Source organism: Melozone crissalis, unplaced genomic scaffold (genome assembly GCF_028551555.1).
Source record: "Melozone crissalis strain CALT ecotype California unplaced genomic scaffold, PUWL_Pcris_2 ptg000014l_1, whole genome shotgun sequence".
Lineage (NCBI taxonomy): Eukaryota > Metazoa > Chordata > Aves > Passeriformes > Passerellidae > Melozone > Melozone crissalis.
In genome coordinates, this window is record NW_026535792.1 from 13,200,477 (window position 1) to 13,257,934 (window position 57,458).

At 39.6% G+C, this 57,458-nt stretch overlaps 2 protein-coding genes across 3 annotated transcripts; one reads left to right on the top strand and one right to left on the bottom strand.

The window, feature by feature from the left end:
- Positions 1–8,689: 8,689 nt before the first annotated feature.
- TEX9 (testis expressed 9) lies at positions 8,690–31,188 on the top strand. Of its 2 annotated transcripts, XM_054273139.1 has the most exons (12): positions 8,690–8,754; positions 8,842–8,927; positions 9,739–9,802; positions 10,951–11,021; positions 14,627–14,675; positions 15,637–15,722; positions 17,174–17,352; positions 21,213–21,295; positions 23,598–23,771; positions 27,543–27,677; positions 28,163–28,297; positions 29,930–31,188. In XM_054273139.1, exons 1-12 carry the CDS (start codon positions 8,710–8,712, stop codon positions 30,005–30,007), a joined length of 1,185 nt encoding a protein of 394 aa, XP_054129114.1. In that variant the 5' UTR covers positions 8,690–8,709; the 3' UTR covers positions 30,008–31,188. The 2 variants fall into 2 exon arrangements, with proteins under 2 accessions (XP_054129114.1, XP_054129115.1); XM_054273140.1 differs by lacking the exons at positions 8,690–8,754; positions 8,842–8,927; positions 9,739–9,802; ... (1 more) ...; positions 14,627–14,675; positions 17,174–17,352 and having other exon boundaries at positions 15,654–15,722.
- Positions 31,189–31,271: 83 nt separating this feature from the next.
- Positions 31,272–38,525, bottom strand: MNS1 (meiosis specific nuclear structural 1). The gene is made up of 9 exons (XM_054273138.1): positions 38,363–38,525; positions 38,031–38,158; positions 37,410–37,512; positions 36,366–36,595; positions 35,409–35,625; positions 35,223–35,330; positions 34,220–34,477; positions 33,198–33,323; positions 31,272–31,614 (listed from the first exon to the last, which is right to left on the bottom strand). The coding sequence occupies exons 1-9, from the start codon at positions 38,507–38,509 to the stop codon at positions 31,516–31,518; spliced, it is 1,416 nt and encodes a 471-aa protein (XP_054129113.1). The 5' UTR covers positions 38,510–38,525; the 3' UTR covers positions 31,272–31,515.
- Between the last annotated feature and the right edge of the window lie 18,933 nt (positions 38,526–57,458).

The following is a 57,458-nucleotide window of genomic DNA, read 5'->3' on the forward strand; positions in this document are numbered from 1 at the left end:
TCACAGCATGAGTGTAAAGCTGAGTTAATGAGCTCAGGTGTACCCTGTGTCAATGGCTGCAATATGCATTGCAAAGACTCCAGATCACACAGCACCAGTCCCAAAGTGGGTCTCTGCATCTTAGTCTCTGCCAGAAGAATTATATAGAATAGAAAAACTTGAGAAATAAATAAGGCAAGTGAAGGAGTACAAGCAGAAAACAGTTACCATGAACACTTTTAAAAATGGAGCTAAACTCACATAAAAAAGTAAAGCCTAAAAGAACATGGAAAGAGACAGCATGGTTTCATACCATGTTACTAACTCAAAGAATCATTTTACAAATTAAAACATTAAGAACAGATTTAAAGCAAAAGGAGAAATGTTTTTTAATTTCAAAAAGTACAGCACAGCCACAGTTAAAGCAATAACACAGAGTGCCTCATATTACTTGCTGAACTAGGTCTGCTTCTCAAATCTCTTACATATTCATTACAAAGTTTTTCTACTGTAGCTCAGATGGTTGGTTTGGTTTTTTGTTGGTTTGGTTTCTTTTTTAACAGAAGACTTTCTCCATTAACTATTACCTCATGAAGAACAAATCCTGTGAAAACCTTAGCTGCAATATGGGAAAAAAACCCCATTTTGAGCACACAACAGAAATCGTTATAAAGTCAGAAGGGCCTAGCCTGGGAATTGAGCTCAGTGTTCAGTCTGGGGTTATTTTTGCCACAGCTAGTTTCTTCATAGGACAGCTGTTTCCCTATGCCTGAACGTCCCGCAGTGGTTATGCTGCAATCTTACCTCTGCATTCCATCTCACAAAGCAATTCCATTAGAGAAATCCTTTAGTGCAAGCTAACTTGCACCTTTACTAAGAGAGACTGCTGAGATGGTAACTTCACAAGTCTATGAACACATTCAATACATGCACCTTCCAAAAGACTCAGTCCAATTTATGTTCATATAGAGAAAACAAAGCCTCTGTGCTTTTCCTGGTGACTGTGCTCACATCAGAGATGTTTCCTAATGCTGCACTTGGATCTTGAGTCTGAGGGACTCCTTAGTGTGCTCTGGGGCATCTGCAGACTTCAATAGAAATTATGGGGCTCAGCATGCCTAAAAACGAGGCCTTGTATTTTTAAAAGCTATCAAACATTCTGTTGTTAAAACAACATCTCTTTTTAGTGTGGCAGTACAACAAAAAGAAACCCCCTATGAATTTCTGCTGGCTCTGCAAAAACAACAATTGCTGCTGGCATTTGTTTATGAAAACAGGCAAAAAATAACAAACCAGTGTTCTCCCCCAGCTGACAGGGAGCTACACATCTTTTCCTCCAGCTAGTGAAAAAGCTCCCACCTCCCCTAAGCCACAAGAACTTTTCAGTGCAGTTTAATACACAAACAAGCCATGTGTGCTCATACTGGGGCACAGAGCACAGGGACACAGAGCTTGACTTTTCCTTTTCTTACACTGGCACAAGTTCCTCACAGAGAGCAGGCATTATCAGGGAAGCCACGGGCTGAACTGGCACTACAGACTCAATGAGCATTTCTTTTATCAAGTAACACATTATACACAAAAACATGTGTTATTCTAGTTTAAGGCCAACATTGAATGCTAACTTTAGCACATTGAAAATATTAGAACTTGTTTACACTTGATACACAATATTAATTTGTTTGGCCATAGCCCACTATAGTCACTGAATATTTCAGAATATTTCACTGAATGAAAAATTAATAAAAATATGCAATTTGATAGTAAAGGCCAGATCTGTTTTAGTGTTGACAACACAGCAAAGTAACTTTGAAAGCCCTCACCTGCATTCACCCTTGATATATGCACTCCAATATACAAAGTGACAAATCCCATGAAAGCAACAGTACAAAATGGTTTTTCCAAATGAATTTTATGCTGTGTAGCAGAACATAATCTTCCAAGTAAAGAGGACTGGATAAAAGTGATGACACACCCATGCAGATAAAATATTCCTGATGAGCACAAGAGTATTTGGCTCTTTCAGGCTCTGGTGTTTTGGTTCTAAATACCCAGTTGGATTTCTTACAGACAACAGCAGGGACAGGAGCAATAAAGGCAGCCCAGCAATGAAGGCTGGAATGAACAGGAGTAGCATGGAGAGATTTGAACTTGCTCCTGTTATAACTGCAGGGCCCACCATCTAGGTGACGAGAGTTCCAAATCTGCCCCATTAATTGAAAGCCTCTCTGTTGAAAATGAGTGATTTCTCAAAAGCACCTTGGTAGCTCTCTTTAAGTCAGGTGGGGTTGTCTTCCTTAGACAGAGATCTAACACATAAATTAACAGCCTTTTGGAATCCCAGTGATCAAATATAGTTGGATATATTCAGTTTAATTTTATTGCTAGTTTGCAAGAGGTAAAATGAAATTTGTGGAGGAGGAGTCACTGATTTGTTTCAACTTATGTAGCCTTTGTGTAAAACAGGACAAGGAATTATCTCATTTAGGGAAAAACTTTATGCTTCCAGAGCAGACCAATGAACATCTAACAAAACTATCTGGCAGGAGGGTCTGAGAAGTAGATTTTGGTCCATTCCTTTTTCCTATGTAACTTCCCACATGACAGTACTTCAGGCAGGAAATGGTATAAGATTTCCATTTGCAGTGAAATGAAAGGTCACTCTGCAGCTTTGGTAAGAGGCTGGAAAAGCCTTTGTGTGCTGCAGCAGCCCTCTGAGGGTACTCTCCATTAGAAAGGTTGCCTCTTACACAGTAGGAGGAATTTCCATCATCAGTGAAAGATGGAAAGTGTCCTTTACTTTGACATTGCCATGTTCTCAAATCCTCTGAACGTCTATACCAGAGGACCACATACTTTTCAAAAATTTTCAGTGTGGCAGACCATTGCATTGGCAAACTGACTTCTCTGTTTTTTTCCAGCTACCATTACAACAAAAAATTCATACAATTGTCATAACAACCTGGTAATATTACAGTGGCCACTTTGAAAAGTGGTCTAAAGAGTATTGGCCAAACCTTTTGATCCCTAGTAATCAGAACAGAAGTGCCCAAAATCCAGAGATTAAGGGATTAGGCCTCAAGAAAGACTTGTGGTATTTCAAGAAAATGTGACTGATGCTCACCACTTATTTTTTACAGTGCTGATGAGATTTAGTGTTTAAGGTCCTTTCCTGTTCAGACATAAAAGCTGCTGTAATCAGAGTATTACTAGGGAAAACTACTCTGGTTGGGGATTCAATATGTTTAAATTGTTGAGCCAAGGTTATTGTTTGGATTAGGTTAGGAAGGATGACACTGAAATAAGTAAGCCCCAATAGTGCAGTGAAGCAGAGAAGAACAAAGAAAAATGTTTATATTAGTAAACAGGAATCTGGACAGCACAAGTATGCTGGTTATACCTATACAAAAAAATAACATAGGCCAGCCTAAAAACTAGGTATTGTATATGTCTACACAACTACTAGAAGCAGGAAGAAAATATTTCCATGGCACTGAAATCTATATGAAAACAAAACTGGAGACACTGGAGATGGAAGAGACTCAATAGGTCGGCTTGCCCATGCCCCAGGTCTGTTGTCCCTCAAAATCTGTGTACCAGGTTCTCACACACCTCCTTGACTTCTGCCACACAAAGCTTGGCACACACCACTGACATCCATCAGGGTTATCCTGCCAGGAAACAAAAGATACCAGGGTATAGTGGTGCTAAACCAGCTTAGGATGTCTGTCAGAAAGGGCTAAAGGACTTGCACACACTTCACATATTCAAACAGCAGCTTTTTCACAGGACATCCATGGCTGTGAATAATGCTTGGCCCTTTTCATATTTTAGGGAGCCATTAGAGATGCATGAGAAAATATCAGCACAAAAATACATTCCAATATACAATCATGCCATTTCAAACACCATTGGATTATTGTTACTGATTAGGGGGAAATATCCAACAGCTGTCTGGGGAATTCCCTCAATGTCTGGATTATTGATTTAATAGCAACATATTGTCTAGATCCTGCCATTCCACTAAATGAAAATGAAGTAAACAAGTTTGGTTTTGCTTTTTTTCCCTATGATTGCACAATAATATTGTATTTTATTGATTTTTAGTTGAATTCAAGATTAGCTATAATACACTTCACACAACAGAAACACGAAATAGCAATTTTTATCTTTTAAAGTAAAAAACAAGATGAAAAGCTAACAACAAACAAACAAACAACCACCCTCCCCCCAAAAACCCAACCAAAACAAAAACAAAAATACCAACCCATACTGGTTTCCAGAAATCTGCTAAGTATTAAATTCTACTTAAAATTCATTCCAAAATTTTGCTCCTCCCTCTCTCCCCTCCAGGAAATTGGAACTAGAAAAATGAGGGCGAAATTAAAGGTAGGGAAACTATTCAAGTGTGAAATGGCTGTAATGGTTACAGTTGCTTAGGTTACAGTGATATGCCTTGGATTTAAGTTTGACATCCTCTCTGGCACATTCAGAATAAATAAGTAAACAAACAACTGCCTGCTAGCTTGACATTATTTGCTTTCGTGAGCGAGTGTTGCACTCAGCCTGTCTCTAGTTCCCTTCCTTGTGGCTGGCTGAGCCTGCCCGGGGTTTGTGCAGCGAGAGGCTCCCCGTGCATGCCCTGCTGGGAGGAGGAGGATGCTGTGAAGAGCAGCTCACGCAGAGCAGAGACGTGGCAGCGATGCAATGGAGCAGCCCCTTGGCAGCGATGCAGTGGAGCAGCCCCATGGCAGCGATGCAATGGAGCAGCCCCTTGGCAGCGATGCAGTGGAGCAGCCCCTTGGCAGAGATGCACTGGAGCAACCCCATGGCAGCACACACCCCTGCAAGGCTGCAGTGCTCTGCTGTGTGGCTCCGTGCCTGCAATCAGGGCTGCTCCGAGGGCAGCACCATGGCCAGACTGAGAGAGGCCGCCCCTCTGGGGCTGCCAGACCCGCAGCACGGCAATGGAAGCACTAAAAATGGTCCTGGGCAAACAAAGTTGCTGGCACGGAAGCATGAACATTTTGAGTCATACTGCCTCGGTGAAGCATCCCTCTTTCCTAGGATGGAGGTCCAGCTGCAAGTCCTATGAAAGACCTTTTCTTCTAGAGGTGGAACCAACAGATGTATAAATGGGAGAGGCCTGTAGTGACAGCAGGTTAATCCAATCTAGCTCTACCACATACCAATGACAATATACAGCCCTTAACATGACTCTTGATCTAAAAATTGTAAGCATTTGTGGCATCTATATGTGCTATTTATTTGTTTACAATGGGCCTTACAGTAAAAAAAATCCCACAAAACCAAAAAGCTTGAGCCAGCATATCAGCTGTTATCTCTTTGGCCTGATATACTTGCAATAATTTTTATGGAAGAAAACACTGAGCCAAACCACTGCTGTTCCTCTGGTTCTGACAAGTAATGTGAGATACAGTGAAATCCTGTCCTTTCCTGTTGATAGTTTTCTAGGTCTCTACTAAACATCACAGCTTTTATTAAGAGAGAGGGAAATTCTGTATAATGAATCTTTAAGCAAATACGAAGATACTATGAACAAAAAAATTGTCTAAAAGCATGAGGATATTAGGCTCATATAAAAATCTCATGCTTTTATATTTTTATTGAAGGAGGAAAGAGAGATCACAAAATTTGTGCCTGCAGAAGGAAGAAGACCATGAGTAACACCTAAATAATGCATGTGCTTTGGTTTAATCAAAAGCAAACACTGTATATTGATCCTCAGCAGTCTTCTGCAGTAAACTGTTCTAACATCCCAGCAGCTACACACACCCTTCTGTCCCAAAGCACTCCTAACAGCTGTAATGATGGAGCTCTTCTGTTCTCTCACCTATCTCCTCCTTTGCTGGAAGAAAACCAATGGCAACACAGTGAACAACTTCAATTTAACTTAACTTTTCTGTTGGAGTAATTTAATTTTGCAATCTTATAATGCTCAGAAAACAAAAATTGAAACACTTGCAAAAAATAGAATTATGATGTACTGTTCTAAACACAGAGGTCCCTAGAAAGAGGTGCCAAGTACAGATCATGATCACAAATATCACTCTGGTTAAAACCTGTCTCTAACCTGCTGTACACTCCACCTCAAAACGACAAAAACATTTTCATTTTACAGACACTATGTTTGAGTCGACCCTTAAAAAAGGATTAAATGGAAAATGGGAATTTGCTAACAAATATTGCTGGCTAAATCTTATACCATATACCAATGTTATGCTTTCAAATGCCTTTCTTCCCCCCAGATAAATGCTGAGATAAATTTTCCTATCTCCTTATGTATCTTGCTATTGGTTGGGGTCTCCAATATAAGCATATTCTCTACCCAGTTACCAACTATGTATTAGAGAATTAACCACAACTGTTAAGGTCACATCAGGTCAACTTCAAAGTGATAAAACCTTAATGGAGTAAGGGATCAAGAATGTAAGAAAATCTCTTATTCTTTCTAATTTTGTTTTCGACATCTCTGGAGAAATACTTTAAAGTTTACTAAGAAACACTTTTCCAAATATACTGATCTTTTCATATTACTTCAAATATAGGTAGCTGCAGTTTAAATCCAATTTATATAATATTTCAAAAAATAAATCATATTAAATAAATCATGCTCTGGATCTTAGAAATATTGTGCAAATTTGCAATCCTAGTATGTATCTATGTTATTAATCCCAGGGGGTTTTAAACAAAAATAACCTTGTGTTGCTGTGTTTGTTAACATATTTAATAATTTATGATAAAATAAATTACCCCTCTTTTGTTTATTAAGTCTTAGCTAAAAGCTGGCTAGAAAACCAGTTGCTCTAATCTTTCTAATCTCAACCAGTGATTTTGTTGCCTCAGTATCTAACTAGCAGAGATCTTCTAGCTAATACTTTTGGCATTTTAAGGTGTTACGGTCTTATAGCTATTTTGTGCAAGAACTTTAAACAAGTAAAAGTATTAATAAGATGGTATTTTAGTTCTGCAAAAAGAAATAGTATTTTTGGGGGGGAAAAGCTCCTGTTTGGAAAGAGCATATTTCTCCTCTTAGCTTCCATCCCACCAACCTTTGTTTCCTTCTCTAGTTCCCCTGTTTCTCTTCAAATCCCCCAGAATGTCACTAGAGATATTTCTAAAACATGAGTTTGGTTATGATGTGTTAATGTCTCTTAGAATCTGTGATTTATTTCTTAACAAAGTCAGTTTTTTCCCATGGAGGTTAGATCTCTACTACTGACCTCACCCTTTTAGTTTTTCGAAACCAAAACCATAAATGATGGAGTTAAATTCTAGTTTGGATTTTTTGTTTTTGTTTGTTTGTTTTAATGCCACCATTAACCCCTTGCTATTCTTACTAGTAAAAATATAAAAATTATGGAAATGGACTGACTTCTTGATGGATGTTTTTTTCAAAGTCTCCATAACATTTTTCATAGGCTCAGTCTTTTCTCTCTGTGTGCCAATACTTTTGAATTAACATTAGTGCTAAACACTCTATATTTCTATTTTTTGCCTTTCACTAATCACATTAGTCCTGTCTTTCATTTCACCTCATTTATCCCATTACATTGCCTGTCTCAATGCTCAAAATCTCAAGTATTTCTTCTACTTTGCAAGTAATACTTCTACAGAAATCCTTCAGCACAGACTTTCTACTTCCAGCCAGCAAAGCCCTTCTGATTTCCCTCGTGCAAATCTCTTAATTAAAATCATATACAGCCCACGTAACTCAGTATAGACCCACATTATTCTTGCTCTATAGATACCTGGTGCAGGACAGTTGGGCTACTGTCTCATGCAGAGGCACAATCCACTAGGAAGTCAGAAAAGGAGATGGGGGTGAATGAGCAGGGGAGTGGGCAAGTAATCTGCAACCTACTCGGTGATGCTGAGCAATGGGACTCAAGGCAATGGGCAGAAACTGAGGCACTTCTTTACTGTGCAGTGAGCGAGCACTGGAACAGGCTGTGAGCACTGGAAAAGGCTGTGAGCACTGGTACAGGCTGCCCAGAGAGGGCGTGGAGTCTCCCTCCCTGGAGGTATTCCAGAACCATCTGGATGCAATCCTGTGCCATGTGCTCAGGGATGACCCTGATTAAGCTGGGAGGGTGGACCAGATGTCCCTGCTGTGATTCTTTCCAACCTGATCCGTTCTGTGTCTCTCAGATTTTGTGACAGGTGAGAGTGGCAACAGGCTCATGGGTGGCTGGAAGGAGAAATGCAGCAAAATCAAACTGTGTGGGGGCGAGCGACAAAAATAATGGAGGGATTCAAACAAGTGGTGGAGGACAAGACTTAAACTAGGCAACAGTCACATAAATGTGTGTATAGGAAACGCAGAGGGACAGCAGCCCCAAAGAGCTGTACAGAGCAGGGCACAGTTACTGTCATGCCACAAACAGGAGTTTATTGCACTGAAATGAGGGGACGCTGGCAGGACAAAGTGTAGCAAGGTCAGAAGGGCTGTAATAAATATTTATTACACTAACAATGGTAATGGCCCCTCAGACGCTTTCACCTGCCCCTCACCTGAACCCGTGGCAGCCCAGTGCCATGCCGGGTGCCAGCTGGTCCCTGCGCACGGGCCTGTCCCCGCGGCGGTCGCTGGGGCCCTGACCTGAACGGAGGGGAGGAGAGAGGGAAGGAGGGAGGGCGGGAGCGAGGGCGGGCGGCCCCCGGTTGCCCGGGCGAAGGCGACGCCACAGCGGCCTCGCCGCGGACAAAATGTCGGCGGTCGGCGCGGCCCGGCGGGGCGGGGATCTGCTTGGGGTAAGGCGGCGGCTCGGGCTGGGCTCGGACTCGGAGCGGCGGGGCCGTGCCGAGCCCGCCCCGCTGACTATGGCATTCTCCCCGCAGGTGCAGAGAGCGGCCGGCAGCCCCCAGGCGCTGGCGGGGCCCGGCGCGCTGAGCGGAGCATGGCTGGCCAAGGAGGAGCATTACAAGTAAGGAGGCCCTGGCCCATGGGACCAGCGCACAGCTCGTCCCCTGTAGCCGGTGCCGCGGCCCCGTCCCCGCAGAGGGCGGATGGCACTGCCCGGGGCTGCGGGACAGCGCCCACGCCCCGGGACACCGCGCCTCAGGCAGGCTCTAGGCCCGGACACGAGGTTCTTCTGCACTTTGAACATTGACTTTAGTTCTAAATTACGACTGTATAAAAGCTGAAGCCTGTTAAAAACAGCTTAAAAGCTGTAAAGGTTTTAAATGGACGGCCTGTCCCTGTTACCTGTTAGTGCCCAGCCCCGATGAACAGAGAGCCGCATCTCACACTCCGGCAGTCACAGCACCAGGGGCTGTGTGAGAGCACACAGGAGCACCTCAGTGCTGTAACCTGCACATCCATACAGCAACACATCTCAAAACACCTGATGAGCAATGCAGTCCTACACGAGTCCTTCCCCAACCCCTGCTGCTGGGTGTACTGAAAGGAAGGCCTCTGTTAAACATGGAAAACTTTCAGGAAATAAAGGCAATCTGTATTAAGAAATGGCATGTCCAAAGCTAAAGATATCCTTCACCTCTCACAGTTAATAGTCTAAACTGTGCTGTTTAATGGGTGTATGTGTTTTATTACTATTCATTTGGCTGAAACACAGGAAATTGTTGAAACATAACTTTAATACCTTGAAGTGTTTCAGCATTCCTTTGCAGGAATCATTAGAATTTCACTTAGTTCAGGCAAAAATACTGTCACGCTGACATTTATTCTTTTTAAATTTTTCAAAAACTCAGTGATAAAAATTCTTACTCTTTTAGGCGACTGAATGCAGAATTAGAAGCCAAAACTGAAATACTGGTGCGTCAGGCTGAAGAACTAATGGTGAGTAGCAGACTGTTATGTAATTTAGTCTGCATTCACATGCACACAGGGTTGAGCTTCAAAAGAAATTTAGACCTTGACTACTAAAAGCATGTTGCTTTCAAATGCAAGGTAAGCTTTAATTTATTTCTTTTCGGAGTTGTAAACCTGTATTAAAAATACATTAAAAAATAGTTTCTATGTAATTTCATCAGGTAGGTATTCACGCACCTGCCTACAGCATTTGTGCAGATACATACCTAAAACCACATTAAAAACTTGTTTAGTTGTTTAAGAAAAGTATCTGTAGGTGGTTTTATGCCCTAAATACTAAAAATTAGTATTTGAAAACCAGATAATGTTACAGTAACCTCCTAGTGAAATATGATCTACATTGTTCAAGCTGAGAGAGATACAAAGAATAAGCAACACAAACAGAAAACATGAACTTAGTAAGAAGGAAGTTTTCTCAAAACAGAAAAAGTTGCTGTTCATTATCAGTACTATTGTTTAACCAGATGGAATCAACACTTTATATGAAAGTTGGACAAATGAATGAAAAGAGAATGGGACAGGTGTGGTTTATACCCAAAACAGTTTGGAGAAGGTGTTCTGCATATTAGAAATATTCATTATACGTACACTCATTCAAGTAAACAAGGCTTAAAAAGCAAATTACTAAGTATTCTGGAAAGCTGTGCTTGTATGCACTTTTCCTACTGTTGAAACTTAAATTTTATGGGCTGTGAAAACATATTCTTCTCTTGAGCAGTGACAAGCTGAGGCTAAATGCTTGGCATTTGAACAGGAGCAGATGAAACAGCCAAAATAGCATCTAGTCTCTTTCCTTTAGAAAACAGCAACAACAAAACCACTGTTCTTTTCTTCTCTAAATATAGCAGAAGATGAAATATTCTTAGGGTACTTAATATACCACATGGCATGGCCAGATTGCACAGATATACATTTAACAACAAAACAGTAATGGCATTTTCATTTTTAGACATCTTTTCCTGTGTTTCAAAAGTTCTTTTCCACAGTAGACTAGTTTCCATTCTTTTCCATAGTAGACTGTAGTTACTGTGATTTGTGATTTACAAATAGGTATTTATCTTTAATGGATTATAATCTCCCAAAATCAACTGCTTTTTTTCCTTTTTTTAATGAAGAAAGGCCAACAGAAGATACTATCTCAGCCAGTTTCAGCACAGAATAAGTCACCTGAAGATGACAGACAGAGGTATGTGCTTTACAACTGCTGTGTATAATTGGTGGGGAACCTCACACTGATCCTGCATGCCGTGTGTCCTAACCATGCTCCTGTTTTATCTGTCTTTGCTGCATACTGCATTGGTGGAGTCTAATTCTTTTCCTATTATTAAAAAAAAAAGGGATCCTAAGCAGTGTTATTCCTTGTTATTTCAAGGAAGGCTTAATTTTGCTGGAATGTTCTATCTAAGATATTAAGCAGTGCTGACCTTTGTAAAAGAGCAAAGTAAGGTCACAGGTTTCTTTGCAATACCAAACAGTAGGCACTTGGCAGTGGATGGTTTTTAACAGTTGAGCTGACAAAATGAAGGAATAGACACTGGTTCACATCTGACTTGGCCTAAATGTTCCTGGGACAGGAAATGCCTGATGAAAACAAACACAAAGCCCTAGACAGGCAAACATTGAGCTGCCACCCTCTGGAATGTGGATCCCATTACAGTGCTGGGGCCTGCATGCCTTTGGCCAGGACGATCACAGCCCGAGTGTCCAAACCCCAGAGCCCCCCAGTGGGGACAGGGCTGAATTCCCTTTCTCACTCAGGGGCATTATTATTGCCTTAGCTGTTCAAGGGTTTGTGTATTGGGAGTGTGGGAAATGGGTGAATTTAACATAGACTAATACTCAGTTTATCAAGAATCTCATCTGTAGGTTCCTAAATTTATGATGCTACTAATCGGGCTAAGAAAGATACAGGAACAGACAACAAAATACTTCAAATGTTAAGCTGCAGTTGGGAATATTTTCAAATAGGGTATATGAAGGTCTGATAAAGATGATAAAATAGTTTCTTTTGTGTAGAATAGAAGCAAAGACATGGAGTTTTTCTGAAAGTAAAAGGGGGTTTCAGTACACAAAAGTGTGACAGTAAGGCACCTTCTATGATAGAAGCCTATCTACCAGCAAAACTTTGTTGCTACAATTAAAATGATTCCTGACCTATTTTAAAGCCATAGCTGAGGGAGTGAGGGGCAAGAAACTTCATGTGTTATGAGTCAGTATAATCATGCTTTTTAAACAAATTCTGGATCTCACTTTAGTTGCTTGTTCTGTTAGATGGATTTTGAATATTAGACAGAGAATTTTTAAGAACTTCAAACTGGAGTTGAGTTTTTGGGTTGCTTTATTAAATAATGTGATTGGAAGATTCAGCCCCACAAAGAGAATTATTAGCTTTGATGGTACACATTAGAATAAATTGAAATGTTGGAAGAATTTTTAAAAGAAGAAGCAAAAAGGGTAACTAACATGTCAGAGTGTCAGCTGACCTACCATTTACCAACCTAAATTAAAACACCTTAAAACAACCACAGTCTGGTAAACATAGTGTTCTGGTAAACATTTACAAGAGAGAAGACTGGAAATCCCATGCTGGAGTGAAAAAAAAATTAGAAATGTGTGCTAGGAATTAGGCACACTGATTATCCATGAGTGAACATTGAGGCCATTCAATTAGATTAGTTCAAAGTATTTAATATTTAATTAAAAATTCTTTTTTTTCGAAATTGTGCAAGCAGATAGGCCTTAAATCTCAAGGAAGCACTTGAGATGCTTTTGAACTATCTCGTTGAAATTTCTATTGATTCCTTTAAGGAGAATGAAAATCAACTGTAAAGGAGAGAGGAACTGAAGCAAAGAAAGGGGGAAAATGATAAGTTGAAGGGAAAAAACAAATGAGTAAGCGAAGTAGAAAAAAGACAACAAATATTTAAGTCACTCTCCAAGTCAGCGTATATTTTAAATGAATTTGTTCTGGAGTACTTGCAGCACATTGTCTGCAGGGAAATCTGAATTCCTTAGCAACAAAGCAGCTCGGGTCAGAGCGCGCTGCAATGAGCTGTTGTTTACCCGCTCCCTCTGCAGCCAGGGCACGGCTGGGGGCGCTGGGCAGGGCCGCGCATGGGCAGCGCCGGTGCCCGCCGGGGCTGCAGCGGCCGCCCCTGTGCCCGGCCCGGGGCAGTGCCCGGCTGCGCCCCCGGGGCTGTGCCCGGCCCGGGGCTGTGCCCGGCCCGGGGCTGCCCGTGTGCGCCGCCTCTCACCGAGCTGCGGCTGCACATGCACAAGCGGCTGGCAAAATGGGGCGGGCAGCAGGGAAGAACCATTAGGAGAATTTGAGAGATACAATGAGGTTGGGTTTTTTGTTTTGATTTTTTTTAAGGCGACCCTGAGACAATAGGTACAGTAGGAACAGATTATTGAGGGAAAGAATATATTTGTTTTCTTGAGTATAGAGCGTGTTGCGTTTTCATATTTTTCAGAATAACATAGAACTGCTATTTCTGTGGCAGCAAATCCTCACCTTCTGCATGCTCCTAGAGCTAGCCAATAGGGAGAAAGCTTGAGGAAACTGGGGTAAATAGACAAAAACTAATCATCCTATTCTTGAGGTCTGTTGCCAGCCACACACAGATGATTTCTCCAGGTTGTTTTTTGTGGTTTGGTTTTTTTGTGTGGGGTTTTTTTTTTTTTGTTTTTGTTGTTGTTGGGGTTTTTTTGGATTAATAAAATACGGAGCTTTGTGCAGATAATTCTTGTTGATGAACGTCTATGAAATTTTTAAAGCAAGATCTAAACATTTGCTCAAATCAGCCTGACAAAAAAAATTAAGTGACTTAATGAGCCAGAAATTTAAATTTTATTCAAAATCTGTTACAAGCCAGTGTTTTAATTGAAGTAAAAAAATTATAAAGGGTAGTTTAAAAACAGCCTTTCATTGCAATAATATACATTCACTCGTAACTCATTTTGAAAGCAAAATTGTATCTACATATCTGTATATCTATCTGACAAGGAATTTGACCTGAATAGTACACAGCATGCTAAAACTTTCTGCTTAATTTCAATAGACTTGGAAAATAATCATTTAACCTAAATTCAGTTACTGAGAAGCACAGTTTTCAGCCAAATAAGCAGATAAGAAAGCTGCTCTTTTTTTTTTTATTCTTAGTTTTATTCCCTGACTGTAAAATAGATACCATATTTATAATACTTATTTCAGAGAAAATTGTATGAGGCTTAATGTATAAATTGCTCCACTTCATATTCCTCTGTCAGTCCCTGTCAATTGACCTGAGAACAGTTAATCTGATCCTGCCAGGACAGGTGGAGGATGCAGAGGACCCTGGTTATATCTGCACTTTGTTTGTGTGAGCTCAGGGGGTTTATGTCATGTGGGTGTTACCCAGTGAGCTGCTGGCAGTCTTTGGGTCTGGATTGTCCTGGGGAAGCTGTAACTCTGCTTCTTGGCTGAGTACTCCCTGCTACAGGGAATCATTATCTAACTACCAGGAGCCTGAATTCCAAGAGACAAGATCAGGGTTCTGGTACATGAGTACTGCTGTATGAGATACTATAGACTCACCAGGTGATTTGGGTTGCAAATGGGGTAGACTGGACAGACCATGGATGAGACTGAATTTATGCTTGAATTCAGGATATGTTCCTACCTTAGCTGTATTGTTTATTCTAGACCTATAAAATGTTATTCTGATTCTGACAGGGGGGCTGTATTTTAACTGCAAAGTGTTCACATTTTTATAGATCAGTGAATTTTTACTTTTTTTTTTTTTATGGCAGAGATACTCACTGTCCCGAAGTTTCATCTCTTACAAATTCACTTGCAAAGGTACCAAAACTATCCTGGTTAAATTCTTTTCTAGCATAATTTCAAAAATATAATGGCTCATGGTTTGAGGCTACCCTGCCCTTACATGTGTAAGCCAAAGGGAAGTGATGCCCAGAGCAATGCTACAGGGACACTGTTAGCAGAGCTCCTCAGTGCCTGTGGTGGTCAGGTGGACTTACCCAATGTTTAATTTTTGTATTCTGTTTTCTTTTCAGCATTGAGAGAAATGTTCAGTGTTTTGAACATCAAATTAAGAATTCAAAGTGAAAAATATTAGAAAATAATTAGCTTCTTGCTCTCTTCCCTCCCTCACCTCTATAATTCTACAGGCAGTACTAGTGTCTTCTAATAATAACTGTCTAGATAAACAAGTAGTCAGAGTAACTGAATTTAGAAGCTATAATGGAAAAATGAGATTAAGAACAATCTCAGTAGTCTCTAACTACAACTGTATTGAAACTTTTATGAGATGAGCTGGAGCTTCTAAAATACCATCTGAAGTTATTTATCAGAATACAGTAAAAAACCCTCTAATTTTTTAGAATATTTGTTTGAAAGTAAAAGAAGTATTGTTATATCTTCCTTCAATGGGGACTTTATAAGACTAAAATAATGCCTAAAATACCATATTTTTGAAGGTATGATGACAGTCCAGTAATTAATAAAAGCTCAGAGCCTTGCTTGTGCATAGATTTATATATGTACGTGTGGAAAAACTCCCATGAGCCAATGACTATTGGGTGTATTACAGTTAGGGTGTAGAGACATAAAAGTTTGCAAGCTAAAGATGAGTGCAAATAAACTTGAGAAGTCATTTGGAAAGTTTGAAAAGCATTCTTTGAAAACTACCTTAAGTATAGATAGATGAAGAAGAATAAAAAAAAAACACAAAAAAAACTAGAAAAAAAAAGTAATTCAATAATAATAATAATACCCCACTAATTTTTGAAAAAACTTTTAGGTAGAAAACAAGAAGAAATTTCCTTCTGTGCCCACAACTCAGAACAGACCATACTCTGCAAGTAAGGGAAAAAGAACAACTTCAAGGTATGTAATGAAATCTTTTAGTTGCTGTTTTTCTCTATCAACTTATTTTATGGATGTATGCTTTTATATTTATACAAATAAATGTATCAAACTTCCTCAGTCAGCTCCACCAGGTGGCTATTTCTGGTTACTTGCACCAAAAACTATCAGTGAATATACGTGATTAATATTGCAGCAATGAAACAGTTGCTTTCTGCTTTAGCACTTCTCAAGGCTGCCAGCTGAGTTCTGTAAACTCCTTCAGTGAAAGGAAGCCCAATGAGCAGGAAGGGAGCACCTGAGGCAGCCTGGGCCAGCACACCTGGGTGCTGCAGCCTGATTTGTGATCAGATGGTGCTGGGGAACATGAGGCCTTGTAGTGAATGTTGGGCTCACAGGACAAGAGGCTCAGTAACACAACACAGCCTCCAGGGGCTCCCAGCTGAGAGGCTTCAGCTCTGGAGGTAGCAAATTCAAGGTTGTAAAACCAAGAAAGGGAGATCTGGACAAAGAGAGAAGCATCAAAAAATCCAGAAGAGCCTGGAAGCAAATTAAAACAGCCTTGAATTATGTCATAATACCAAAATAGATGAAAATTGTCTGCAAGGTGGCAGGACATGGAACTGACAGGCTGAGGCTGTCTTACAGGAGTTGGAAATCCCTGGGGAGACCCTTCAGACCTCCCTTGGGCATTTCAGGGGAGGTTGTTATGCTGGCACCTGCTCATGAGGTTTGGAAGTGGAACTGTGCTGATACAGAGCCTGTGGGACAACCCAAAAGATGTGGGAGAAAGTTAGGAGCTGGGAGGGGTTTGGAGACTGGAATGAGGATATGTTGGAATAAGAACTTAGGAGCTTCAGATCCTGTGAGAATTGAGATCACCTTTCTATAGGAGAAAGCTGTGTAGGTGATTTGTTACCCTGCATTTTGGTTTCATGAAAATGTTGATATGCAGTTTCTAGGATCAGTGAAGTTTCCTAGGCTGGGCATAATGATGTAGAAATTGTCATAAGGTAGGAGTACAGCCAGGGGCAACAGAGTTCTACAAGATAACGTGGCAGGGAGAGGAAAGAGCAGAAATGACAACAGAGGATAGAAGATCACACCAGGACAGTAGCCAAAGCCAATAGAACATCCCTCTCTTTCTTTGCTTTACTCTGATTTAGTAATGGATTTGTTGGATGAGAAGACCATGCCAAAATCTTCTCAGTTGAAAATGGTAGTGGTTTCTCTGTCTTCTACATTATAGTATGTAAAATCTTGTGATTATTTATGTGGAATATGGTAAAGGTATCTTACAGAAAGCAAATGAGAAATTGCCATCGATGTATCTTTCATATGAATGCAGGTAATGTAATTGCATTAAATGCAGGTAAATAACTGTACACTCTTAAAAATAGCAAATACTAAAAATATTTGACAAAAATATGATGTATCATAAATTTAAAATCTAGGGTTTTCATTTTTTTTAGTTCAAAAATAAGAAATGTGGAAGTACAAAGTGCTGATGGTGTTGCAGTACTGGAAGATTGCATAGGTTTTTCTTTAGCAAAAACAATTAGCAAAGTTGAAGAAAGACTAAAGAAAGGAGTCTTACCAGACTGTCAAGATGATGATATTATTCCAAGGGTTGCAAATGAGATGGGAGCAGGTAAGTTTCCTTCCATGACTTGTACATTTATTCTTTCTTCATGACTGTTAGAAATGGGTTTTCCTGGGGAGAGAAAAAAGGAGTTTCTGTAAAAATTACAGGGAAAATTCTATAGCCCTTAACCTAAAGGAAAAGGGAAAGAAGGTTTTTCCTCTCTACATAGGCCTAGAGGAAGATCAGTTCACATGTAACTGATTATGTGGAAAAGTGAATTTTTATCTTCCTTTCCACCTCTGTAGGAAAGTATTTGGATGGTTACATATATTGAATAAGTGCATGGCATTTGATTCATTTCACTGGGAAAACAGAAGTACAGGATGCTCAGCTTGTATTTCCAAAAAGATGAGCTTCAGTCTTTGCACAGACTCTGTCTTTGGAGGCAAAAGCCTTTCCTCAGAGCAGTGCTGTGGATCTCAGCAAGTGGCTGAAACAAGGTAATGTTTCAGCTACAGTGCTTGAATTAGAATCCTCCAGATATTTTCCCACTGCAAATGGTGTGTTTATATCTGTCCTAGAAACAGAACAGGGAAGGGATTGGAGCATTTGCCAGCAAGGCTAAAGGCATGACACACATCTGTCTTTTTGGCTCTGGTGTGATAAAAGTGAGTTTGTGTAGTTCCTTACAATGCTGAAGTGAGCATGAAGTCAGAGATTCACCCCAGTAGCTGGAAGTGCCTGAGCGCTCTCCTTTTAATCTAACAGCTTGATGTCAACAAGCATGCCAACACAGAAATAGCTTGGTTTCTAACCTCATGTAATTCTTTGCACATCTTCTGTTACCAAGTCTCCCATAACAGATCCTCAGATAACTTTTTTATAGTTTTCTTCCTGAACCAAAAAGAAATTGCTTTAGCTTGCATTGGAAACTTCTACCAAATCAATTCAAGGCAACTCAAGAAGAGTTATTACTGGTGCCTTGTAATCAGGGACCAAGGGCATGTATTGGAGTATTGAGGATTGTTTCTGTAACTTTAATGATGAAATAAAAATCCTCTGGATTGATTTTTGCATTTTGAATTTGATGTTGACTGTTTGGAACACTCTGAATGCCTCCTTAAAGTGGTAAATACGCTATTGCAGGGCACCCCAGCACTGTCAGACTCTCAGTTAGGGTGTTCACAAGGAAGCAGCACAGGTATTGAGCAGGCCCTGTTACAGAGAGGGCTCAGTGGGAATCTCCATAATGGATTCCTTAGGCCTGTGTGCCTGTGCCCAGCTGTTTAGGCCAATGTGCTGATAAAATTCCATAGTATTGTCCTTTCCTTGAGCCTCTTGCAGCACTCTTCCTGAAATTGGGTTCTCTGTCTTTATTTCAGAATCACAGGTTACCACAGTGCTGCCAACACAGTAGCTTAGACATTATTTTAGTCTGGGACTGTTTTGGGAGAGTTATAATTCAGCTCTGCAGTAACCAGCAATGATAGAAGCACACAGACATAGAGATGGCTGAACATGAAGCTCTATTTTTATCTAATATACCCTTATACATAAAGTACTTGAATATATTGTTGCACTTCATGTTCATCTTCATCTTATCTCAAGAATTCAAGAAATCTGTTCTTTCTTGTAGGGTATCAGAGTCTCTCTGATGTCCTTTTCTTGTTTAGTCCCTAAATCTTTGGTTACTTTATAACCTAAGACCATCCTATGAAGTGATACTCCCCCTTATCACCCTCATCAGGTGATTAAAATTGACCAGTTAGGAAGCTAATTGTTTAATTATCTTTCCCCCTTGTCAGAATTCAGATGATTTGGATCATGGGCACCTCCCAAGACTGATCCAGTTCTAGTTGTGCACTTGAATTTTCACGGGTTTTACTGCTAAATGCTCTTAATGACACACAGCCGAATAAGACAGGAGCTGTCTGTGGACTAATAGCTGAGTAAAAGAGGAAACAAAATGGTGAAAAAAACCAGTTTTCACAGGCAGTGGTGTAGCCCTAGAGGAATTTGTCACAGAGCTTACATTGATAGCTGGTAAATTTGTCTATGTAACAATTATTTTAGGGTAGTTAAGACTGATGAAGTATTGCAAAAGAATCTCATGTACTGAGTGAGGTGGTGAAGCACAAGTTTATATTCTGTGTTAAAGAGGGCAGAGTAACACTGACAGAAAACACAGCTTTCCAATCCCACCTACTACACAACTGCAGTCACACCTACTACTGAGCTGGACTTTCCCTAATTATTGATAACTAAATTTAATGATAACTAAATAAAATAGCTTAATTTAGTGATAACTAAATAATCTCCAAAAGCACAAACTTACTGCCTGTTCACAGTGGAAAAGGCAATGAATTTTTAGAAATCCTTCAGAAGATAGCAGAAAACAGAATATTGTGCTGTTACCATCACACTATTATATAATTAATGCTACCTCATCTTGAGAATGGCACAGTTCTCAGCTCCTCACAGATCTCAAATGTAGGATGCAGAACTATCAAAAACACATATTCAGAGTGTACAGTGCAATGAGAAGTGTGGAAGAGCTTGAATTTGAATTTTCAGTTTGAAAATAAAACTATTAAAGGCAATATGAAAGTTCTCTAATGAAAACAGTAATGGTAAAGGGAAAGCTGTCTTTCTCTAATGCAAACACTAGTAAATGCCACATTAAATTGGATTTAAAGTAAGCTACACAAAGTATTTCTCTTTCACATAAAGAATAATTAAATTAGCCAGCTCATTGCCACAGGATGTGGTAAATACCAAACTACAGTATGTTTCATGAAGAAAATCAAATAACTTAATAGTATAGAAGTACCTGCAAGGGGATTAAACATGAAGTTTTCATTATGGTCTCCATCTTGACAGCCACTAGTTACCAGAAGCTAGCAAGGATATAAAAGGAGGAATAAAAGTCAGCCTGTATCTTATTTTTTCATGGTGTTTTCCTAAACTGTACTTATTATTGACCTCTTCAGAGTTAAAGCTTAAGCTTCAATTGATGAGGGAAGATGGGTGAAATGAAACAAATTCCTGTTACAGCAAATGAACACCTGTACCCATCCATTCCTCCACTCTTAGCTCTAGGTCCTTCTCCTTCACTTTATTCTTTTCCTCTTGTAACTACTGGGAATAATGGTTATTCCTATGTTAGTCAGCTTGATTTTCAGACTATTTTCATGCTTGATGCTTGTCAAAAGGAAGTCTTTCCAGAGGAAGTTCCTTGTGAATGATCTGGGGAATAGGAAGTATGAGAACAGACTGTTCCCACACAGCTTGTTTTGTCATGCCAGTCCATTCCTTAGCTGTCCAAGAGCAAGACAGAATTTCATTTGGAAAAACATCTGATTACATGGATTTAATTTTAAACTATTAGTTGAAGAATGTTAGCGGTGTACTTTTACAAAGCATAGAGTACTGTGTGGGAGGGATATTTACCTGTTAGGAGGGGTTTGCAACCTACATCAAATTCCTTGTTGTGCACAGCTTAAAATCACTTTGGCTGTAACTAGAGAAGTTGTAGCTCCAGCTGGATTGCAATGTAGACATGCCCTACAATACAGTTTTGTTGACTTCAAACTCAAGAAGTGCTGCCATGTACAGCATGGTATGATGCAAGTTTTCAGTAAGTTTCAATGTTCAGCATTATGAGTCTTTTACAATTTAAAGATGTCAAGTTCAGTCATTAAAAGGAAAAAATCTATACAAAGCTTTGCCTAAGAATGTGTGAGAAATCTGCAAACACTTTTTCAGAAATCTGGGTTTTTGTTTGCCTATTTCTCTTCAATAATTATAAACAATGTCATGTGGTTTTAAGTACAAGATGAAAGTGAGTTCTTGCATCAGTTTTGGTTCTTGTCTGCATTGAATAATGAGGACTTGTGTATATTAAATGTAACTCTTTATGTTCACAGAAGCTCAAATCAGATTTCTTAAGGCAAAGTTACGTGTGATGCAGGAAGACCTGGCAAATATAGTGTTTGAATGCAGGAAGAAGGTAAGGGATTAATTTTTTAATCTAGAAATGGAATAGGTTCCTCTTTAACAAATAATCCCAAAACAGAATTCTCTCAACTTTTCTGTTTCAAGTATTAAGAGTTAATGTTCTATTTCTTTTAAATACTGTACAGATTTAGAGTTGGGGGTGGTAATTTCTGTATAAGTGTGATCTTGGGCTAAAAGCTTTCAAAATGCACTTAATGGAAAATAATTTGGGGCAGGAGAGAACCACTGGGAACAATGACATGCCCCAGCTGTAGGGCCGCTGTGGTTCTGCAAAGTCTCAAACCATCTCCTTCCTGCTGGGAAGGAGAGGGAGCCTGAGAAAAAGGAGGAGGAACAGTGGTGGTGAAATGCAGATTGTGGAGTACAGAGAGAAGGGAAGTGTGCCCAGAGCTGGCTGCTGGGATGAGATGGATGTTTAGGGGAAAATGAGAAACAGACTAGCTTGAGAAATAGAAAATCTTGAGAAATAGTCAGGTGCTTTCAGTGTCATCAGTGGATCAAAGTGTGGAAAGAGCTTCTATTTAAAGTGGAATATTGTAATCAAAACAGAAATTAGGCTCAAGAGTACAACTGATGCAGAGGACAGTATTTGGAATGACGTACCTGAGCAGATCAGCCTGAACTTAAGGCATTGTGAGGCTACACTGATACTTCACTGTTAGAATGTACAAGTGAGTTTTATAATCTGCACTGTCTGGCAGGATATTTTAAAGTGATGCTCAAACAGCTCTTGAACTGTTAAAACTTAAGTAGTTCATATCTGTCTGCCAGACAGATCACTTCTTATTCATGTATTTGTAATCAAGCAAGGTTTTTGAACTAACTCTCTATTTTACATAACTGCACTATTTTTATTTGTGGTCTCTTAACTTCAGAATGCTTTTTTCCACCTATTCCCCAGGCCCAAAAGTGATGATGACATTAAGAACATATGGCTAAACACCTATGTGTTTTCTTACACGCTTTTAATTTAGCATTAAGGAGCAGGATGATAGTAAATGGGTTTTTTGAAATAAGTACATGAATAAAATCTTTAGAAGTAATTAGATTTTGATATTTTATATCTCTACTTCATTTTTATCAACACAGTTGCTTCTGCATTTCAATACTTCTATGCTGTGATCAGAAGAATGTTGGTACATTAGATTTTAAAGTAATTTTCAAATCAAATATAATTTTGTCAGAAGCTATTGAACTTCATCATTCCATGCCAAAATCATGACAGAATTCAGTTACTGTAGCAGATGACAGAAGACAACCTTGTACTTTTTCTAGTCCTGCTCCCTTAACACTTTGTATGTAAATTTATCATTTTGGGTTCTAGTTTCTCTGGTGTGAAAATAACTATTACATTCAGAAGGTCACAAAAATTTCATTTTGGCAAAGCCTTGAGATAGATTCTGGGTTTGGTTCCAATTCACAGTCCACTTGTTATAAGGAAGCAGTAAATCTGTTTAAATTTAAAGAGGTGGGAGTTTCTGAGGTGCATGAAGTCATGAGAAGCACTTAGGATAAAGCATACAGATTTCTCAGGTGGGAAGCTGGTATTCCAAGGGACTGAGAGAACAGCAGAGAGACTTTTTTTCACAGAAATTCCATTTCTGTATGTGCCTTGGTTTCTTTTGCTTAAAGAAAAGCAGGGCATAATGTGTCTCTGAAACAATCTACATTAGTATTCACTTACCATGTTTGAAAGGTTATAAAAGAAAAATGCCTTGAATTATAATGCTTAATGTGGGATGTAATTGCCAGTAGGTCATGAATCTAAGACAGGACTCACTTCATGTTAAGAGAATCTTAAATTTGAATATTTGATGTATCCTGGATCATTAGCTTGCTTTTAAGTCAAAACCAGATAATCTCCTGAAACATAATGGAGTGGTTTATCAGTAATTATAGTCTCTTTTTTTTTCCCATAATTTTTCCTAATATGTGCATTTAGCTGTTCTCACAAAAATGTCACAAAATATCTATGTACTACTGTTATTCATATAATTCTATAACATTTTGATTATTTTCAAAACCTTTGAGCTATGAGAAATGTTTTACATACTGCTACAAGACAGTTTCAAGTAAAAGACTGCAGAATATTAAGTGAGAAAAGTATTACTGTTTTTTAAAGTATTATCTTGGTGAAATGGCGTTTTGTTTTCTTAGTCTTACTTGTTGCTATTTCTAAATCTACAGCACATATATTCTAACTGCCTGTTATTTACAAGACATTATTACTGCATTATCCTCCTGTTTCCTTTCAATAATTTAGCGCTGGTTTTTTGCTAATTACTGCCACACAGGATGATGAAAATCAGAATTTAGGATCTCAGCTCAAAGATACTGAAGAAGAAAACTCAAGACTGCAACGAACAATCAGCCTGCAGCAGTCTCAGATTGAGAAGTACAAAATGTTGTCACAAGAAGCTAACAAAAAAACGGAAGGGTTACAACAAGAGGTCACTGCACTAGAAAAGGTATTGCAGATATTAGTCTTATTTATCTCAAAAAGGGAAAAACCCACATCAAATTACCCTCTGTTCCCTGATGGAGTGATACAGCCATGTACAAAGATCTCATTAATGTTTCAATATCTGTTAATTTATGAATTGTATTTTTAAATGGCCTAATTTTTTTTAAGGAAGAAATAATATATTTTGCTAACCTTTTCTTCTGCTTTTACAGTCATATATTTCTGTGTTTTAAAATTAAATTCCTATGTAAAAGACCCACAAGAGACAAAACTACCTTTTCAGAAACTGCTGTCAAATTTAAAAACTAATCCTGAAAAGTACAAGGAAATTTCATTTTTTGGGTTTTAATTATTTTTTTAATTGCTTCTGTAAATTCTGTTGTAAGCTGTAGAACCTACTGAACTTTTTTTTTAAAAGCACCTGAAGCTTATCTTGTGCAGGTAAGGGAAGGGATGTGCTTGTTGTTGCAAATGGAAAAGCAGGCCCTGCAGTGTGGCTGAGCCAGGTGAGTGTGGCTGCTGTCCCCCAGTGGTGCCATGGCCAGCACAGCAGATGGCTGCAGACAGAGCTTGCTTTGTTTGCAACTTCATCTTAAGGGCAGCATGTGTTTTTCTTTAATTACTTAGAGCTAGAGAGGTTGATTTCAAAATCATGGAATACATACAGTGTTGGGTAGTACTTGTAATACAACCAGGAGAATGTTTCAGTTAAAAAACTGGGGAAAACGGAACACAGCTCAGCCCATCAAAGACTCATACTTCCATTAATCATAGTATGGATTCATGTGGGCATGCTTATATCCTAATGTTTCATAGTTCTGGCATTTTAAAACTAACATGGTCTTTGTGGTTTTTTGTGCAGATACTTGGAGGTTTTAAATTCTCTTAAACTGATTGTGAGGAAAAATATTCAGTACTACTGTTTGTGCTGCTCATCAGCTCACAGTCAATAGGGCCTAGAGATTTACAGTAATTTAGTTCCTTCTCTTAAAGCAAGACAGGACAAATTATATTCAAACCATCTGGGATATAAGTTTGTTTAACCTGTACTTACAGCTTTCTGGAGTGGCAGTTTTCATCACTTCCTTGCACTCAGTCACAGTTAGAAAGTATTTAGGAAATGGGATGAAAGGTTATTCACTTCCCCTGCACAGGTACCATAGCCAGAATATGATCACTTCCCTCCCTGGTCTTTGCTTTGGATTTACCATCCTCAGTTGCTTCCATTGTTCCTCATAGATGGTGTTTTCTAAAATTCATCAAGGTTGCCAGTTAGCCCTGGTCATGAAAAATAGTGGTAATCCTTTAAAATACTATGACAGCAAAAAAAGCAAGTATGTGTAATGAAAGATTCTCTGCTAATTCAGAAGTTACTTTACACATTTTCTCTGCTATATTAAATTATGTAACTGCAAAAACCATGCATGTAAAAATAATTTTGCAGTAACTGCTTAAATCTCCAGTGGATTTAGAAGACTAAAAACTGCTCTATTTTTTTGATATGAAGTATTATTCAACCCTATTTAATTAATGTAGTGTAGATCAATTCCAGACATGTTTAAAAGCAATTTCCTGTGAACACAGGCTTGAAATGGTGCTACTGTGCTGCTGAACTCTCATGACTCTTTCAGTTTGGACAAAGTTTTCTGTATAGCTGAGAGCCCAAATGTAACCTCAGTTTTTAGGGCTTTTTTGCTTTTTCTGTTGTTGCAATGTAGTTGATAGACTTAAGGTGTGATACATGCTTCCCCAAACTCCTTAGATTATCAAGTCTTTTTAATTCATTAATCCCCCGGGAACTTTTTGTATGTGCCTAGGCAAAGATTGTCACCTGCTTTTCACAATTTACCTGAAACATGGTAACTATTTAATTATTTTTACCTTTTCTTTTTTTTGTGTTCAGTCTCTGTAAACATTACTGCTGCAGCACCCACCTAAGGCAGTAACTGAATTCTGATACTCCCAGAAATTTCCATCTTTTTCTTTCCAGCATTCCAATTTTTTTCTATCTAGTTGATCTCATAAATGCTATCACCTCTCTCATCTCTTTCACCAGTGGTCTACAAGATCATTCCTTTCTTTGTGTTCTCTCCCACTTATTCAGCCAAGCTCTAATGTTACATAGTGGTCTGGAAAACACCAAAGTTGTACTCTTACTGTTTTTAAGCTTTTGTGCAGGGGGTTATCACTTGCCTTGAAGAAAGGCTTGATGTTAAGTACACCTTCTCTCAAAATTGTTTTTTGGGGAGGTGTTGCAGAGCTTCCTAAAGATGGCAGTGCTGCCTGCACTGCTGCTGGGAGGACAGAAGGCCTGGTGAGGGTTACCTGGGGACCATCACAGCCCCTGCTGATACTCAATGCCTCAGCCATGGCAGAACAGTGGGGAAAATCCAGAAACTGAAATGGGATGCAATTTTAAAACACAGTAGTTTATCCTCCCACTCTTAGATAAATATTATATGACAAAACTAATCCAGCTTTGACTTAAAGTATTGAAGAAATGGCAGAAACCTTGCCTAGTTACAAAATAAAACATTTATTTCAGATATTTTTAAGATTAAAAACTTGGAGCCTAATACATTTAACAATATACCCTGACTAGATGACTTGCAAAAAAGTCCTTGATAAGGTATTATGTATGACAGCAAATGTCAAAAGTCCCTAAAAGAATTCTTAGAATTCTTTCATTAAATGATCTGATTAGCTGGTAAGTAATTTGCATTGCATGTAGACTATTTTTTTGGTCATTAAATGCTTGAAAGACTATTCCAAAGCTTTTCATATTAATGCAGAATAAAATATATAGCACAAAGGATGTAATAGTCTTCATTCACAACTCCATCATCTTGATACCAGACAAAGAGGTCAATTAGTATGTATTTCTTGGATAAATGATGTGGAAGTCTTGAGTAACCACCACAGAACAGGTGCAGAATTGAGAAAATAGAACAGTTGCTCAGAAATGAGGCAGTCTGAGGGCCACCTCATTATCAGTAAGCCCCCTCTCTACCTTGATTTGGTAAAAGAAACTTCCTGTGCCCATTACAAAAATATTTGATATTTTAAAGAAAGAGTCTATTTTTTTTTCATAAAACACAAGATGTGCTCTTTCTGCCAGAGTTGTTTATTTCTTTTACTCTGTATTTTATCTATATTCCCTGATCTTTAGTCTCATTATTCTGTTCCTCAAGTTGGTTCCTTTCTCTCATTTCCCCACTTACAGCACTATGAAATCCTGTCAGCAGAGTCAAGAGATGACTGCTTTGATTGGTGCCATAACACTTGATGAACTCTTTTCTGCCAGATGAAATAGTTACTACCCTCAGCCATCTGCAGCAGGCTGCTTTCACTTCTTGGTGGGAATTGCATGTAGTAATCTCTGGGGAAAAGAGGTGAATGGAGCCGGTGGGAAGAAGGAGCTGGGAACACCAGCCACCATTCCAAAATCTGTCACAGAATGGACATACTGATACTTTTTTCTCTTTTTCTGACTGATCATACAAGTTTTTTCAATCTTATATGATCAGCTTCACAATTTACCCCAAGAGAAGCTTAAAAAAATAAAGATGAGAAAGATCCTTTTTCAAGATTTCAAAGGAAAATGGGTTGTTTTAATGGTAGAATTGTCTTTGAGACAGGTTCTGTTACAGGCCAAAGAAGTTCAGACTCTTCAGCTTTCAAGGGTGAGCCTTTTTTGTGTGTTGTTGATACAAGATTCATTAGAACACCATTATTCATGATATTTTTCTTGATTTGTCCTTTCCTTCTTCAATAGGAATTGGAGAGTGTAAAGCGTGCCCAAAAGCAGGGCGCAGCCACTCAGAGTGCAACAGAGGTGCGTTTAAACAGGGCCTTGGAAGAAGTGGAGAAGTACAAAGTGGAGCTGAATAAACTGAAGCAAAGCAACAAGGTACTGTGGCTGAGGAAAGCAATTTCCAGTCTGTAATCACTCAGTAATGCTAGAATGAGACAAAAAGCTTGATGGGCTTTGGGAGCTTCGTATCTCTTACAGGCAGCCCCAAAATTAACTTGGAGCAAGTCACAAAAGGCCTCAGTAAGTTACCTTAGAGGATACTGCTGCAAACTCTGGAGGGAGAAGAAATGTACAGAATGAAGTTAAAGCCTTTCTGATTTTCTTCATTTCTGTGAAAATGAGACCTGTTTAGAAAGAGGGAGAAGTTCACATACACACCTAACACATACAAAGGCAAACCATGATTCTTGTTGCCAAGATTTTATTTTCTTTTTTAAGCCTTAATGTGGGAGTATTTTGATTAATCCCATTTCTTTTCAGAAGTGTCATGTGTGGCTACTGTTTGTCATTTTCTTATGTAATGCCAGGTTTCATTAGTTAAAGCACCGTTTTCATAATTTCTCCTTTTCTTCCCTTGGTAGGATGTAGCTAATCAAGAACTCAAAATGATCGAAGAGTTAAAAGCAGAAAACAAGAAACTGCAGAAACAAAAAGGAGAGCTGATTACAGGTTTTAAAAAGCAGTTAAAGTTAATTGATATTTTGAAGAGACAAAAGGTAAGGAGCAGACTATGGGTGTATTTCATCTAACAACCTCTAGCTAAATGCATCTACTGTCCAGCAAAGTAATCCTGAAAACTGTGAGTTTACATGGAAGGAAATTAAAATGAGAAGAATCTATACTAAGAGATATTTCTCAAATCAAATTATTTTCCACTTACTAGTTCCATTACACTTTTCACTTAAAATACATGGGATGTGTGCAGTAATTTCCATCAGTTCTCCTTCTGAGGCAGCATGAGACATGTAGAGCTATGGGCTGGACAGGACCTTAACAGCACAGAATGGGTCACCTCCAATTGCTTACTCTGCAGAATCTCCCAGGATTCATTTTGGGGTGGAGTCAGTGCACTTCTTGCATTCTCAAACCAAAGCTGTAAGACAGCTAAAGCAAGCAATGTATGGTGGCTTGTTGAGCAGAACCCCCTTTAAGAAGGGCCAGCCCTAGAGATAAGCAAGTAGAACATTTTATTTACCCTTTGAGTACTCAGTGATCACCAGACATTTAGTAAACACTTCTGAAGCAGTTGAGCCCCAAGAGGAAGAATAGTTCTGTATGAAGTGGCAACTTAAGTGTGAGTATTTTGCACCCTGATCCTAAGAACTGGGAATTGCAATATGAAACCACACTCTTGATTCTGGAATACCTCCCCAACACAGGGCAAAGGAGGACAGGTAAGTGGAAAAGAGGAAGTGGGGCTGCTTATGTATTTCCAGTGCAAGAGAATTTTTCTGGCAGTAACAGGATGCAGAGGAGATCCTGGGGATTCACCCAACAGCAATAGTGCTAACTTAGCCCTTGGCTGGCCCTTCTAGCTCTGCAGTTTTATTTTGAGAATGAAAACTACACAGCATTCACTCAAAATATGTTCTTCCAGATGAGGTAGCTCATTGTCCTCTGGAACATGAATTCACTGAAATGGGTGTCACAGAGCAGCATTTCTGTTTGACTGGGAACCAAACCCATGGACTCAGACAGATGTCACAAATTGCATTAAATACATTTTTAAGCAATTACAACTGCTGTATCAGAACTGCAGATAGGAGAGAAAGCCACTTACCTTTTCTTACAAAAAGTGTTACTCACAGAGGAAGGATGCTGTGAGTTGTCCTTTCTGAAGGGACTGAGGCTAACCCTGCCCCTTGCAGCTTCTGGCAGAAGGCACTGGGGAAGGGCAGCTGAAGCTCACATGTGCTCAGTATTCACAATCAGGGGGAGGATTCAAGTCTGCTTCAAACAGGCCTTTTGTTGAATGAATTAGAAAAACCTGATTTAGGCTATTTGTGTAATATTTGTGGCAGCTTCAGATGCACAGAGCAGACAGAGACTGAAGAATGATAGAGGGAAAATATTCCCCAAAGACATTAAATATCAGTAGTAGGATGAGATTTGCTTTGTAATAACTTTAAATTGTATGTTGATCAGCTTGAAAGAATGTGGACCACATTTTCTTATGTGTGTTCTTCAGATGTCACAAGAGTTGTCAGATTTTCAGGAATTTCTTTATTAATGAATTAATTATTAAATATTAATTGCTTTATTAAAACCCATAAAATATCCCAGGTAGTCAGGATTTTGTATTGCTCATTCACACTATTTTACCTTCTGCTCACTTTTTTTTTTTTTAGATGCACATTGAAGCTGCCAAGATGCTTTCTTTTACCGAAGAGGAATTCATGAAAGCTCTTGAGTGGGGAAATTATTGATCCCATTAAATAACTTCTGTTTGAAAGATGAGTCAGATGGTACATTATTTTGAGACTGTATATGAGTCCTTGTTAATAGTTAATAACTGTATATCCCACTGAATTGATTTTGTTGATTTATCTTATGTTTAAATAGTTAAACTTTTGTCAGCCTGATAGCTTGTGTTGTAATGTCATATGAAACACAAATTTCTACTTCATTGTCAGGCCAAACTGCCCCTTCTGTAAGGAGCAGAGAAGCACAGACCATGCAAGGACTATTCCAACAAGTGAACTTTGTTATCAGTTTGCTCTGTTCTAGCATTTAAAACTGTACCTTACCTATGGTCATATTCAGTCCAAGGAGGTCAGGATTTAGTCTCAGAAAATTCCTTGTTGCAACAGAAATAAACTAACCAGTGATCCACTTGAGAAGAAAATGTCATGTCCTTTTTAAAACACGTGGTTGGAAAATTGGCCTGGTCTGTTCTCTGTAACAGATCTCCCCTCAAAGCTAGCTGGTCTGGCATCTAATTTAAGCACCAACAGCTCTTTTATAGAAATGACCATAACTTGTTTTAGCAATCACATCTGAGCGCCCCTGGCTGGCATAACCATACATGAGACTGCCCCTCATCACCCAGACAGACTCCACAGTCCCATGGAGCTGGGTTGTGTAAAAGAGTTCCTTCAGTCAAGGTGCAATTGTTAAACCCTTCCCTGGCCATCAGCTGCTGCTTTGGGATACAGGCAGGAGCAATGACTCCATATTCCCAGGTGCTCTACAAGCATCATAGCCATATAAAAATTTCATTATTCATCATTGTAATGAGTAACTAGAAAACAGATTCAGGGTAGAAGAACTGAGCCTACTGTGTGTACATTTATGAACAGGAGCAATATAGGCCTGTGCTTCTGCATGAACCTCTGCCACACCTCAGCTATTTCAATGGATTCATCCCTCAGAGTAAGTGAGTAAGAACATGGGACAAGAACAGTCAGTTTATGCATTTAAAGAAACGTATAAACAGTAGTTCTGACCTCAGAATGACACAACATATCTGCTTAGATCCTACCAGTGAAGTACCTCAGATCTACCTCGTGGAGATGAGACACACTGCATTTGAATGAGGGCTGTAGTAGTGTAGTGCCAATGCAGCCACATCTTCCCAGTGCATTAGGAGAATCCTTCAGTCCAGACTGGAATACACATGCTAGGTTAGGGTTCTGCTGCATTGCTGAAGAAAACATTTCTAACATTACTACATGACTAACTGAGAAGAATTGAGAACTTGAGAACAGTTTATTGATGAAAAATGCAAGTGGACTTCTATAAAATGCAAATGGACTTCTAAAAAATGCAAATGCACTTGTAAAAAACTAACTGCTCATCCGTTTAGAACTTCGGTTTTAAAATGAAGGCTGTTAATGCTATTAAAAAGGAATTCCTCACGTTAAAAGCAAATGAAGTTTTCACTGGGAATCCGATGACACCTAGTGGCAAAGCAGGAGCTGAGCTGGGGGAAGGTTCAGCTCTCTTCTGAAAGTTCATTACCTCTTCTCTGCTGGTAAGCCAACCTGAAATCTTCTCCAAGCATGTTAATATCATTTTCATCTTTGAGTATTCCCTGCATTAACAGGAAAGAAATATCATAAGGTAAAAACTATGAATTTCTGAAATTTTCTATGGAGAAAATATGGTATCCATAATGGTATCCATAATACTATGGTGCCTTTAAAGCAAGCCTGATTGCACAAAACCCAAACAGGTGAGTTACAGTCTGTGCCCCCTTTTTTTCTGCCAAAAGACAACATTTAGCTGCATTCTCTTGCTCACAGGAGTGAACAGAGTCAGTACAGCACAGGGGCAGGTTTGGTAAAATGAAGCAACTGCAGTGAAAAGAGGCCCAGGCTGGGCTGGGCTCTGTCTCCCCCTTTACCTGTGCTGGAATTAACTCATACAAAGAAATAATGGGAAACCAAGTAATGCTGGACACTTTAATCCAAAACTATGTTTTTGAGAAGAGGATCTTCACACAGAAATCTAAATTTCTAATTCTAAATTAATTTTACTGTTAAAAATATGTATGACCCACAGAACAGCATTTTAAAAAGAGGAAAAAAGTTACAAACTGCATTTATATTGGAAAGTTTCCTATTTGGTAGCACTTTGCTGTTTAACCATTTTGAGTGAAGTAATGAGATGTAGGAACACCCAACTCAAGACAGTGTTGAAGCAGAGAACAGAAAAGTAGAACATCATACATGGCACATGTGTGAGCCCTGGACACTGAAATTGCCAAGGCTTCCTACAACAGAAAATTCAAACCAGAAAAATTTAAATTAATTTTAATTCAATTTAATTAAAGTTTAATTTTATCAAAATTTTCTCAATATGAGTTATCTTTTAATGAAATCCATATTAGAGAACAACTCACTCCAAGTGTTACACACTCCTGCACCAATTATGGTATAAATATCTGAATAAATGTTAAACTCTGTTCTACTTAAGGTTTTCCAGTATTGCAGAATTTCTTTAACAGCTGGATAGTTCCCTCTCTTCTGTAAATGCAATTTTACATCCCTAAGGCAGCTCTCAGTTCATTTGTGTACTATTAGGAGATCTTTCCAATTGTGAAGCACAATACAAAATGTAGTTTATTGCAATAACTGCTTCCATCTTTTTAACTTTTAAAAACACCGGGATGAACAGAGCAAGCTCTGTAATACTTCTGTAAATGCTGCAGTTCATTGCACTGCTGCAGAGTCCATAGTTATGGAATATTTGGCAGACCAGCCAGAGAGCTGCAAGAAATTGCTGCCAAAACCCCAACTGAGAAATTTGTGGAAATGGATTTTAAGGTGTGGTGGACTCCTTTCTAGCTAGAGAAGCCCTGCTGTAGAACTCACGTTCCATATTGCAAACACAGGACGTGCAAAGTGCTGTGGAAGCTTTCAGAGAGTTCTGTACAAGGCATCAATAGTGCCAGAGAGCCCAAAGCCCCTCAGCACACAGAGCAGTGCTGGAAACAGGCCCAGCTCAAAGGCAAAAGGAAGAGGTGAGAGCAGGTGAGAGCAGGTGAGCTGACACAGAAAGGACATCCACTAACTCCAGGAACTGCCACAGTTCTGCAGCTTCACCTTGAACTATCCAGGAGAAAACCAATTTACAGGACAGACATTAAAAGTATTTAAAATACAATTCACTTACTCGAGGAAGATAACCCAGCAATTTCCATGCATGCTCCTTCAAGAGTTTCTGTCTCTCCTCTTCAATAATTGCACGGATCCTTTCTTGCCTTTTCTTCTCTAACTCTCTTTCTTCAAGTTCACGCTCCTACAATAAACAAGTTTTCCTAAGTCTGTTTCAGCTCTGTGAGCATTTGTTTCCACCACTCTCCACAACAGCATAAAGAGAAAAAAATTTTAGTGGAATAAATTTTGAACTTCCACTTCCTAATTCCTGGTCACAGGAAATGCTCTTGAAAAGGATGGAAAAGCATATGGAAAACCCTACAAAGCACTGTTGAAATAATATCTGTCTGGCAACTGGAAAACAATCTCAGACAAAAGAGAAAACTGAATGGCAAGTCGTGGGGTGAGTCTGCTATCCAAGTGTTTGGTGTCAGAAGCCCTTTTGAAGACAGGAAATGTTCAGTTCTGGTGGCTTTTTGGCTCTCAGATGAGTTAGTCTGTTCCAGCCCTACTGCTCTAATCCAGGAAAAGGAACAATAGGTATGAATTCTCACACTGATGACTGGAAATTGCAATTCACATTACACAGGTGATTTATACCCTATACAGAGGTCTGAAAACAGGAGTATGGGATTCCATGTCTTGTTTTCAGCTTACACCTTTTCTTCCTCAGATCTCAATAAGAGACCTAACCTCAAAGCAAGACTAGGCCATCCCCTCCTCAAGCATCATTACCAGTGCAGCTGACCAGGGGCGTGAAACTGGACAGCAGTTGTGTTGCTGATCTCATGGCTCCCAAAGAGGTATTTGCAGTACACAGCTACACAGGAGGGCAGGAATGTTGTTGACCCCAACCTCTTGAGCTACAAAAAAAGTCAGCTCTAAACAAAGAAACTGAAACAAAGTCCTTGTTCCCCCTGCTATTCTCTGCAATTCTCATCCACCTTTCCCTACCAACACCAGCTTTGTCCCTTAGGATAGCACAAGTATTCCTATCTTAAACACTGCACAAACGGAAGGTGCATGTGAAACTCTCACCTTTTCTGCAATGCCCTGTTTGCGCCGGTCCTCGAGGATTTTTTCCATGGCCATTTTGTGTTCGAGCTGTTTCATTCTCCGTTTCTGCGCGTTCAGCTGCTTAATGCGATCCTCCTCGACCCGCTGGGCCAAAATCTGCTGCTCCAGAGCTCTGTCCTCTTCTCTCCTAGCTTCTTCTTCTGCTGCCTTTAGAGCAACCTGCTTTTCATATGCTTGCCTTAAGTCTAGGCGCTGCCTTATTCTCTTTTCAATTTCTGCCTAGAAAGGAAATGTAGTAAAATGCAGTATTACTGAAAATACTTTGAAAAATGCTCAACAGCAGCAGCAAACCTACTCCATTTATCTTGGAATAAATTTACTGTAGCTCTTAGCTCCTAGCATAACTAACTGGAGCAAACATTCCATATCTGACAGTGCTCTCCAGTATTAATCAGCTTGGCAAATGTCACAAGATTCTCAAAATTAAGTCCAAAACCAAAGGGGATTTTTTTTCCCACTATGATGAAGGGAATCAACAGACAGTCATCCTGAACAACACTCTGAAAACCGCAGTGTTTGGTATCTCAACACTGTTACATTTTGTCTGTCACCCACAGCAAGGTAAGACAGAAGATATCCAGACCCATAGGAAACAGACATGCAGAAAAAAACCAATTAATTAAACTGCTTAGCTTAAATCTAAACTTGAAAGTTACTGGTGTTCTCCTTCACAAGATAAATAAATGTATAAATGGGGCCACAAGGGTATTCAAAACATTCACTTGCCTTCCTGGTTGAAATTAAATATATTAGGAACAGAAAAGGAAACTCAAAGTACAAAATTTTCCCTCCAAAACCTAAGCTAATGTATAAAGTGCCTGACTGAGAACATTAAGAAAATAGAGTTGAAAAGAAATACTTTGTGCTAGAACATAACTGGAAACCCCGAAGTCACAAACAACACTAACAGACTTAGAAATCCAATGTGTGGAAAAAAATCTTTCATATACCTGGCAGCACTTACCATCTCCTTCTTCCTTTCCATCGCTTCTTGTTCTTCCATATACAGATCTTGGAGGATTTGTTCCCGTTCTTTACGCCTCTGTTCTTCTCTTTCCATGGTCTTGGCAAGCTAGTACAAGAAGGAAAGGTTTCTAAATGAAAGACAAAAACTTACAATAATTTTTTCAACAATTTCAATTTTTGATACCATGTTTTGAACTCTCTGTTTTTTCTCTTCACTGTCTCGAACTTTAGCCATCCAACCGTCTTCTCTTTGTTGTTGCATGTTGGCAAACTCCATAATTTTCCTATTTTCTTCTTCCATCTCTTCCTGTTTCCTCTTCCTCCAGATAGCTTGTTCTTTTATAAACTCTTCAATATATGTCTGAGTTTCTCTTATTTTATCTAACTTCCGTTGTTTTTCCCTGCAGAAGATGGAAAAAAACTGTTTAAATAATTATTTAACATAATAAGTAAGTAAGTATTTAACCAGATGCTCACCATTAACATATTTCTGAGACTAAGATTTAAGTGACTCTCCTTAACCATTCAGATAGAAACTACATAGCTAAATTGAAACTACTTAGTAATAAACTGCCCCAAGAAGGGAATCTCATGTCTAACACCTTTCTGGAAGGCAGACTGTACACAAAAGTACACACTGCTGCTGCATCTTATGTATGTCCCATCAAAGAGAAAGAAAACAAAGCCTAATAGCACCACAACCCCTAAACTTTTTATTTACACTGAACTCTCCCCCACACAGACACAATGCTCTGCCCTCAGAGTATTGGCCTCAGACATCTCCTTCTCTGTTCCTAAGACACACAAACAAAGCATCTGGTGGTAAGGCAGGGACAAGAGGAGAGGCAGAAATGTCTAATATGATGTTGTGTCCAACATGATGGGCCCAATGGAAGCCCTCCTGCAAATAAGCTGGATTTCATATTTGGGGAACAAGGACACAAGAGTGACTGGGACATTCTGAGGTTTCAACAAGAAAATCCATGCAAGTCAGTCTGTTGTTACTAAAATGTGACCAAGGGAAACTGAAATGGGCTTAGTATATATATGGAATAGGTGCATACAAATTAGCTTTCTGTGCAGAATTATATGAGTTGCTTTGTTTTAAATTAATAAATAATAACAATTCAAAGTAACTAACATTTGTTCTTCTTCATAGATCTTTTTTACAATTTCATCAATCATGTGTTTCTCTCTTAGAAACTCTTCATAAGCCTCTTGCTTCTTCTTCTCCTGTTCCTCAACCTGTTTGTCCAGTTCTTTTTGGTAAGTTTTCTTCTCCTGGTTTCGCTTCAGTTCTGCAGACATTTCTTCTTTCAGATACCTGTCATACTCTTTCTTCATCTCTTGGGCTACTTCATCCTCCCATTTCTGTGGGGAAAAAGGCAATGCTAGATTCCTTTTCACTCCCACTACTACAGCTTGTAATGAAAAAATACACAGTATGGAAAGGAATTATGCAGCATTACCAGAAATTAAAGTCTTCCGCCTCAATCTATAAATATAGAGCCTTAACATGCTTAATAGCTTAATCCAGTCAGTAGAACCCTTGAAGGGCACCCTCAAGATCTGACCAACTGGAGGAGCACTAAAAATACTTAAAGAACAAAGTATTGAGCATTGGAGCACAGGTGGGACTCACATCAGCACAATGACTGGAATGAGGCTGGGCTACAGAGAACACCCTCAATGAGCACATTGCTATACAGCAAGTGCCTGCACTGAGCCCTGTATAAAGCATTAACACCATCAGAATCACCTGCCTGACCACCAATGTCTTCGTACAGATAAATACAAGTTTGCAAGTCTTCTGAAGTTACCCAGATCACTGTTTGGAGAGAGTAACATTGTTTTCAACAACCAGACTCGGAGGTAAGGATTCACCACTGTAAACACTTACTGTACAAAGGGTATCATAGTTTTGACTTGGGTAAATACTACAAAACCAGTAAAATAACAAATATAACTAGTAATACACCTAATTCAATCACTACTCCTTCACCTGCAATGGCAAAGTAAACCTTTTTCTTATAGCTAGTTATTGCTTTAATCCTTCATAACACAAAATATATTTTCAATAACACTGAATGCTTGAACAATATTTTAGATAGAAAAGGTCAAAGGAAAAATCTACATAATCCATAAAAAGAATTATGTAACTCAGGTGCTGGGATATGCTAATTACCATGTTCTCATTGTGTATAGCTTTTTTTTCAGCAATCTGTGCAGCTCGTTCTTTATTCATATAAGCAGATTTCAGCTTTCTTTCTAACTCTCGAAGTTCAAGACTGGAGGGGAAAAAAAAATTATCCTATTACAAGAGGGTAGGTATCTAGGGGAAGAAATTGTGTTTCCATCACTATTTAAACACAGTACTTTTCATTGGGGCAACCCTGATGAAAAATATTGCTCTAGTTAAAGGGCAGAAAAAGAAAAAAATCCATTTGAAAACAAGAGGTACCTATATTTCTACATGTGCTATCAACAGTTCTGCATACTTCACTTCTAACTATATAAGCACAGGTACATGTACATACACATGTATGCTCACAGATATGCCCAAGTATAAATACATACATATAAATATACATATTTATATATTAGTACATATAAATATATTCAAAATGAAAATTTTGTGGATCAACTTTTTTATTGACAAATTTGCTTAAAATTAACTTCTTATTATACGTGGATCTCAAAGTAACTTTTCCTTCCAGGTCTGAGTCATCTCCACTCCAGCTACAGTTCTCCCAAATCTGATAACAGGAGCAGCCAATTTGATACAGCTGGGAAATTTCTGAATTACCTGTTTGCTCTGACTTGTTGCCTGATCTTCTCATCTCTCGTTTTCTCGAGGTCCCGCCTCGCCAGCTCAGCCGCCAGCTTTTGCTCTCGCTCCAGCTGCAGCGCTCTCTGCTTTCTGCTCTCTTCTGCCTGATGAGAACAAACCATTTCCGTACCACCTCTCGCACACGCACATTTGGGAGAAGGCAAGGAGACTGTGCAGTGAAGCAAGACTTTCCGAGTCAGTAAATGACTGTTAATGGAGAAAGCTTTTGACAGGCAAAGGTAAAGCCAGGCGAACTCTTCCCCTCGGCCTTCCCCCTCCCTGAGGGCGGCCGCCCCCGCAGCTCTTACCGCCCGTAGCTCCTCATCCAGCCGCTGCTCCCGCTCCAGCTCGGCCCGCAGCCGGGCCGCCCGCCTGCCCCACTCCCGCTCCTCGGACGCCTGCGGGCAACAAGGGAGAGGCGGTGGCGCAGGACAGCCGCGGGACCCGCTCCCCATGCTGCCCCCCTCTCGGTCCCGCTCCTCCTCGGTCCCGCTCTCCACGCCGCGCCCAATATCGCTTCCCTCACGGTCCCAGATCCTTCCTCAGTCTCGCTCCCCTCACGGTCCCACTGCCCCTGCCGCCCCCAGTCTCGCTCCCCTCACGGTCCCACTCCCCATGCCTCCCCAAATGTCACTCCCCTCAGGGTCCCACTCGCCATGGCCCCCAAGCTCGCTCCCCTCACGGTCCCACTTCCCATGCCCCCCTCCCCTCCAAGTCTCGCTCCCCTCATGGTCCCACTCGCCAAGCTCGCTCCCCTCAGGATCCCACTCGCCATGCGGCACTCAGTTTCGCTCCCCTCACGGTCCCACTCGCCATGGCTCCCCAATATCACTCCCCTCACGGTCCCACTCGCCATGCCCCCCTAATCTCGCTCCCCTCACGGTCCCACTCGCCATGCCCCCCTAATCTCGCTGCCCTCAGGGTCCCACTCGCCATGCCGCCCCCAGTCTCGCTCCCCTCACGGTCCCACTCCCCATGCGCCGCCAAATGTCACTCCCCTCAGGGTCCCACTCGCCATGGCCCCCAAGCTCGTTCCCCTCACTGGCCCCTCCTTTACCATCCTGCCGGCCGTTGCCGTGGCAACGCGCGGCGCCGCCGGGCTCCTGGACGCGGTTTCACTTCCGGGGAATCGCTCTCGCTGATTGGCCAAGATGGCGACCCGACCCCAACGCGTCGTCGCTAAGTGGGCGGGGCCAAGGGGGCGTGACGTCACCGCGAGGGGGACTTGGAAAGATGATATTGAACCGCATTTCTTGAATCGTGACTTTAAATTAATGCACCCGGCTCACCTCTAAACACAAACCCCAGGTGGCAGCGTTTAATAAGGAATTTATCTCCTTCACAGCTATGACGAGGGCTCTCCAGCAGGTATGGGAGATAGAGGGACACGGCAGAACACAACAGCCAGAACATGACCCATGATCACCAAAACTGATTATTCTGATAAGGTTACTTGGTACAGAATATGCGTTATTTAGGAAAACGCAGCCCTCCATATTCCAGAGAGACCTTACACAGAGCACAACTGCTCCCTACATTTTTCCCGGACTGACTCTGCTCGAGGAAGGAAATCAACGTTGTGGCACCCAATTCCCCAAACTCTCCTCACCTTAATGTTCTTTTCCACATAGTTGCATAAAACTAATGACATTTAAGCTTATTTAAAGCAGTATTTCAAATTAATTAGCGTCACCTACTTTGTAAAATTAATTAAAATTAATAAAGCTTAAGAGAAGAACACCTCTGAGAATTAGGTAACAAGTGTGATTGTTTCTACTGATGCAGTGTTGTCTATAAATGTGTCTATATCTTCTTGGGATGAGAACACATATTATTTTAAATCATTTCCAAATTTTCCCAAATTGGTGGAATTCTTTCTGAAGCTTTGGTTATTCTGTCTTTTTAAGGAGAAAAGTGTTTTCCAACAACACTTGGGGAAGGGAGGAATAAACTACAGGAGACTGTCTTTAAAAGATACAAGCAGGGAGAGGATGAGACCAAAAAGATCATTAATGTTCCCTAATTCGTCTTTGCAAGTGGTGTCACCACTGCACTTCTCTTTTCAACATTAGGCAAGGAAACAAGTAAATGTCAATGCCCCCCAGTGATTCCAAGGCACTGACTTAGAAAGGAGGAATCTTTTAACTACTCTGGCACAGCAGTGTTTTTAAATGCTCAAGGTTTGCAGGTGGGGGAATAAAGATGCAAAAGATATTTTTGCTGTCCCTTCTCTGTGAACAGCGATGCGCCTCACTGGAAATAAACAGAATTTTCTTTCTTACCAAAGGAAAGAACAAAAAGTCCTACCCTTCACTTCAGGAAATAGGAGCAAATAACCTTGAGATGTAAAATGTCATCTTTGTTCACGTGACATCCTCCTTTTGGAACAGCAACCCTCTAAAAGGAGAGCACAAACATCCCTTGAGTCAGCCTCCAGGACAGCAGGGCACTGACAGAAAAGTGGGAGTAAAAATGCTTGAGCAAAATATATACCAGGAACCAATGGGTCAGTTCACAAAGTTATTTTTAAAATTAAGAGGTGGCTTGTATTTTGCATGTAAAGTATTTGTTAGCAGTGTATCTTTCACAGAAGAGACAGAACACAGGGCTAATATCCTGAAAGATTCCCAATGGAAAAAATATTTTGGGGTTTCCAGTCCTTGGAGCCTTTACTGTTCTTTTATTTCCCATACATTTCACATTTGCTGAAGTGTGTTTAAAATATAAAGAAGAAAAAAAATGCAACCAGAGAATACTTTTATCCTCATTACCTTATAGCAGTTTGTGCTCAGAATATCTTACCTTTAATGTCCTGATTTTTTCCCCAACATAAATTAAGCACAGGGACAGCTCAGTAAACTGTGCCTGCAGATTTCCAAAGGAAGGAAAGTAAACTTCCAGCATATAGTCACTCCACATAGAGAACAAGGAGGGGAAACTAATCCAGAAACTCCACAGAAACACTCAATATTGCTCTTGCCTTGTTCTTCCATTAAATGGAATATGTAAGGGGTGGAAAACAATTGTTTCCCTCAACTTAGGCACAACTGCTGGTTCCACCTCTTGAGAGCATCCCCTGCACTGCAGGCTGCTGTCCTAAAGCTTGGGCATCTTAATTGTTTTGCTCCCTCTCTTTACATCCAGCCAGAAGCTCCCCATTTCAGTCTGTAGCCACGGCTGCTCTCTGGCTCCGGGCTCTGACTGCACCTCCCTGCTGGTTCTCTCTCACCTGCCCCTGGCCAAGCCTTTCTGTGCCAGGGCCCCTTGGCACATCCTGCTCTCCTCCTCCTCAAGGTCATCTCATTGGTCTCCTCTTGTTCCTCTCAAGGTCTCCTGCACCTGGGAGGGAAGCACCTGGTTTTGCTGCTGCTCCTCCCAGCTGTGCAGTCACAGCAGGTCACTGCTCCCTGGAGGGGCCTCCCTCTCACCTTCTTATTTGGGAAGAATTTGAGCCCTGTGCTGAAAACAGACCTACCTTCTCCTCATGTCAAAAAGCACAGCTCCTTGATGGCACTGATTAATTTCTCACTTAAACACCTAAGAATTTCACACTTGCAGAGTAGAGTTGCTCTGCTCTTCTAAAGAAGGAGAATAAAAATGCACTGGTTTAGCAACCAGCTATGTCAGACTTCTTAGAAATCCAGTGTGTTTATATTTAAGTTTTCTTTCAATTATGGAGATTTTAGAGTAACAGATAATGAAATATCTACCTTCCTGTAGTATGGAAAGGAATGAGTCCCAGCTGCATAACTGCTATCAAACTCACAGAGCATTTCTGCTTGCAGCAGCCTGGTTACAGCTACAGGTCAGTGACCTGATTCTCATTTCTTTTTCCTAAGAGCATTAAACTCTCCTAGAGCCTGAAAAGCTTTTAGGTAATCAGCAGCCAACTGTACAAATGTAGAGTTAAACTGAGCAGTCCTTTCTCAAGGTTAACACAGCATCTTAATGAGTCAATTCTTAAACTCAGTACCAGCATCCACTGATGAAGTCCTGACAACAAAGTGAAGACTGCTGAGAAATGCTAATGGCAAAAATGATGAAATGGAGCATTAAAGGGAAAAGGTAAGTTCCCTTTATGTAGCAGTTTCAGTTGAAGGTGATACAGGAACACATAGCAGGAAAGGTCATTAAATGAAAATGGTGAAGCCATTTTGCAGGTTTACCTCTTTTCTAGGGCATTTTACCAGATGATCATAACATGAGACAGTGACAAATGCATTCCAGCTGAGATAAGATATGTGGGTCATGCTGACTTTGCAACATTATAAGCCACTATTGGGGAAAACACAGCTTCTCCGTGAGGTAATTTACCTTCTTTGGATGAAAAGATAAATGTGAATTAACAGGGAAGAGACTGAAACATCTGAGCTGTGTTATTGATCTACTAAGGACCCAGATAAGTCACAGAGAAACTAATGCTTGCTTTGCTTGAGATTAGTGATGGATGGGACAGCAGATTTAGCAGCTAAGGGGCTATCACTGTCAACAAAGCCTTAGCACTTTTTTTTTTTATTATTCTGCAGTAGTAGGGAAAACATGCCCCATAGCAGTAGTAGGCAGAAGCAATCTTTTACTCATGACAATATGGACTCTAAACTAAAATATTACAAGGAACAAAAATACTCAGTGCTTCAAATGTGTTCAACAAAAATACATCTGTTTCTGATGAGACAAATGCAGGTTTAATAAATATTTACTTGTAGGACTCAGTTTTCTGAGGGGAGCACACAAGTGCTTTCTGCTGAGAATATCAGGCTTTCTGCTTCATCTCTAAGAATTACCTGCTCTGGGGACAGCAAATACAGTTCTTCTGCAAAGAATGTTGTAAAACACTGCTATAATGACACCTGTGTTTATTGCAGCAAGACCTTTATCCACTTACCCATCATAACCAATGAAAGAGACCAGGTACCCTAAGTTCAAACAAAAGGACTGAGTCCTTACTTAGGAAACTGAATGGAAATTATTTTTAGAAAAGAATCTAAAGGTTTAAGAGTATGAAAGTTCTGTTTGTAAAAGGTTTTGTAAAAAGTATCTATTTACTGAGATTTTGACATGGGACCTCTTATACAAGTATTTGTCAAAAAGTGCCCTTCAACATAACAAGCTTCTTTTGTAGCTTTTCATTTGAAAGGAAAATTAGATTTTTTTCTATTCTAGCCCATCCTTGTATTTTCTGTGAGGGTGTAGAGGAGTAACCAGCCTGCAAGCTTGTCTGCCAAAGTGCCCAACTGAATGGGCAGAGGGAAAACTAAAACCAGTCATGGACTCCACCCAGTGATCATCCCCACAGCTGATTTTGGTTGGAATTAAGCGCTGAACATGTTTTCATGCAAATCCTTTTCAGTATTTTGCATGCAATGCCACCAGAACATGCACCTCTGGAAGGAAGATGTGTAATTTCCAAGGCTGAATGACATATTGTAAATAAGCTATTAAGTGCTAAGCTTTACTACTCTTCCCATAGCAGCACCCACAAAAAGCATCCACTGAGCAAAAGGGTGAGATGGCATATGCTTCCTGCCCACTCCTGGGAAGCACAAAAACAGGTGTTGGCAGGTGTTCTAACTTGAGTGCAGACTTGAAAGCACCAGGAAATGTACTTAGAAGTAAGCAGAACCCCTTCATTCCTGCAACATGCTACCAAACACAATTAATTCCAAAGAGTTCAGTTCAGCTTTTGTGAATAATTAAAAAGCTGAGGAGCTCCAAAGGGGAGCTTAGCAAAGAGCAGAATACTAAGAAAAAAGATGTCTGCTGCCAACAACAGGGTATTAAACAAATTAATCTGCAGCCATAACCTCAAGCCAGCCAACAGAAAGGGCAACTGAAGGGCAATAAGAGAAAACAAACATCAGTCCCAGAAAGGCTGAGAGCAAGGTGAAAGTCATTCTGCTGCCTGCATCCATCTCTTATGCTGGCATTTCCTCCTGCCCAGCAGCCTTGACAGAGCATCATGATGAGCCCCAGGCTGGTGCAGGCTCTGCTTCCCTGCCCCACAGGGATGTGTCTGGAGGAGTTCTGGGGCCTGTTTAGTAAAATCACTAATGTTTTATTCAAGAGCTTTTAGAGAGGAGAAGAGAACACAGTGGTTACTGATTTTGCTGCTGCTAAAATAGCAATTTTGTGCTCCAACAAAAATCCCTCAGTGAAGTGGTGACTTGGCTCTGCATTGCTGTGGGCCACACAAAGCCCACAGATTTGTGTCTGTGAGATGTTCCCACCACAGCATCACCCACAGGCTTTGCTGTGCATCAATCCTCATGTCTCATTCAAACAGTGCTCCTGTAAGCCAAGCTCATTGGTAGTACTGAGATGATCACAGTTGGTACAGAGGCACCAGCTGATTTTGGTTTCAGAGCTCCTGCAGGAAAGCAGGGCCTTTCTCCATGTCTCCACTGAGATGAGGGAGAAAGTTGTCTTGTTTCACTGAGAAAATTGGAGGTCATCATATAGAACTGTTAAAACTAAGAAAGACAAGATTATAGAAGGATTTCCACCAGTGAGAAATATTTACTTCCCCTTGGTATCTTAAGACAGGTTGCTTTCTTGAGATCAGAAACAGTGTAACACACAGAGTTATACAGTAATGAATAACTGCAGAGTGTGGCTGCCTACTTATGCCTTGCACAATAAGGAGCCTAGTTTAGTCTCTAGTTATATCTCTAGAATTTAGAAATCAAACCTAATCTAATTTGCTACAGCTGGACACCACCTGCAGAGTACTGTTTAAGTACTCTGAACATTACATACTTATCTTTTAAATATTGATAATGCCATTTTTCATTTATGTGACATGAAGTCCCACAGGGAATAATTATGCTAATAAACCTTAATGATTCTTGCAAATAAATGATCAAACAAAATTGCTACTGTTGATTTATATTAATGGATGCCTTCAGGAGAAGATTTGTCAGGATGTGCTGCTTCTTGAATCCCAATTCATCTTATTTAGCAGAAGAATGTACATAGTTTGTAAAACAGATTAAGTGTTTAAAATATAATGTGTTCATGCAGTTTCTGCAGTTCATAACACTCAAGAAGTATTATCTTGCCTTATGGCAAATCTTCATTAAAGGTTTCTTCTTATACAACCTTTGTCAGTCCTTTTTTCCCCTCCTTTTGTCCCCTATTCCCCTATGGCTAATGAAGTTCTCCAGAAGATCTCTAACTTAACCTTTCTGTCACTCATGCAAGAATCAGTGATCACTATGCTGAACTAACAGATAACCACCACTGCTGAACAACTGTGCTTTTACTGTAATTAGTCCAGAAACATGCTTGGTGCTTTAATAAGGGCACACAACCTGAAACTGGGTGACCTATAGGATTTTACAAGATGTGTTAAGATGAGCAGTTTCTACTTTTCCTCTACTGTCAGATATGCTGGAAATTCTCATTCCCAACCACCTATACTTTTGAAATTTCAAAGTTCATTTGGAAAACATTTTACACAGGCTTGTCCTTTAGATAGTATATATGTTTAAAAGCAATACCCATGGGCTTTTTGCTTTAGCTTATAAATAACCATTTCCTGACTCCATATTTATTCAGATGTTTACTAGAGGAACAACTGCAGTTCAAGGACCTCATTGTAGTATTTTCAGAGGAATTATCTCTACCCTCTCTGATCTCCATTACCTGTTTAGTATTTTCTTCCCATCCCACAGGTGTCTGTACTACAAAGCACTCTTTTGGGCACTCCTAATTCCTCAATTTTTCCTCTTGTTGTGAAGCATTTTCCATTTGCCTCACTTCATTTACATGTGAGTACTATTACTCCTCTTCCTTCACTGTCAGTGGGTTTGGAATGACATCTCTCATCAGGTTTCTCCAGGATCCAAGAGCTCTGTTCACATCTGATTTCTGCAGACAGAAGAAGCAAAAAGTATGACTAACACAGTATCTCAGTTAAATGAGATTTTTCATTGCCCCTCCAACATAGAAACTTTTCTCTTAAACTGCTTCATCCCTTCTCTGCAGGTTGTTTTAATGTGTGGTAGTCAGGTGAATCCCATGGTACATGATTTCTACTTGCTTGTTATTTATTTGAAATCCAGTCACTTCTTATTCTCACACCATCTGGTCAGACATGTCTGTTTTTATATACTGTAGATATTCTAATTTAAGTTACTTGATCCTTAACACTTAGCTCATACATTTTAGTTAAAATGTATTTACAATTAGATGATGAAACATTCACTTACACCTTCTTCATGTATGTAAACTGAGATTCCAAATGGATGTCACTATCAATTTGCCAGGAACATATACACATTCCTTAGTGCTTATATAGTGGATTAATTCTGGTTTAATACTCATTCATTTTTATCCTATCTTCTAAATTTTTATCCTGTCTTCTAAATAATTCATGTAAATAATTTATGTTTATTGACTTTTAAGTTACCTCTGCAGCAAGACTCTTCACTGACAGCTGCATAAAACAAAATTGCTTTTATCTAGACTGCAAGATTCACTTTCTAAATATTTTCTTTTTAAAACTGACTTGAAAGGAACAGTTCATTCTTATCTGCTTGTTATGCAATGCATGATAGCTTCCTGAAGGACTATACATTTTTATTTAATTTCGGGGGGGGGGGGGGCTTTCTTCTCCTGAATTTCAATATTTTGCTATTCAGTATTTGAAAAACTTACTGTCTTTGCCTTCCAGGCAGCAAATATCCACCTTGCCTGGCTCAGCAAGTCATGGCAGAGCATCCTGTTGCTCTGCTCTCAGCCTAGGATGGGAAAGGTGCCCAGCCAGGCCAGACCTAAGGTGTAGAAGGGAGTCCCCCTGTGCAAATCCTTCTCTGGACACCTGCAGCATGAGGACAGAAGCCTGAGTCCCTGTAGCAGTTTGTCCTCAACTGAAAGCAAGAAAACAACCAACCAATAATAATCAGAATGTGCCTTCAAAGTAGGATGTGAAAGTGTAGACTATAAAGTGAGATATATCTTAACTAATAACTATATCTTAACTAGTTTTGGATATAGAAGATCCACCTTCCATGCCCTCAACTGCACCAGATTGAGAATTTGTCCCTTATTCCTCCAGAAGTTGTGGAAAAAAGAGCTGATTTTCATCCTAAAATGTATGAAAACCCTCCCTAAACAGTAATTTTCTGGCCAGTCCTGTCAGTGATAAATATTAAGGCTCTACTAAGCTGTATTTTATTTTATCTAACTTGAACACTTCAAATTGATCTGAGTAAAACCTGAAAAAACTAGACATTTACTGACATTTATTTTCTAAATAATATTGCTAAAAATGGATAATTCAGCAATAAAATAGGCAGAGCTTACAAGCAAATTATACAATAATAATAATGCTAAACATAAGCTTAGTCATGTCATACTGTAAGGCAAGGCTCTGTAATGAACTCAAAATGAAATATGGCAGAAACATAACAAATAGACAAGAATAACAATACCAGTACACAACAAATACCAAACCACACATTTTTGTGCCATCTCTACCTACAAACAAAAGATGTTTACTGTGAATCCTTTTTATGCTCTGCAGATTTCATTTACACAAAATTTTGAACCTGTTCTAGTTGGTAATCTTCTAAGTGTAAGGAGATGTGGTAATTAAGATGCTTAAATGTAAAGCCATGAAATGACATGACATTCATGACATACACCCAAGCTATTCTGTAGGTCTCTTTCAGGTATCTTTTTAATTGTTGATACCCTGGAAACAGCCACATGTTTTAAATAGGTCAAGTAAGTTTTAACCTTAATAAATTAGAGAATTAACATATTTATAGCATTCCATAACGTTGTTCAGGTGGAGGAGCTGTCTCTCATAGCCCTCTTCAGGACTGACAGAGGAAAAGCAGGGTCTCCCCAGGCCACATTCTGGGCCCAGGGAGCAAAATTCACAGTGTACAAACAGTGATTCACCAGGGAACAGAAAGGGAAAATGAGCTTTGGCACCTGCTTGCATCAGACTGTTCCAGCCCTGGGAGAGGATCCTGGCCCGGAGAGAGCTTTTCTACTGGCACAAACCAGAACCTGAAACAGCACAGCAGAACCACGTTCCTGGGCACCACCCTCTACACCCTCAATTCTGACTCCAGCTGTGTGCTGTGACCTGGTCTCAGGTCTCACAGTCACCTGCTTTTCTCACAGTACCACCACAGGCACGTGTCCCTCCTGGGTTACAGCTGGCTGAATGCAGGGCTGCCTAGGTCTGCCTGAACATGACCAAAGTGACTGTTTTCCTACACAGTATATCTTTAAAATTCACTATTAGAAGACACTAAAATACACACTCTAGGCCTTGGCTAAATTGAAGAGTTTGCTGTACCCTGCTCTTCCTTTCACAGAAGTGCCTTGTTTCCCTGGACAAGTTTCTGTATGACTCACCATTTCCATAACCTCAGCCTCACATTCATGAATGCACCAAGGCTATTGAATATTTATCAGATTGTGGACTTTTTTTTTTCCCTGAAAGATTTGCATTTAAATAAACTACAACAAAAGAGAGAGCTGAAAAGAGTCTTCCAGAACTCCCCCACATTACCTCTTTCAACTTTTGTACCATCATTGCAGTCATTGTCTACCCAATCTTCCCAGGCAGACAGAGAATATATTACTGTTGCAAAAAGCAAGATGCAGTTTAGGAACAATAACTGCAAGCGATTACATGAGTTTACAACATGCATATTGTTATGATACTTGTAGGTTTTTATTGCTATTATTAAAAAGTCTACATATTTGCTTAATCCTTCATTGAAACTAATGGTGAATTTGCCATTTATAACTTCCTTGTTATTTTATTTGATTTCTTTTTCTGGAAGATGCTCTGCTAGAAAATCTGAACTTATCTTCCTTTAATTCATTTAAAATTAACTTCCTCAGCAGAATCTTTTTCTATCCTCTCCCTAGGTGATAGCCACTCTTCTCACAAGAGAGTTTTCTGGCAGCATTCCCTCCTCATTTTTGGTGCAAATGCCACCAATGAGGACCTGCCACTCTCTTTGGTGCCAAGAGAACAGAGATGTTTCTGTTGGACTGGCTCCAACAAGAGTGAAAAATCAGAGCTTCTGCATGTTCCTTCAAGCAACAAAAAAGAAGCACCCTGATCTCGCCTGCCTACTCTTTACACAGGATTTTCCTTTCCCACAGGCATCCCTGCAACACCTAACATCCGCAGAGCAGTGAGTAAGCTCAAGACCAGAGACATGGAGACTTGGAAAAGGCTGCTTAGGACACAAAGCTGTGTGGAAAAGCTTGGAATCCATTTTCCCTTCACTCTCACCCAGTAATGCAGGGAAAAGGAAGATGAAAGTCAAGGAGAAAAAAATTATTTAAAAAGTAATTGCACAAAAACAGTTTTGAGAGCGTGAAGCTGCCTCTGAGGATCTGCAAAACAGAGGCAACCTCTGCTAAACATCTGCAAACCTCAGAGCAACAACTGAACTCATCTTCCCATCCCTACCACCACCCAAACTCCACAGAGAAACAAACAGGAGCATCTTGAGCCTCTTCCTCCCCTCCCCATATCCCACTTGAAGAAACCTGCACCAGGTACAGGCAGCACCAGAAGACGGACCAGAGGGATCTGGGTGTGTGATGCCATGTCACACTTGTAAGCATGGTTTCAAAGGGGCAGGTTTTGCTTTTACAAGGGATTTTTTGGCCTTGCTGTTACCATGATGTGTTTAGAGGGCCAAGGACAGAGCAGCAATGACTCCTAATGGCACAGCTGGGGGATAGGATGTCTGTAAGAACCAGAAATCCTGTTCCTTTACTGGGCATTTTACAAGTCCTAATGTACCTGCTGCACTGCAAGAATACTGAATTTGTACAGCTCCTTCATGCTGGCAATTGCAGTAGGCATAGAAAGGTATTAGAAAAGCACAAAGAAAGGCAGGATCTATTCAATTCCCAAGGGGGCACCATGACAAAGTTCAGTAACTTCCAGACCATCACACTGCCAGGGTTCTGGTGGTAAATGCTAACATTGGGGGTTTTCACCTTATATATTTCCTAGAACTAATGCATACCTTTGTAAACTCAGAGTAATTTCTCTCCCAAGGAAGAGAATCTTCCATCTGAAATCCGCTTTAATGATCGCGCCTACCCCGTTCCACTGAGACCCTGCAGAGGAAGAGCCTCTAATCTATTTAGCTTCATGAAGGGTTTCTCTCTGACACGTGCTCTCCTAATAGACCATTTATCAGGATGAAAGGTGATCCCCAGAGAGTGCAGACAGCAGGACCAGCCTAGCCTGAGTGACAGTCTGTCCAGCAGAGATTGACTTTAATGAAGCACAGAATAAACAGGAAGATTAAGAGAGTGCAAAAATCAGTGACAAGTTTTGAGTCCACCTGGGCAGCTTACTGTGCAGCACAGATCTGTCACTGAGTTATAAATGTTACGTATCTGTTTGGTTGCTAAGGATCAAACACAGCAATCCCACACACATTACAAGAGGAAGCTTTCCCCTTGGTTCTCACCCTTGAGAAAGGGTACCTGCTTTAAACCCACAAACACAAGCTGAGGGTGGGCTGGACTCTGGCAGTTGTCTGTTCTGACCCTCTGCTCAGAGCTGGGCCAGTTTCCAGTAAGTTGCTCAGGGATTTTTCCAAGTAATTAATTTTCAGTTGACAATATTTTGTAAATATTCATGATGGAGTTTGTTTCTCTGTGACAGAAATGCAGTGACAGTATGGCTGTATTGCATGGGATCCATCTTAGCAAAACTCAGACCACAGCATCTCCCAAAATCTTGTTACTGACAATCGATAGAAGGCAGGTGTGCCTGCCAGTTAAACATCTACCCCAGGGTGAGATCATGTCAGCAGCTCTCTGCACTGCCTCTTAATGGAAAAAGATCAACTCAGACAAAGACATCTTTGGACAATGACTTGCATCCACAAACATCAGGCACGCAGCCCTGAGGTGCAGCCAAGGCTCATTTTTCATTGTGACAACTGTGACTCTTAGGCCTGACATCTCTCCAGCATCTTCAAACTTTTTTTTTTTTTTGCTGGACTTGGATAGAAATTCATAAATGGAGGCTGAAGCTACAAATAGAGAGAAGCTTTTGACCTAGTGATAAGCTTCAAATATGGACAGGATTCTTACTATTAAACAACCTCACAGCTAGGAAAGCCCTATCAGAGTGTATATATCTACTACCGGCAAGAAAGAATCATGTTAAATCTTGTCTCTAGATGATCTGCTGGATGGAAAGACACCACTTGGGTAAAGCAAAGAATCCAATCATCTTTCTGCACAAGCTAGTCTTGAAGAGAACACACATTACTGGCAAGATACTTTACCCCCAAAAACCTGGAGTTTGAGCCTTGCTTTCTAGAGCAGAATTAAGTCACTATTAACTACTTTCAAACAGTTTTGCTCATGCAAATCAAACTCTTTACTGAAACAAAGCAGAAGTTTCCAAACACAAAAATAACTTCAATACATACTGTTGCTGCCAAATATCAGGACCATCTATAGCCACAAAAAGTGGCTTTGTAAAATCAGCTTCATAGATATACTTCTAGAGTTCATACTGTCTAGTTTCTTTCCCTGTAAAAAGCCTGTTTTGTCTGTGCCAATATTCACCTATGACATCCAGCCCAATAGACAACGGCTGCTGCACTGTATAGACGTCTGTATGTGTTCGTGTTTTTAAAGCAGAATACATAAGGTGTGAGCACAAGGAATGAGGCTGGATGTGAAACAAGCAGTACAAGAAGCATTTCAGGATCCCCTTCTGCCCATGCTGCAATTGTACATGGCCAACAGATGATGGCACCAAAATTCAGTCTGTTAGCAAATGCTACTTGGGAATTGACAAAGTGCTTCGGCAAACACATCAAAATAAATGCACTATAGCTAATTTAAAGTGCAACAAATAGACACAACTAAGGGGAATGCACCTTTTACACTACATCATCACTTTTCCCTGCTCCCTCTTTGCCCACATCTCAAAGACTTGGTCTTTCAAAGTATGCATAGTCATGGTCTGACTTCTGAGGGACACTATGGACACATATTCATATTAATGGCATCATTATACCTTCAGCCTTTGCTAATCTTGCGTTGCACACACAGTAAGAATGCTCTTAAAAGCACAGACTAACTACAGGATCAAATGCACAAGCAAGAATGTGAAGCTCAAGAATGTACTTCCAAATGCACAAATAATTTGGCTGTTAGAAGTCACAAATGTACCACACAAATATCCCCATCATGGATATTTCCATGAGTTTATTCAATCTTTCTCAATTGCTCTGGTTTAAACACCGTCAGTTTTGGCCAGCATTTGAAAAACCATCTGGTGTATAAATATTCATAAATTAATTTATGAGAAAGACAGTCTCCTTTCACTGCTTCTCAGGTAAACATCAGGTGCAGCTTTAAAGAAGCAGCAGCAGTACAGTTTTAAAGCAGCAAGAAGTGTAGATGTGCTTTAAGATTTGACAACCTGATTAGCAATAGTATTTCTAATGCTGATTATACCTTAAAGCAGGAAGGAGGCAGGTGTTAAATAACTGAACAAAGTACAACAAACAAACACTTTGGTGTTGAACAATTTACTGGATTTAGTCATTCCAGAGGTTTAATGTTGTTTTAGAAGTGTTTTCTGTTTGCCATATGTTTGCAGAGCCATCATTAAAACTGTAATTTTATTATTGGAATAAGCCTCAAAAATATTGTGTCCCAGCATTACCTGGAACCAAAGGTCAGATCAGCATTTTTTTCATGGTTTTAAGGTCTGATATACCTCAAGCAAGACAAAGAGGTCCATTAATTCTGGAAGGCCAAAACCCCATCATCTTGTTAGAAGTATAATTAGTAGGTTGAACTCTATAGTGCATAGTAAGGCTAGTGGCCACCAAGTTTTAAAGGGTAAAACTCACTGATATTTCACAAGGGGTAGTTAAAATTTAAAAAATACCACAAAGTTTAATTATGGGATATAAAGAGTAAAACATTTGACACCTGACACATTCATATGTTCCTATTGCCAAAATGACTGCATTAAAATTTGAAAGCTTTCAACTGCATTTTCTGTGTTGAAAGATCACTGTGAAAGCTATTTCTATAACCTGTCCATTTATCCCTGCTAGCTCATTCATTTACTGATAGGACTGTCATTTGTTGACAGACAGTAATGAAGGTATTAGTAGCTGGTTTATCCTGCTTTGTACATTTTATATACCTTTCCTCATTAAAGAATATTTTGACACATTAGAACAAGACAACATTATTCTTTATGCTTGATGCACAGGTAGCATCTTTTTACTAGTATGTGCCTATGTTAAAAAGAGAAAACATTTTTATTATTAGAAACTGTGCACACTCTGCTTTTAAGTTATGTCAGGAAAAGGCTTTAGATGAGATGTCAAAATCTGGTTATTCAAATATGCAAATATGACTTTTACACCATCAAAAATAATAACAAGATTCAAAACCTACCTTTGTTACTCAGGCAAAGTATGTTGCAGGGATTTTTTTTTGGCAACTCCAATGCTATCTGTACTGTTTTAAAGTAAATCTTCTGTTCTACATGACTGATGCTTCTCCCTGTATTTTGAGTATTATACCTTGGTTACTTGCTCAGGAACAGCTTTCTAAATGAAAACTGGAATGGAAATTAGGAAACACTTTGTTTCTACAAGAGATACTATATATTCTCTGCTTAATCTGATGTTCACGTGGGCTAATTTTAGAAAGTTACTTATTCTCTGTATTTCTGATTTAGATCCATTAAAATCCTTCCTTTCTCCAATCTCCCACTGTAAACTTCTTACAGGATTTTTTATTAAAAACGATACCATATTTATATGGTATGTATTTTTTTCACCCTAGTTAACAAAAAATGTACCATGTATACTGGGTTGGGCTTGTGCATGCAGCTGTGAAGTGAAAAATGACAACAAGGGGGATTGGGATTGAAAGGCCAAAGTTGCACAGTTAAAATAGCAGTGTTCATTATCAGTTTCCTAAGCAGCTAAAATAAAAAGCCAGGACAGACTAGAAGGGATTTTGTTCAGTATTTTACATCTTTTCCTTGCACTACTGATTTTTTTTCCTCACAAGACCATAGATCAGTTACTAAACTACAGAAGTCCACCCCTGTCTTTATCAACATTGTTATAAATTATTCTAATTGAGAGTTAAATTATAAAAAATGTGAAAAGATTTATTTATCTTTTTTTGCAATTAAAATACAGTCTTCAAAACTACTGCAGCTAAAGAGACAGCGTCGAGCCCGGGATCAGAGGTCCAGGACTGAGGCCCTGGAATTAGTAATCCTCAAAGCAACACAATTCCAGCCCAGTATCTGCCTAAACCCTCCAGGAAAATATAATTCTCAAAGCTGAAATTCCAACTAATATAAATCAAAAGAGAGGAACTGGAGGGTCAGGGGAGGAGCCTGTGACTGGTAGAAAAGCACCAGAAGTATAAACAGAATAATTTCTTCACTCCTAGAACACAACTCAGTGATGAGGGGATAGGGAAAATGAAAATCTCAGGAGGAGCTTCAAGAAGCTGCACCTTCCTGGCCACATAAGAAACAAAAGTCTTTTGTTTTAAAGAAATGTACAAGGATTGTAGTGCTGTATTTATCTTTGTCCATCTTCTTAATCACATCCAAAATCTTATGCTCTGTTCTTCTGGGACAAACACATGTGTGTTCATGTATCTGTGTATTTTAGTAAAATATATAGAACTAATCCAGTGGTCTGATGAGAAACGCACATTACATTTAAATGAGCAAAGGGAATAACAAAGAAAACAGATAAATCCCATTACAGGTGTCTGTGAGGAAGAGAATACTGATGTGAAGCTCCAGTTTGAGAATTTTAACAGCTGTCAACATTAAAATACCCCAGTGGGAATTAGAAGAGTAAAGCCTTTAACAAATCTTGCAGGTTACTGATGTTTGGCCTGTGCATCCACAGAGGGCTGAAATTAATGGAGCAAGGTTTAAACTCAGTGGTTTAAGATAATTTTGTATTCTGTTAAAACTCATCTTCATCATCCAGAATGAATACCTGTCTTTTACAAAGAGAAATCTAGTAAATGTAGCATTTTCAATCTTTTGAATGCTCAGACCAACATAGGCAACCAGAGGACTAAAAGTACTATCTATCCAGGTAATTTTCAATTAATAAAAGAAATAATTACAAGTTCCAAGAAGACAATCCTTATTAACAGTTTTGCAACCCCTTAGAATACTCACTGTAAAACAAAATGAGCCCCTCCTATGCTCACTTGTCCTTAAAAGAAAAATTATGGAAATAAAAAGAATAATAAAAAATATTTAAAACAGTTGATGTTAATGTGTTTGTGAGAGAAGGAAAGAGTAGCTTTAGCTTTCTGTGCCAAAGGTGACAAACTGCTCCACTGGTGAAGTCAAGCCTGTTAATTGTTATTTTGAAGGAAATAACCACAACTATTACAAATGAAGGGCCATTTTCAATCACTTGTAATAAAAGGGATATCTACAACACATATCCAGAAACAGATTAAGAACTATCATACAACTGAAAGGTAATTTGCACACACACATAAAATCTCACATTTGAGTCCAGAAAGATCAGTGTTGTAAACTGGTATAGAAAATTCAGCATATTTAAAACATAACAAAACTTTTGTAAAGTAACATGTTTTCCCAATTGTCAACCACCTAAATGAGCAAGGAAAATTGGGTGCAAGAGTGTCTCTCTTCCTAGAGTCCACCTTCTGCAATGAAAATCTAAACCATGGTTAAACCCAGTTTTTTAGCTAACTACAATACAACACAATAGTATTTGGCTAAGCCTGCAGATCTCCAGGGATTATTAACCCTTTGCTAGCAAATGTAACCATTAAATTAATTTTTTGAAGACTGAGGAAAGCAGAAAAGAAAACATCAAATAGAAGATCTAAGGTGAATAGAGCACTAGTCTAATTTCTTAAATGAGCTAATCCTATCCAGTGGCTGGAGCACAGGGAGCATGTGCTACTCATCCCACCCAGAGCAGTTTGAAGGTGAAGTGAAAACAGGCAACATCCTGCAGCACTAACTCATCAACTGCCATGAAGAAATCTGTTTAACTACAGAGTGCTGAGGATGGTTTGCAGTGTGCACTCTTCAGAATGTTGCTAGAGAAATGAGGCAGGTACAAGTGTATTGAAAGAGAAAGGACCTGACGGTAATTAAAGGCATTAAAGGCTTTTAAAATTTAATTTGGATACCAAATTACATCATCTTTTTCCTTAACAAACAACAAAAATAATATGACCTAAAATAAGCTTTTTTAAAACTTAGAATAGCAGCCATTACTCAGTGGTTGTATTGTACTATCACCCTGAAAATACCACCCAATGAGGTGTACTTGCTGTACTTGCCCCACAAATATATGAACCAATCCCTATACTAAAGGGTTTGTAGTTTGCATGTTATAAAGTCTAATTATAGTGTGAGCATAAACCACAAAACCTCCTACAAGTGGCAAAAATCCGAAAAATCAAGATAATTACAACCCTTGCTCATCCTGATTTTTGAGGCTATTTTTAGAATAGCATAGGCTGATGTGCTCTGAGCTTTTTTATATTTGCATTAAGTCCTCTGTGATTCCTCCTCTGAAATGTGTGCATATGCTGAGTCCATGTGAGATGCTACCACTGGCGCTTGTCATAAGAATTAAATCCCTCTCAAGCTTGTTTACAGCTCAGCACTTGTCATACTGCTCCCCTGAGCTTCATGCCTGGTTGAGTTTTTTTCTTTCTCTTTGGCTTTGTGAAAGATTTAATTTCTTTTTTGTTTATGTGTGTACTTACACTTGCAGGTGCAGAGAAGAAAAAAATCACTGTACCCAGATGTTCTGAAGCTGCAGTAGCATACATACAGCTCAAATTAAGGAGAAAAACTGTAGCAGATAAAACCAACTTTCTCATACATTCTAGAACATTGAATAAACTTATCATGTTTCATTGACAAGAAGACTCTCAAATTCCATTTTAGGAAGACCAAAATATCTTACAGTTGTTTTCTTTGCCCTTTTGCAAATAGATTTTTAACATTAGAACATGGTCCAATTACTCCTATTTTCAGTTTCACTAATATCTTCTTGTAATGGTTACAGACTCCATCACCACTACAGCTACTGCAAACCAAGCTGTCTTAGCTCATTACTGAGTTTGTTGAAACTCCCCGTTTCACCCAAATTTTCACTCAATTTGAAAATGATATTGTATTGTTAAAAAAAACAACAACAAGCACAAAACAAAACAAAAACCAACAAAAACCCCCTAAACAAGCCTCTTGCTTCTGTAGTAATAGGAGAAGTCATTGTCTGGATTGCCTGTAGGGACTGCAGTTCTGATCTCTCATGTCTAGTTAAGCATGTCTCCATTTCACAAATGTCACTGGTTAACCCTGCAATT

What these genes read in the sequence shown, in the direction of transcription:
- TEX9 (XM_054273139.1), top strand. Translation starts at nt 8,710, where the DNA reads ATGTCGGCGGTCGGCGCGGCCCGGCGGGGCGGGGATCTGCTTGGG. An exon ending in CCTGAAGATGACAGACAGAG is followed by an intron (nt 11,022 to 14,626) that starts GTATGTGCTTTA and finishes TTTTTATGGCAG; the next exon opens with AGATACTCACTGTCCCGAAG. An exon ending in TGCAAATGAGATGGGAGCAG is followed by an intron (nt 17,353 to 21,212) that starts GTAAGTTTCCTT and finishes TTATGTTCACAG; the next exon opens with AAGCTCAAATCAGATTTCTT.
- MNS1 (XM_054273138.1), bottom strand. Translation starts at nt 38,509, where the DNA reads ATGGGGAGCGGGTCCCGCGGCTGTCCTGCGCCACCGCCTCTCCCTTGT. An exon ending in CTATACACAATGAGAACATG is followed by an intron (nt 36,596 to 37,409) that starts GTAATTAGCATA and finishes TTTTCCCCACAG; the next exon opens with AAATGGGAGGATGAAGTAGC. An exon ending in TGGAAAGGAAGAAGGAGATG is followed by an intron (nt 34,478 to 35,222) that starts GTAAGTGCTGCC and finishes TTTCCTTTCTAG; the next exon opens with GCAGAAATTGAAAAGAGAAT.